Source organism: Capricornis sumatraensis, chromosome 2 (assembly GCF_032405125.1).
Source record: "Capricornis sumatraensis isolate serow.1 chromosome 2, serow.2, whole genome shotgun sequence".
Lineage (NCBI taxonomy): Eukaryota > Metazoa > Chordata > Mammalia > Artiodactyla > Bovidae > Capricornis > Capricornis sumatraensis.
Window position 1 is genome coordinate 75295239 of NC_091070.1, and position 72089 is coordinate 75367327.

General features: G+C 37.3%; 6 protein-coding genes across 6 annotated transcripts; 1 reads left to right on the forward strand and 5 right to left on the reverse strand.

The window, feature by feature from the left end:
• Window positions 1-565: 565 nt before the first annotated feature.
• LOC138073644 (olfactory receptor 4K2) lies at window positions 566-1519 on the reverse strand. Its single transcript, XM_068965480.1, has one exon. The coding sequence runs from the start codon at window positions 1517-1519 to the stop codon at window positions 566-568; it is 954 nt and encodes a 317-aa protein (XP_068821581.1).
• Window positions 1520-16433: 14914 nt separating this feature from the next.
• LOC138072906 (olfactory receptor 4K3) lies at window positions 16434-17381 on the forward strand. The gene has a single exon (XM_068964202.1). It carries the CDS (start codon window positions 16434-16436, stop codon window positions 17379-17381), a length of 948 nt encoding a protein of 315 aa, XP_068820303.1.
• A 10789-nt stretch (window positions 17382-28170) lies between these two features.
• LOC138073293 (olfactory receptor 4K2-like) lies at window positions 28171-29130 on the reverse strand. The gene has a single exon (XM_068964918.1). The coding sequence runs from the start codon at window positions 29128-29130 to the stop codon at window positions 28171-28173; it is 960 nt and encodes a 319-aa protein (XP_068821019.1).
• An 11152-nt stretch (window positions 29131-40282) lies between these two features.
• Window positions 40283-41221, reverse strand: LOC138073594 (olfactory receptor 4N2). The gene has a single exon (XM_068965424.1). It carries the CDS (start codon window positions 41207-41209, stop codon window positions 40283-40285), a length of 927 nt encoding a protein of 308 aa, XP_068821525.1. The 5' UTR covers window positions 41210-41221.
• Window positions 41222-49276: 8055 nt separating this feature from the next.
• On the reverse strand, window positions 49277-50215 carry LOC138073638 (olfactory receptor 4N5-like). The gene has a single exon (XM_068965474.1). The coding sequence runs from the start codon at window positions 50201-50203 to the stop codon at window positions 49277-49279; it is 927 nt and encodes a 308-aa protein (XP_068821575.1). The 5' UTR covers window positions 50204-50215.
• A 13684-nt stretch (window positions 50216-63899) lies between these two features.
• LOC138073630 (olfactory receptor 4N4C) lies at window positions 63900-64838 on the reverse strand. The gene has a single exon (XM_068965465.1). It carries the CDS (start codon window positions 64824-64826, stop codon window positions 63900-63902), a length of 927 nt encoding a protein of 308 aa, XP_068821566.1. The 5' UTR covers window positions 64827-64838.
• Between the last annotated feature and the right edge of the window lie 7251 nt (window positions 64839-72089).

Genomic DNA, 72089 nt, shown 5'->3' on the forward strand with positions numbered 1-72089 from the left:
AACCTTTATAATGAAATATACTCAAACTTTCTTTAATAGAACTTACAAATTTGTTTAAATGTTAAGTAGTAATGTCAGGAATGTGCATAGATAATCATTGCTTATTGATCAGAGGCTACTCCTATAGCTGTATTGAATTTGTAAGGCTTACAGAAATTTACTGATTTGTCATACTTTAGAGTTCTCTGAGTAGCTCCATTGTTAGTTGTCTGTAAATGTCATTATCTTCTAGTTATCCTTTGATCAATACTTCCTCTTCCCATTTTCTATTCTTCTTTTCCAATGAACAGAATGCTAATATTGAATTTACTAACTGAAGCAACCACTCTTCACCTTTTTATAGATATTCTTTGCTTCTGGAAAAGTTTGCTTCTGTCAGCTTGCTTTTCTGAAATTTAAAATGTATTTAAAATATATGTATGAGGATAGTTTTAACATGAACTTGTGATTTCACAAATTTTGGCAATTTCAAGTTGGTAATAACTTGAGAAATAAAAGCCCAATATGTTCTGTGTGCACAAAAAATGTGGCAATTAATACCTAGGAATAAAACTAGATATTAAAGCTAAAAATAATGCAATGGAGTTGCCTTGTTAGAATTTAGAAGCTTATTCTTCAGTTTCCTCATGGCTGTCTTCACTTCCTGATTTCTCAAAGTATAGATTACTGGGTTCAGAATGGGAGTAAAAATGGTATAAAACACAGATAGAATCTTGTCTATCAGAAAAGTGCTTAGTGGCCACATATAGATGAAGATGCAGGGCCCAAAGAACATGAAGACAACAATGAAATGAGCTGTGCAGGTAGAAAGAACCTTAGATGTTCCTTTTGAAGAATGATTTCTGATAGTAACCAAGACAACAACATAAGAACTGAATAGAAGAATAAAGCAGGACAAGGCAATGATGCCACTTGTTGAGATCATAAAGAGGCCCAGGACATAAGTATTGACACATGCTAGTTGAAATACCACAGGAAGGTCACAGAAAAAGCTATCTACCTCACTGGGACCACAGAATGGCAATGTAAGAGCGAATATGACCTGGCTCATTGAGTGCATGACTCCTACAACCCAGGAAACCACCACAAGGGCAACACACGTCTGGAGACTTATGATTGAAGCATAGTGGAGAGGCTTGCATATTGCAATATACCTATCAAAAGACATAGCCATTAGCAAAATGATCTCAGTGCCAGTAAAAAGGTGTAGAAAAAATATCTGGGTGATGCAACCATCAAAGGAGATGGCTTTGTGTCCATTGAGGTAGTCTGTAATCATCTTAGGGGTAGCAAAGGAAGCAAGAGACATATCAATGATGGAAAGGTTGGTGAGCAGGAAGTACATGGGGAAGTGCAGATGAGAGTCGGCTATCACTGTGATGACTATGAGGCCATTACCCACCACTGCTGCCACATAAAAGAGCGAAAACACCACAAAGAAAAATGTCTGTAGTTCCCAGGATTTAGAGAGTCCTAGCAAAACAAAATCAGAAACTGCAGACTCGTTCACCACATCCATCGTCCTGATTGATAGTTGAAACCTGCATCAAAAGAAAAGAAAAAAAGTTCAAGAGAAAATACGATTCTATTGAAGCAAAGCCCAGATTCATTTTCATAGACTTTGTTTCCTCTAGGAAAACTTATCTTTAGTATTCTTTCCACCTTCATTGGCTATATTGATTTGAAAGGTAAGATATTAGGGATCATGGTGAAATACCACTTAAGTCATAGATGTTGAAAATAACACTTTCCTTCCTAGTGCTAATGGACAATCCAAATGATATTGGCCTTTGTAATTTTAAAGATAGAACTCACATTAAGGAAGCACTTACTCTGGGCTGACTGTGTGTTAAATGCATACACACACACACACACGCACACACACATACACACACACACAGGTTTAGTCATTTAGAAACTCATCCATACTGAGAGTATGGATTTCCATAAGGTTATCCGTAATGAAAGAACATTAAAAATTATATCGCATATAAGTGACATGGTCTCTTAAGCAACGTTATGGACAGACTTTACAGTTGCAAAACTCTTATAAGTTTATAGAGAATCATTAACATCTTTATGGATAAAATTCATCTGATTGAGACCTACTAGAAACACTAAGAAAATTAGTTTTGTTGATATTTACCCAAACTAAGAAGCTTTATAAAGCCAGAAAAAACAAGACCAGGAGCTGACTGTTGCTCATATCATGAACTCCTTATTGGCAAATTCAGACTTAAATTGAAGGAAATAGGGAAAACCACTAGACTATTCAGGTATGACCTAAATCAAATCCCTTATGATTATACAGTGGAAGCAAGAAATAGATTCAAGGGATTAGATCTGATAGACAGAGTGCTTGAAGAACTATGGACAGAGGTTCATAGTTATATAGGAGGCAGTGATCAAGACCATCCACAAGAAAAAGAACTGCAAAAGGCAAAATGGTTGTCTGAGGAGGCATTACAAATAGCTATGAAAAGAAGAGAAGCAAAAGGCAAAGAAGAAAATGAAAGATATACCCATTTGAATGCAGAGTTCCAAAGAATAGCAAAGAGAGATAAGAAAGCCTTTCTCAGTGATCAGTGCAAAGAAATACAGGAAAACAATAGAATGGGAAAGACTAGAGATCTCTTCAATAAAATTAGAGTTACCAAGGGAACATTCCATGTGAAGACGGGCACAATAAAGAACAGAAAGAGTATGGACCTAATGGAAGTAGAAGTTATTAAGAAGATGTGGCAAGAATACACAGATGAACTATACAAAAAAAGATCTTCATGACCCAGATAATCATGATGGTATGATCACTCACCTAGACCCAGACATCCTGGAATGTAAAGTCAAGTGGGCCTTAGGAAGAATTCTATGAACAAAGCTAGTGGAGGTGATGGAATTCCAGTTGAGCCATTTCAAATCGTGAAAGATGATGCTGTGAAAGTGCTGCACTCAATATGCCAGCAAATTTGGAAAACTCAGCAGTGGCCACAGGACTGGAAAAGTCAGTTTTCATTCCAGTCCCAAAGAAAGGCAATGCCAAAGAATGTTCAAACTGCCAGACAATTGCACTCATCTCACATGCTAACAAAGTAATGCTCAAAATTCTCCAAGCCAGCATTCAATAGTCCATGAGCCATGAACTTCCAGATGTTCAAGCTGGATTTACAAAAGGCAGAGGAACCAGAGGTCAAATTGCCAACATCTTCTGGATCATGGAAAAAGCAAGAGAGTTCCAGAAAAACATCTACTTATGTTTTATTGACTATGCCAAAACAACAGTTAGAACTGGACATGGAAAAACAGACTGGTTCCAAATAGGGAAAGAAGTACATCAAAGCTGTATATTGTCACCTTGTTAATTTAACTTATGTGCGGAGTACATCATGAGAAATGTTGGGCTGGATGAAGCACAGGCTGGAATTAAGATTGCTGGAAGAAACATCAATAACCTCAGATATGCAGATGACACCATCCTTATGGCAGAAAATGAGGAAGAAATAAAGAGCCTCTTCATGAAAGTCAAAGAGGAGAGTGAAAATTTGGCTTAAAACTCAACATTTAGAAAACTAAGATCATGGCATCTGGTCCCATCACTTCATGGGAAATAGATGGGGAAACAGTGTAAACAGTGACAGACTAAATTTTTCTGGGTTCCAAAATCACTGCAGATGGTGACTGCAGCCATGAAATTAAAAGATGCTTACTTCTTGGAAGAGAAGTTATGACCAACCTAGCCAGCATTTCAAAAAGCATAGACATTATTTTGCCAACAAAGGTCCGTCTAGTCAAAGCTATGGCTTTCCCAATAGTCATGTATGTGTGTGAGAGTTGGACTATAAAGAAAGCTGAGCACCAAAGAACTGATGCTTTTGAACTGTGGTGTTGGAGAAGACTCTTGAGAGTCCCTTGGACTGCAAGGAGATCCAACCAGTCCACCCTAAAGGAAATCAGTGCTGAATATTCATTGGAAGGGCTGATGCAGCTGAAACTCCAATACTCTGGCCACCTTATGCAACGAACTGACTCATTTGAAAAGACTCTGATGCTGAGAAAGATTGAAATCAGGAGGAGAAAGGGACAACAGAGGGTGAGATGGCATCACCAGCTCGATGTACATGAGTTTGAGCAAGCTCCTGGTGGTGATGAACAGGGAAGCCTAACGTGCTGCTGTCTATGGGGTCACAAAGAGCGACTGAACTGAACTGAACTGAAGAAGACTGAGTATCAAGTATATTGCAATATAGCCATTTCCCCAAAGAAAGGCATTTAACTGCTTCTCTATTTCTTTTTTTTCTTAAATAGGCGCATGCTCCTGCTACAAATATTTGTGATTACATGATTACTTGACTTAAAATTTTACCTTGTCTTCTAAAGCATATGCCACATCTCTTCTAAGGGAATAAGCCTTAAGGCCTAGTCCCACTTCTGTTTGAGTTCTCCCTTCATATATGCCAACATACGCAAACTGTTTTAATGATCTAACCCTCCAGAGTTAGAAGGTGGAAGTAGGAAAGACACAGGGGAAAAAAAAGAAAAGAGCTTCTGCTTACCAGATCTATAGCACAATCAGGGCTTTATAGTACACACAGTGCCGAATCGTCTCTGACAGCGAATGTAGAGGAGTTAGTTTTAAATACAAATAAATGACCTAGGTGAATCATTAGCTGTGTAGCAGCTGTAGATAAAACGGATGCTGTGGGAACTTGGGAATTGACCAAGAAATCATATTTCAATGGGATCTTTTGAACAACAGAAGCAGTATGATTTAATTCACAACAGGAAAATATATTAATTTTCTCGTGGGAATTTACAATGATTGTTTTTACCTGGACCTGAGAGATTCAGGGGATGGAAGTTGGGAAAGCCAACATTTTGAAGGTAGAAGGCGATGTCAACAAATTTTAATTAGCACTCTGGATTATCTAACCTTGTTCTAGAGGCCATGGGAGAATAAAATCCAGGAACATTTATTTCTGCTTTAAGGAATGTATAATTTTTTTGAGTTACTGAACACTCATAAATAAAACAATTTGTGAAACAGTGAAGTCAAATATATCAGTTTTCAACCAATTCTTAGAGATAAAGAGTGAACTGGATTTTAGATAAGAGAAAAATTGTGGTGTGCTTAATGAATCAAGAAAATGTTCTTACAGAAAAAATATCATGAAGTTGACCTATAATGAAAACTAAAATTTTGTTTGGTAAGGGAAAAAAGTATGTGGGAAATAAAATAGTGGAACGTATTTGCAGAACAAGATATTCAGTTAGCAGTTTAGAAGAATAAGAATGCCACTCTAAAATAGGACTTATGTAAAAGATGACACAGGCTCATTGTAAGACTATAGGCAGAGTAATGGTGACTTGAAATCAGTATTTTGTAAGGATATATACAGATGATTTGAGAAGAGAGAATTTGAAGGCAGGAAATTATTAAATTAAACAGGTATAGAGAGATTCCTTTGATTAAAGTATTAGCAATGTGTATATTATTTGGATAAATAAATTAAGAATTCCAAGTAACTGTCATTATGAGTTATTTATTAATTGCACTACTAGCTATCTTATTCTACTTAGTTCATCTCTTCAGAGACCCTCCATTGCTGTAAGAAGGGTATAATTCTCTCTATTTTTTTTTATCAAAGCCTTGGAAACATGACTTATTTATTCAACATAATATGGGCAGAAGTTTTGTGCCATGTGTGCCACATTTGAGCAGAAGCTTTAAGATTCAATGCACAATTCCTCTATTGCTCTTTATCCATCTTCCTGGGTCCAAGGACGAAGAGATGATGGGGACCAGACTGTGTTCATAGATAAAAAGACACAATACTGTAAACAAGTTCACTATCTCCTAATTGTTGTACACATTTAACATTGTGCTAATCATTATCCCAGCAGGCTTAAATTGATTACAAAATTAATATGAAATTGCAAAGAACCTAAGGTCACAGAAACAATGTGAACAGAACAAATTTGTTAAGCTCACAAAATTTCCGTTTTCAACACATAATATAAAGCTATAGTAATCATTAGAGTATTGTGTTTGCCTGAAAAACAGATGCATGGAACAGAATGGAAAGTCCAGAAGAATTTCACATATGTGATAACTGATTTTCAAAAAAGGTACCAAAACAATTCGATAGGAAAGAAGAGCCCTTTTAATAAAGGACTGTTTAACAATTGTTCCTTGTTATTGGATATCTGCATGGAAAGGGGCTTCCCCAGTGGCTCAGTGGCAAAGGACCTGCCTGTAATGCAAGAGACACAGGAGATGCGGGTTGGATCCCTGGGTCGGGAAGATCACCTGGAGGAGGGCATGGCAACCCACTCCAGCATTCTCACCTAGAGAATCCCATGGACAGAGGAACCTGGTGGGCTACAGTCTATAGGGTTGCAAAGAGTCGGACACGACTGAAGAAACTAAGCACGCATGCACATCTATATGGAAAATAATTTCAATCCTATTCTGTAACCTTATGCAAAAACTATTTTGAAATATCGCCTGTAAATTAGTAAGAAAAATTTTCAATAGGGAAAAAATTGGCTAAAAGAAAACCAAAACACTAAATAGGTAATTCCTAGAATAAATTACACCTAATAACAAATAAACCTATGAGAAATATTTAACCTCATTAATGGCCAGGGAACTGCATATTAAAATAACAATCAATGCCATTTTTGCTCATCAAATTGATCAAAATTTAGAAGAATATTTAAGGATATTTTGTATCATGGATGGGGCTTCTCAGGTGGTGTCAGTGGTAAAGAACCTACCTGTCAATACAGGAGACATAAGAGATGGGGGTTTGAGCTCTGGGTCGGGAAGATCCCCTGAAGGAGGGCATGGCAACCCACTTCAGTATTCTTGCCTGGAGGATCCCCATGGACAGAGAATCCTGGCAGGCTATAGTCCATGGGATCACAAAGAGTCAGATATGACTGAAGTGACTTAGCACACATGCATATCATTGATGAATGTATAAACTGCAGTGCTAAAAACAAACAAACCCAATATCTTGGCAATAACTGCTAAAATTAAAATATACTTTTCTTCAATGTCATTGACTCATAAATCTTTCTTTTGAGAATCAATTCATGGAAATAAAAGTAGTGATCTTTCAAACTATGACAAAAATATTTATTTTAGCAGAGTAAGCAGTGGGAAAAATAAGGGGAAAAAAATCTGCTTACCTATTAGTAAAGGAATTACATAAATTACAGAATTGCCTTGCATTAAAAAATACAGCTGTCATGAAAATAAATACTTGAATTTGAATACACTACAATGTATTCAGTAAACCATCAAATGAAAAGCAAACTGGTCGGTCATGTGTATTATATGATCTCAATTTTTTAAAAATCAAACAATAACAGAGTAGACTAACACTGGCTACATCAGGGATTGAGAATAAAGAAGTAGTTGAAGCATTTCCTTCTTTATGTGTATTTTGGATATTTTCCACTTCTTACTAATTTTGTTTGCAGTAAAATATATATAAGATTTATCTTTAGTGATGTTTAGTATATGCAGAGTATTGTGCAACTATCACCACCATCTAGTTCCAGAATATTTTTTTGTCAATCACTGGCACTATCCCCTTACATGTTCCAGAACATTTTATCCAAAAGGAAAACCTGTATTTATTGAGCTGCTGCTGCTGCTAAGTCGCTTCAGTCGTGTCCGACTCTGCGCGACCCCATAGAAGGCAGCCCACCAGGCTCCCCAGGTTTATTGAGCAAACACTCCCAAATCTCCTTTCCCCAAGCCCTTACAATCAGTAATCTTTTTTCTGTATGTGTTTGTCTATTCCTGACATTTCATACAAATGGAATAATATGCAGCCTTTTGTGTCAAAATCCTGACATAAATGTTTGTAGTAGCACTATTCACAATAGCCACAATGTGGAAACATCTGTAAACTGATAAATGAATAAACAAAATAAGATAGATAGCCATACAATGGAATATTATTTGGCCATGAAATGGAATGAGGTATAAAATAGTGACCCATGTTACAACCTGAATGAACCTTGAAAACATTGCAAGACGTCACATGTCTGATTCTTGAAACTACAGTTGGCACTTGAACAACATAGGGGTCAGGAGTAAGAAGTGAAAAATTTGTGGGTAACTTGATAGTAAACCCTCTGGGTCCACCATTCCACATCCATGGATTCAACTAACCTCTAATCGTGTAGTGTTCTCATATTTACTACTGAAAAAAATCCACATATAAATGGACTTGGATAGTTGAAACCTGTGTTGTTCAAGGGTGAACTATGTAACTATGTGAGTGTGTGTGTGTGTGTGTATAAAGTAATGTATATTGGAGATGAACAGACTGAAAAAACAACTCTTCTAGGATATTTAAGAGAGGTGGGACACAGGCAAATCTCTGCCTCCAATATTGGAGAGAAATGCAGGCAGTATAGGAGTCACCAGTTATAAGAGCAAAGACTCTTAGATAGAAATGCCCAGGGAACCAGTACAGGGTGGGAACATTTAAACTGTAATTGACTAATTTTGGAAGCTCTGTATGGACAACTTTGAGTGTTAAAAACTAGAGGACCTGGTCATATGAGCAAATTTTTATATTATTTATCTCTAAGAGTTAGACTAGATTCTCACGGTATATCAGAGAAAAATCCTCTACAGCTTCCAGCAGAGAGGAAGAGGGAAAAGAACCATTTTGAAATATGTCAGAGCACACATACACGCATTAACAACGTCTGCCCTAGGAGAAACCATTTAACCAGAGCCTAACCTGATAGGATATTATCAGCGCCCAGCTGACCTAAAGGATGGGGAATACCCTGTCTCCAGTCAGCTTTGGACTTCCAAATGGGAGAAAGGAAAATTCCAACTCTAGCTCGCTCTAGACAGTCTATCCCACCCAAGCAAGTAGGGGAAAAAAAAAAAGAAAAGAAAGAGAAACACTTATGAAGTTCACCCAGAAGTACAGGCTTACTGAAACTCTGAGACCTATTCATGAGTCTTTAGAAAGCTTCCCCTCACCACTGCATTTCACTACCACATTTTTTTAAGGCCTGTTTATGGTAGCTCCTTTTACCCAGGTTTGACCATCAAAAAAAAAAAAAAAAAAAGCAAAATCAAAAGAAAAAAGAAAAACCAGCAGTTTGAAGAGGCAGAGTAAGCATCAGAACCATCAGAATGTATGGGATCAGAATTCCATACATTGGGGTTATTGGAATTACCAGCCTGAGAATTTAAAACAAATGCTATGGACATGCTAATGGATAAAGCAGACAACATGCGAGAACAGATGAACAATGTAAGCAAAGAGATGGAAATCCTAAGAAAGCACCAGTAGGGTAATGCAATAGATCCAAAACATTGGAGCGAGTGAAGAATGCCTCTGATGGGCTCATTGGTACCCTGGATGTGGCTGAAGAAAGAGTATGTGAGCTTGAGGATACCTCAGATATTAATAGAAATTTTCAAAATTAAAAAGTAAAGAGAACAAAGTCTGAAAAATGAAAAGAGAGAGAATATCCAAAGTCTGTGGGACTGCTACAAAATGTATAACACACATGTGCTGAGAATTTCAGGAGAAGAAAGAGAGAAAGGAACAGAAGAAACATCTGAAATGATAATGAACCTAACCATAGTCAAAGAGCATTCCCTGCCCCAGGGAAACCATCCCAGAAGTACTTTAGAATAGTCATGGGCCAAGTCCCACTATGTGCCTTCTGTTTCTCTTCTTTTTTAATTGGTGTAACTGATCAGAGTCTCTTCATTGTACGTTGGGTGTGTGGAGAGTAGAACAGATGATGTCTTTTGATTCATATGAAGATCTGCACCCAAGGAACCACCCCCCACACATACACATATATATGTGGAGCTGGTGCAGAAGAAAAGACCCTGGACTTCTAGCCAAGTGGTTGAGAATTTGGGAGTCTTGATATTTAGTGGGCATATTTTCCATGCAGGAAGACTGTAACTAATTGTACCCAGAGAGTGAACAGAGATAGACTGGAAATCACAAGAATATATTACATCTTCTTCAAATAAAAACTGGACATTTTCCCAACCCCATGGATCTTGGCTGGCCTTTAAAATTGCTTTGAGCAATAAAATTTGGTTACAGGGTTGTGTGAGCTCGAGACCTGTGTGAGTTAGCAGGGTTCCAGTTTTCATTCCACTGTACTGGGATACAGTTCCTGTGTAAAGAAGTTCAAATTATAGTAGGTTTCCAAGATGTTAGATTTTTATCTGATATAAATTATTTTGCGTATGATAGCTGATAAACAGTATCTCAGTGTAATTTAACAGCTTTTTTTGTTTTTTTGGCTTCACCATGTAGCTTATGTGAACTTAATTCCCCAACCAGGGATCAAACTCTGGGCCCACTACAGTGAAAGCACCAAGTCCTAACCACTGAGCAACCAGGGAATTCCCTAATACATTTTCTTATTAAAGTTTGAACATCTTTTATATAGCTTGTACCTATTTGCATCATGCAAAATGCAAAGCTGGAATCAAGATTTCCAGGAGAAATATAGTAACCTCAGATATATAGATGACACCACTCTTACAGCAGAAAGTGAAGAGGAACTAAAGGCCTCTTGATGAAGGTGAAAGAGGAGAGTAAAAAGCTGGCTTAAAACTCAACATTCAAAAAACTAACATCATGGCATCCGGTCCCATCACTTAATGGCAAATAGTTGGAGAAACAATGGAAATAGTGACAGACTTTATTTTCTTTGGCTCCAAAATCAGTGCAGACGGTGACTGCAGCCATGAAATTAAGACACTTGCTCCTTGGAAGAAAAGCTATGACAAACCTAAGCGGTCTTCTAAAAAACAGAGATATCACTTTGCTGACAAAGGTCCATATAGTCAAAGTTATGGTTTTTCCAGTAGTAATGTACAGATGTGAGTGTTGGACCATAAAGAAGGCTGAGAGCAGAACAACTGATGCTTTCAAACTGTGGTATTGGAGATGACTCTTGAGAGTCCCTAAGATAGCAAGGAGATCAAAGCAGTCAATCCTAAAGGAAATCAACCCTGAATATTCATTGGAAGTACTGATGCTGAAGCTCCAATACTTTAGCCAGCTGATGCAAAGAGCCAACTCATTGGAAAAACCCTGAGGCTGGGAAAGATTGAAGGCAGGAAGAGAAAGGGGCAACAGAGGATGAGATGGTTGGATGGCATTACTGACTCAATGGACATGACTCTGAACAAACTCTGGGAGATAGTGAAGCACAGGGAAGCCTGGCACGCTGCAGTCCAAATGGTCACAAAGAGTCAGACACAACTTAGCAACTGAATGACAACAGCATAGTTGCACATCTTTTTCCATTTCTCTGCATGGTTGCTGGTCTTTTTACTCGCTCATTAGCTCTTTATGTATTAACTTATCATTGCTTGGTCCTTAAAGGTTAGATTTTTTTCTAAATATTCATTTGTGTCAGCTATGCTTTTGCGTTTCTGCCATGAAAACTTATGTAATCAAAATATTCAATTTTCCCTAATTATTAATGAATTTTGAGTTATAGATGGGAATGATTTCCTCCCCTAGATATAAAAAGAAAATCAGGTTTTGCAAATAAATATGTGTCCAATTTTGAATAGTGGTAGGTAAGGTATGAGGAATTAATGCAGTTCTTTTCCAGGTGGCTATCCAGCTATCTCAAAATCCCTTCTTAAAAAGCACTAATTGCACCCTATTCATTTTAGAAACTTCATTTTTTATATACTTTATTTCTATGTGTAATTAAGCCTATTCCTTGGTTTTTAATTTTGTTTTTTTTTAATTGTTTTTACATTAATTCATCAATATCAAATTGTTTTATTTATGGCATCTTTATAGCATGATTTCATGCACTCTAGAACTCATCCTCTCCCATTGCTCTACTTTTTAAAATGTTTCCCTGGCTCCTCTTGCATGTTTGCATTTTATTTTTCCAAAAGAATTGTGTAGTCAGTTTATCTAGATCAAAGAGGCCAGGTGTGATTTATATTTAAATTGCATTAACTCGGATTCATGTTGATGTATGGCAAAACCAATACAATATGGTAAAGTAAAAAAAAGAAAATTACATTAACTATAAATTCATTTAAGGTGAACTGACATCTTTATGATGTATATTCCTTTTTTTTAATGTTTATTTTTACTTTATTTTACTTTACAATACTGTATTGGTTTTGCCATACATTGACATGAATCCACCACGGGTGTACATGCGTTCCCAAACATGAACCCCACTCCCACCTCCCTCCCCATAACATCTCTCTGGGTCATCCCCGTGCACCAGCCCCAAGCATGCTGTATCCTGCATCGGACATAGACTGGCAATTCGATTCTTACATGATAGTATACATGATAGAATGTCATTCTCCCAAATCATCCCACCCTCTCCCTCTCCCTCTGAGTCCAAAAGTCCGCTATACACATCTGTGTCTTTTTTGCTGTCTCGCATACAGGGTCATTATTACCATCTTTCTAAATTCCATATATATGTGTTAGTATACTGTATTGGTGTTTTTCTTTCTGGCTTATTTCACTCTGTATAATCGGCTCCAGTTTCATCCATCTCAGCAGAACTGATTCCAATGTATTCTTTTTAATGGCTGAGTAATACTCCATTGTGTATATACCACAGCTTTCTTATCCATTCATCTGCGTATGGACATCTAGGTTGTTTCCATGTCCTGGCTATTATAAACAGTGCTGCGATGAACATTGGGGTACATGTGTCTCTTTCAATTCTGGTTTCCTCAGTGTGTATGCCCAGCAGTGGGACTGAACATAGGAAAAACACTCTCCAACATAAATCACAGCAGGATCCTCTATGCTCCACCTCCCAGAATTCTGGAAATAAAAGCAAAAATAAACAAATGGGATCTAATTAAACTTAAAAGCTTCTGCACAACAAAGGAAAATATAAGCAAGGTGAAAAGACAGCCTTCAGAATGGGAGAAAATAATAGCAAATGAAGCAACTGACAAACAACTAATCTCAAAATTATACAAGCAACTTATGCAGCTCAATTCCAGAAAAATAAACGACCCAATCTAAAAATGGGCCAAAGAACTAAATAGACATTTCTCCAAAGAAGACATATGGATGGCTAACAAACACATGAAAAGATGCTCAACATCACTCATTATCAGAGAAATGCAAATCAAAACCACAGTGAGGTACCACTTCACACCAGTCAGAATGGCTGTGATCCAAAAGTCTACAAGCAATAAATGCTGGAGAGGGTGTACAGAGAAGGGAACCCTCCTACACTGTTGGTGGAAATGCAAACTAGTACAGCCACTATGGAGAACAGTGTGGAGATTCCTTAAAAAATTGCAAATATTCTTTTTTTTTTTAATTTAAATTTTATTAATTTTATTTAATTTTTACTTTACAACACTGTATTGGTTTTGCCATACATTGACATGAATCCACCACAGGTATACGTGAGTTCCCAACTCTGAACCTCTCTCCCACCACCCTCCCCATATCGTCTCTCTGGGTCATCCCAGTGCACCAGCCCCAAGCATCCTGTATCCTGTATCGAACCTAGACTAGCGATTCGTTTCTTACATGATAGTATACATATTTCAATGCCATTCTCCCAAATCATCCCACCCTCTCCCTCTCCCACAGAGTCCAAAAGTCTGTTCTTTACATCTGTGTCTCTTTTGCTGTCTCGCATATAGGGTTATCATTACCATCTTTCTAAATTCCATATATATGTGTTAGTATACTGTATTGGTGTTTTTCTTTCTGGCTTACTTCACTCTGTATAATCGGCTCCAGTTTCATCCACCTCATTAGAACTGATTCAAATGTATTCTTTTTAATGGCTGAGTAATATTCCATTGTGTATATGTACCTCAACTTTCTTATCCATTCGTCTGCTGATGGACATCTAGGTTGCTTCCATGTCCTGGCTCTAAACGTAAGACCAGAAACTATAAAACTCCTAGAGGAGAACATAGGCAAAACACTCTCCAACATAAATCACAGCAGGATCCTCTATGATCCACCTCCCAGAATACTGGAAATAAAAGCAAAAATAAACAAACGGGATCTAATTAAAATTAAAAGCTTCTGCACAACAAAGGAAACTATGAGCAAGGTGAAAAGACAGCCTTTGGAATGGGAGAAAATAATAGTAAATAAAGCAACTGACAAACAACTAATCTCAAAATTATAATGTATATTCTAATTCAAGATCATGGTATATGTTTCCATTTGTCCAAGTCTATATTTGGGTCTTGTAGGAGGGCTTTAAACTTTTCCTCACATAGGTTCTGAACACTTCCTTTAAGAGTATGAATTTTCCTGGTCTCAAACAGGGAAACTCATTCTCATTTATTTTTCAATGAACTGAGAGATAAAATTTGTAGCCCCCAAGCCAAATAATATATCCTATTTGTCTTATCTTTGCTGTGGCCCGAGATAAAGATTGTCCCTTACATCTTTCCCTTCATTTTCACTCCATGTACATAGAGCACTTAAGAATAATAATGACACTTTATGATCCATCTTTAACTCTGGACAAAACATGTTGAATGTTCTAATAATTCCCATTGGAACTTGAACATGTGTTAGTTCCCCCAGGGAGTAGCTGGTTCTTTTCATGCCATGACATTTAATCAATTCATATCAATAGAGATGTTATAAATACACATGTCTCAAAGATTGTTGAGACTCTTTTATCCAGAAATTAGGCAGAGGATTGATCTGAGGTCACTCCGGAGTGGTCGTCACTGTTTTCAGGGACTAGTTGAGTACCGAAAGGTTAATATGTCTGTGGAAAAGATCCTAAAATGATCTAGATCAACGTACTTCATCATTATCATATGAAGAATCAGAGGTACCCGTTAATGCAGTGAATTATCTAATCTTACATATCTAGGACAAGATTTGAATCCACATTTTCTCAATCCCAGTTCACTGCTCTTTCTGCTACACCAATTTAAGTGTAAGCTGTGCTGGAGACATTCTTTTCAATATCAGGTATGTGAGTGCAGAACCAAACCTAGTTTCTGAAAAGGTTAAGTCAGAACAGTCTGGAATTAGAGAAAGGGCACCTAACATCAAAACAGAAAGTCAAGAGTATGAGTACTTGCATGTGTAGACTGGCTTAGTCTTGGAACAATTAACAAACTTGCCTTAAGTGAGCATTTGGGCATCTGTGAAATGCTGACACACACCTATCAAATCTCTAGGATGTTGCTCTGCTGTATCTGAGACAGGGACCTCTCAGTGAGCTCCTGAAGATATGCTCTGGCTCTCACACCCAGCTTTCTTTTTTTTCAACTTTTTATTTTGTATTGGGGTTTAGCCAATTAACAATGCTGTGATAGTTTCAGGTGAACAGTGAAGAGACTCAGCCATACATATACATGTATCCATTCTCTCTCAAACTGCCCTCCCATCCAAGCTGCCACATAACATTGAGCAGAGTTCTCTGCGCTATTTATTAGGTCCTTGATGTTTACCAGGTTTAAATATAACAGTGTGTACATGTACATCCCAAACTCCCTAACTATCCCTAACCCACCCCCATCCTTCTCCCTGGCAACCATAAGTTCTATTTTTTCTAAGTGAACTCTAGAAATAGGAAGTTTCCTGCTGCAAACCGCTTTGGTGAAAATCTATAAAATCCAGCAGTTAAAAAATATCTGCCTTCAGACAGCAGAGTGTTTAACAGAGATTTTATATTTAACATATACTTGGAAATATTTGAAGGCTTCAGGCTTTAACCATATCATGTTCATGAGCCTTTGAGGTGTAGGGCATTTGTGACATAGAGCAGGATCATACATGACTGCGTAACTGAAATGGAAAACTAAGAATAAGAGGCTATTTCATTTTTATTCTGAACCATGGCTAATAGAAAATTTAAACAGACTGTTTCTCTGTATCCATTTTTTTCAGGTTGTATTCCCTTACCCCACTCATTGCAAGAAACCAGTGCCTACCCTCCTTTGCATCATTGTGTTCCCACTAATAATCAATCATAATTCTCAAACATTGTTCACTCCAGTCTTTCTCTGGCATCATGATGTTTTGCAAAAGGTTGCCATTCCTTTCCCATTCAAAACTTGGCATCTACCTGTGAGATTTTTTAAGTGTTTTTCAAACTAAGGAGTAATATTCAAGTAACTGAATTTTTGTTTATTTTATAAAGATTGGCATCATACTTTAAGCAAATTGCAAAATCATAAGAACTAACCTGAACTGATATTTTAATTAGTTAGTTAAAATATCTAGAAAGATCATGGGGGAAATATTTGAGCAATGTGAACAGAAGAATGATATAACAGAAAACTATTATCTGGTGGTGGGAAACCCCTATATTGTTTCATGCAGAAAAATCTCACTTTGTGTTTAATCACTGTATTTTTCCTCATTCTCCTCCATTTGGAAGTGCCAGAGTCCTTCCTGAAATCTAACTAAATGGCCTGGAATAATCAGTCAGTCATAACTGAATTCATACTACAGGGTCTTTCCAGTTCTTGGGAACTCCAGATGGTCTATTTCCTGTTTTTCTCTGTAGTCTATGCAGCCACTGTGCTGGGGAACCTCCTCATTGTGCTCACCGTTATATCAGAGTCACGCCTGCACTCCCCCATGTACTTTCTGCTGGGCAACCTCTCCTTCATTGACATGTCTCTGGCCTCATTTGCCACTCCCAAAATGATTACGGATTTCTTCAGGGAGCCCAAAGTCATCTCTTTTGAAGGCTGCATCATCCAGATATTCTTCCTGCATCTCTTAGGGGGTGTTGAGATTGTGCTGCTGATATCCATGTCTTTTGATAGGTATGTGGCTATTTGTAAGCCCTTACGCTATTTAACCATCATGAACTGGAGAATGTGCCTTCGGCTTGTGACACTTTCCTGGATTGTCGGCATCTTCCATGCTATGAGTCAGTTAGCATTTACTGTGAATCTGCCCTTCTGCGGGCCCAATGAAGTGGACAGTTTCTTTTGTGATCTTCCCTTAGTGATTAAACTTGCCTGCGTAGACACATACGTTCTCGGAGTGTTCATGATCTCAACCAGCGGCATGATTGCCCTAGTGTGCTTCATTCTCTTGGTGATTTCCTACTCTGTCATCTTGGTCACTGTTAGGCAACGCTCTTCTGGTGGGTCCTCCAAAGCTCTCTCCACCTGCAGTGCCCACTTCACTGTTGTGACCCTTTTCTTTGGCCCATGCATTTTCATTTACGTGTGGCCTTTCACAAATTTCCCAATAGACAAAGTTCTCTCAGTATTTTATACCATTTTCACTCCCCTCTTAAATCCAGTAATCTATACTCTTAGAAATAAGGATGTCAAGGATTCCATGAGAAAACTTAGCAGCCGTGTCTTGAAGTCTAGAAAGACTGATCATAGCCCTTGATTTGCTTTTTCTCATACAAAAGTGAGCATTTATCCCCTTCTCTTTGTTGGTCAGCAATGTCATGCTAGTGCAAGAAATCATACAGTTCATGGCAGAACTGTTTTCATCATCAGTCTCAGCAGCTACTGAGTTTGGGTCATATTAAGAGTTCCTCATACAGCATAATATTTACAATGGAACCTTATCAAACCAATATCCAAAATTTTACCTCACAAGGACTCACTTTTTAGAATATTCAACTCCTGTCAGATGTAGGTATTTATTTGAGTATTAAGACATTCACATGTTTTAGGAAAGAGTGGATTTCCTTCCAGACTCTTATGATTAAGAAAAGGAGCAAATGTGAAGGTACCAACACCTGTACACTGAAGTAACAGTGGAATTCTTTATTGTTGATGAATAACATATTTTAGTTCAAAGGTCAGGAAAAATACTGCAGTTTCTTGGTAAGTGAAGATGTTTGCTATTTAATATTCTGTAACCTATCTTCAATAAGAATAAGAATGTTCTTTATTTCAGTCCCTATGTCCTGCAGAGTGGATTAAACAATTTTAAAACAGTACAGTGAACACTAAGAAAATTCTTATAGTCATATTCATATAGAAAGATTCTGGAGTCATATGCACCAAATCCCATCCACTTTCCTGATCTACAGAAGATGAAACTAAGATCCAAGGACATGATAACTTTTCAAGGTCATGTTTTTTAAGGCAGAATTCAGATCACTCAGGTTTCCCTGATGGTTCAGTAGGTGAACAATCTGCCTGAACTGCAAGAGGCCTGGGTTTGATCACTGGGTCAGAAAGAACCCCTGGAGAAGGAAATGGCAACTCATTCCAGTATTCGTGCTGGGTAAAACCCAGGGACAGAGGAACCTGGCAGGCTACAGTCCACAGGGTCGTGAGAAGTCAGACACGACTGAGCCACTAACACTTTCACTTTTTTTTTTAGATCATTCACATACAAACTGTTTGTTTCCTAACCAGTAAGCTATTTTGGTGCCATGATATTTACTGTATCATTTTGTAATCAAATGCCATATTGTAAACATTAAGGTCCTAAAAGATCTGAGCCATTTTCCTATGCCTAAACACAGTATTTGACTTAAGAAATCTATGAAACAATGCACCTTCAACTTAGTTGATATAGCTAATAACTAGAGACTTCTGAACAGAGAAATAACCTAGTAATATCTATTCATTTTACTGATGATGAAACTGAGAATCGGGAAATAATTTTTCCAAATTTTATACCTTTAAGATGATAGAGTCCTACCAAGAAAGTGCCTCTTCTGTTTATGTCTCTCTTCTCCTCTATCAATCGGACAACAGCTAAATTACCTTTAAGAGCAATTTGGCTATTGTCATTCTGGGAGTTATGCATAGGAAAAAATTTAATGCTTAAAAGTAAACACTTGCAACCATTTATAGTTTGTTTTCCAATTATCCAGTTGGCTGGCATAGTCAAAATTTGCCTAATATTGTATGTAATATTATATAGCTTGGGTTTAGATAAGGACAGATGTATATATTGATTGATAGGTAAATAAATTGTAAAGAGTTGAATATAAAGGTAAATAGATGGATTTGTGTATATGGGTGGGGTAGATGTATAGCAAGATATAGATGGATACTTACAATAATGAAGAAATGAATATAAAGCTTAATATATTGACTCAAGTTTCTGTGTCTGTATGTTGAATGTTCAGTTCAGTTCAGTTCAGTTCAGTTGCTCAGTCGTGTCTGATTCTTTGCGACTCCATGAATTGCAGCACACCTGGCCTCCCTGTCTATCACCAACTCCCGGAGTTCACCCAAACTCATGTCCATTGAGTCAGTGATGCCATCCAGCCATCTCATCCTCTGTTGTCCCCTTCTCCTCCTGCCCCCAATCCCTCCCAGCATCAGAGGCTTTTCCAATGAGTCAACTCTTCACATGAGGTGGCCAAAGTACTAGAGTTTCAGCTTTAACATCATTCCTTCCAAAGCACACCCAGGACTGACCTCCTTTAGAATGGACTGGTTGGATCTCCTTGCAGTCCAAAAAATTCTCAAGAGTCTTCTCCAACACCACAGTTCAGAAGCATCAATTCTTCGGTGCTCAGCTTTCTTCACAGTCCAACTTTCACATCCATACATGACCACTGGAAAAACCATAGCCTTGAATGTATACAACTATAAATTTCAATTGTGTTACTTAAAAAAAAATTATTTGAAAAGTTATTGGACCTGATAGAATTCAAAAGATATATTCTTACATGTGTTTCTTATGATGAAGTAGAAACAATTTATGAAAAGGCTTAATGTCACTGGGGAGGTGGACTAATGAATTATGTTAGTGAAAAAAATATTTTTAAAGCCCTGTAAATATTCTCTATGGACATTATAAATCTGTCTTCCCACCTTCTCAACTCTGTTAGTTAGACCAAGTCTGCAAGTTGATGGATATTCATATTTTGTTCTAATCAATAGCATATGGTTGGCTAACCAGAGTAAGGAATGCTCCATTATTTTTTTTTCTATGCCCAGGCTATGAATTCTGTTTTCCAGTTTAGCATCCTAACATGCACACTGCTAGAATTACAGCTAAATAAATGTCATAGGTTCCATTACATGAAACTTTGCATGTGCTCTAGAATAAGGTCCCAAGCATTAGGAATGCTACATGGAATATTAGCCCCAAAGACAAAATCTAGATAGTTGGCATAAGCACCACCTAAGGTAGTAAGAGTAAAGAATGATCCCATTCCCCATTCTAAGCTCTCCACTGATGGTGCCTTCTCCCTCCTTGTCTCATATTTTCTATCACCAAATAGCTTTCTGAGGTGCTCTTCAATCTTTCAGTCTCATGACCATAGAGAAGAAGCCTAACACTTAGTCCCAATAGTTCACTGTGAAAGATCAGTGTAGCAAATGATTTCCAGAAATATTGAAGCATAGTGTATGATTCTATCTTCCCCTCCAAGAGTCATTAGCCTGATTAAAACTGTCTATGGTGTTGTTCTATACAGTCATGAAATGTGATTTTTTGTTTCTCTTATTTAATTAATTGGATTTCCTATTATCTATTTACTTCTATTGAGCTTAACCTATTTCACATGTTAATTTCCAATTAGAGTCTAATAAATGAAATCAGGAGTAAATGTATTTTGAAATGTCAAAATAATTAATATTGCTCAAAAAAATTAAATGTATACATAAAACAAAATTGAGATTTATGTTAGACTGGATGAGTGTCAAGCAATGAGCCATCAGCACCAAACTAGTTTCTTGGTCTCAAAATCCCTTTAGATGTGTTTTCTCCCAGTAGAAAAGCCACTGCTCCTATTCAAAAACTACACTTTATAGTATTACTGTCAGAATTTAAGCAGATAAAATAGCATGTAAAACAATCCAACAGAATAGAGTCTGGCACACTGGAGAAAAAGAAAAGTTAGTGTTCAAGAGGGAGAGGAATGCAAAATGGAACTAAAGACATAATCAGGATCCAGATGATTCATATCCTACTATATGCTGTAATTGTTGTATATTCCCCAACCACATTGGTTTTTCTTATGTAACCCATTTAATGAAGCCTGTTATATTATAAGCTTTGGGGAATAAATATTTGAAAATAAATTTATATATGTGATCTTCATAAACAGTGGATAACAATGTCAAAATCAACATCACCATTGGGGAGACAAGTGCTAAGTGATATATGCTTCACCAGGGATGTCCAGGTTTCTTCTGTAATCCATCTTGCTCCCCTCCAGGTATTATCTGACCTTAATGTAAAGACTTTACCAACTTCTGTGTCATCCCCTATGAACATACACTAACATGCCATTTGGAAATGTAGGTCTTTTCAGAGTATGGGAGCTAAAGAGATTCTGGGAAGTAGCTTCAAGGTGCAGGGTGGTTAGAAAAGAAGAGAATAAGAAGGAAAAGGGAGCCTTCTTTCCAGAAGTTGCTGGGCCAACTTACTAGTCATTGGCAAGTCAACTCACCAGACAACATAAGGTTCAGTATGCATGTCAAATAAGAAGATTCAAAGATGCAGGAGATGCTGGAAAGAGACAAGAAAAACCAGGATATCTTTTCTTTTGCATCTACAACAAAGTATTCAAGCACACACTGTATATTTTGCATATCCTCTCATGTACCAAAATAAGTGAAAATAAGTAAACTTCCATCAAATCACTTGGTAAAACTGTAAAAAGTTCTCAAAACAGAAACTGTATAAAAACTGGCCTGTTGCTTCCAGCCTTCCCTCATTTACCCAGTGCTTCCCCATTGTCTCTGCAATATATATCTAGCATCCCAGAGTTGATAAAAAATTATAATCAATTGATCTAAGAAAGATATGGAACATTTTATCTTAGCCAAATTGAGAATTATAAACATAATGTGTGCGTGTGTGTGTAAGCCACTCAGTCGTGTCCGACTCTTTGCAACCCCATGGACTGTAGCTCTCCAGGCTCCTCTGTCCATGGAATTCTCCAGGCAAGAATACTGGAGTGGGTTGCCATTCCCTTCTCCAGGATATCTTCCCAAACCTGGAATCAAACCCGAGTCTCCCATATAACCCTTATAGCATCTCAGAAATCTCTAAGAACTGTTCCACTTGACCTCTATTCCATTAGAAGTCAAACAATAGTTATATATGCTTTTTGAGACAGTGGGCTGTACATTAAATGATACAGTATTGACAATTTACACAATCCAGATCTAAGTGTCATCGCGTGTGTGTGTGCTCAGTCATGTCTGATTTTTTGTGACCCCATGGACTGTCGTTCACCAGGCTCCTCTGTCCACAGGATTTCCCAGGCAAGAATACTGGAGTGGGTTGCCATTTCCTTCTCCAGGGGATCTTCCTGACCCAGGGATTGAACCCGCATCTCCTATGTCTGCTGCACTGGTAGGTGGATTCTTTACCACTGAGCCAATGAGGAAAGCGCGTGTCATCATGGCCCCTTACAAGATCAAGAAGGAATGTTATCTTTTATGGAGTTGTCTTGTTGATTCTAGGAGAATGTTGCTGTTTATGGTTGAGCAGGCATTTCTGCTGATGGGGGAGGTTTGGTCAATATGTGATGCAGATACACAAAGCACAGGAGAGGAGAATATAGAGACCAAAGAGCAAAGAAATTTTTTTAATGTTTTTTCACATTTTTCTTGCCTTGCCATAGAATGTGAATTTTATTTCACACCAAGGATGGTTGGATGGCATCACTGACTCGATGGACATGAGTTTGAGCAAACTCCAGGAGTTGGTGATGGACAGGGAAGTCTGGCGTGCTGTAGTCCATGGAATCGCAAAGAGTCGGACACGACTGAGTGACTCAACTGAACTGAAGCTCTGGCTACTTTCTATCAACACAATCTCTTTCGACAAGCACTAATGTTACATCTCATTCTCTAAAAATAGTAAATTACATTTAGCTCCTCAGTTCACTAGCAATTTTTTTAATTAATTAAAAAAAATTTTTTTGGCCATGCTGTGTGGCATGTGGAATCCTAGTTCCCTTACCATGGATTGAACCCACACCCCCTGCATTGAAAATGTAGAGTTTTAACTACTAGACCACCAGGGAAGTCTCCCCACTGGCATACTTATGGTTTTCTGCCTTTCCTATACTATTCCTTCCTTCTGACATACTTTCCTGCAACTTGGCCTTGAAATCTCAGATTCAGCATCACCTCTGCAAACCTTCCTCTGACTCTGCAGGCATATTTGGACATGTCTTTTCCTAAGTCCCCATATTACTGTATACAAACTTACATCATGGCAATTATGACATTCCATTGCAATTGCCTGTGTTTGTACTAGGTATAATCTCTTCGAGGTTAGGAATTATGTCTTATTGTTTCTGTTTCCAAAGGCATAGAACTTAGACTCTGATTTAAAAAATAGTCAAAAGACATTTATTGGATTATCTTTACTGAGAGAAAAGATTAGGGTGTCACCTGTTTCACAAAGGCAGAAAATCTTACTTATGATGATGTCATCTTTTCTCCAGAGATGAAGGCTGAAGTACTTCCACAAGGGGCCAATCCTATTCTCCAACAATCAAAGGTGCACTTGGAAGAACTAACACAGCTCTTCAATGTACAATGAAATGCAAATGGCTAAAAGCAGACTTCCACTGAAATGCAGTCAAAGAATGAGAATCAGGACACAGAGAAAGGCATTTTTAAAAGAAGAAATATAAAAGATTTTTTGATACTTCCAATTTGGTTTAAATCCTCATTAAATAATACTTTGCTGGAATATCAGTGTTCCTCAGTGATTCAATAAATGCTATGCTGAGAGTAAGCCATTAAATTTTGTGGCAAAATTGGATTATGTCAAAGTGGGAGCTAGAGCTGGAAAAAAATTTATAGGCATAAAATGAAAAAGGTGTATTACACATTTTAAAATCTTTATTAAAGATCCCAAACTTCTGGGGGTAATACACATGAATGGAATGAGTTGGTACAAGATAAAACAGAGAGATGAGCTCTCTAGTACTCACCTGATCTGGAAACTCTGCTACAGCTTAGAATTCTGGTCCAATGCTATATGGCTTAAGATTTTGTTTTTTTGTTTTGTTTTATCTCATTTTTAAGACAAGGTATCAAACTGTATTTTCTTGTGAAATTTCTCACTATCTAATTGACACTCCAATACTTTGGTCACCTGATGCCAAGAACTGACTCATTGGAAACAACCCTGATGTTGGGAAAGATTGAGGGCAAGAGAAGGGGTGATAGAAGATGAGATAATTGGATGGCATCATTGATTCAATGGACATGAGTTTGAACAAACTCCGGGAAATAGTGAAGAACATAGAAGCCTGGAGTGCTGTATTCCATGGGGTCACAAAGAGTCAGATGTGACTTAGCAACTGTACAACAACAACAAATTGGATTAACTATTCTGATTTTTTTTATAAACCTTTGCGGGAAGACAAAACATGGTGGGAATCCAAACATTTGCAACTTGCTAACTCTACTTAAAGAACAATGAGAAAACTAAGTTAGAGAGGTTAATTAAATTACCCCAAACTGCAAGACTAGTAAGTGGCATAGAGCTGAATTTAGACTAGAAAATCTGGCTTTAATGATGATACTCACAATGCCCACTCTAGGGTTTCCCTAGAACCCCTGTGTGTGTGTGTGTGTGTGTGTGTGTGTGTGTGTGTGCGTGTGTGTGTGCAATTATACTGAAATGAGTTATCAAAATATGCTTTAAGGACACAGTTTGGGGTTTAACCAATTCCACAGGACTGGGATCTACCCCCAGAACTGCCCAAGTAGAGCTAGATATTCACCCTATAGCTTCAGGGATATCTTAACCATATGAAATGGCTAACGTTATCCCATAATTTTATGGTTCCAACGTTTTTTTCCAGTAGTCATGTATGGATGTGAGAGTTGGACTATAAAGAAAGCTGAGGGCCAAGAATTGATGCTTTTGAACTGTGGTGTTGGAGAAAACTCTTGAGAGTCCCTTGGACTGCAAGGAGATCAAACCAGTGAATCCTAAAGGAAATCAGTCCTGAATATTGACCAAAAGGACTGATGTTGAAGCTGAAACTCCGATACTTTGGCACTTGATGCAGAGAACTGATTCATTGGAAAAGACCCTGATGCTGAGCATTGAAAGCAGGAGGAGAAGGGGACAACAGAGGATAGATGGTTGGATGGCATCACTAACTCGATGGACATGAGTTTGAGCAAGCTCTGGGAGTTGGTGATGGACAGGGATGCCTGGCGCGCTGCAGTCCATGGGGCTTCAAAAAGTCAGATACAACTGAGCAACTGAACTGAACTGAATTTTAACAGTACCATATCTTCACACAAACAGTTCTGTCTTTGAAAATCTATCATATTGCTACATGAACAGTTCCCTTATACTTTCATAAATCTGGACAAAGTCTTTTTATTGTTGAAACATTTAATAATGTGCTATATATAAAATGAATGGATGATTGTAGCCATTCATTCCCCAGTTAATATTTTAACACATCCAGGTATATATGACTATAAAGAATTTCACTACTATTTTTTGGATTTAAGTTCAAGAGATAAACATGTAAATAACATTGTATTGCTTTTTAATCATATACATTCTATTTAAAAACATTAAAAACACTCTATTTAAAAAGTCAGATACACTCTATTTAAAAACAACAGCACACTGGCCTATTGAACATTGTGTATTCATTATTTTTTCCTTGCATGCAATCTTGGACTATATTTCAACTTAAATAAGAAAGCCTATGTTTTGAAAAACATAGATGTAAAGGGACAACTTTATTTACAGAAATACATCAAAGATTAATAATTGGCACAAATCCAATATTTTAACATTAGTGAATATTAAGTTAATTGACACATCCTATTACAGTATTAAAACCATGGCTTTAAGTTCAAGTAGGCACAACTATTTATATTTCAGTAACCCTGAAATTTTAATCATGTTTAAAACAACAGCAACAATAATAGTATAGTTAGTTAGTGTTCATAAACCCTTTTGAGTGCTAAGCACTGCTGGTTATATGTATATGTGTTTTGATTTTCACAACATCCTAAGTGGTTAAATATACCATAAAATGTCCAAATCTTATGATGAAGAAATTGAGTTTTAGAAACATCAAAAATAAATACTCAGAGTTGCACAAGAAATAAACTGGTGGAACTGGAATTCAACCTACAATAGATGGAACCTATCTGTTGCTAAATATACGTCCCTCAAAGACAGAGAAACAGATCTTGTACTTTAATGGATCTCCAGCACCCAATAAAGGCCTTAAGCAGAGTAGATACTCAACAAATGATTACTGAATTTAAATGAAAGTTTTAGACCTGAGGTTTATATTTAAAAATAAAGATGATAATTTTTGCTAAAGAATGTATATGAGGCAAAAGTATATTTCTACCTTAACCTTTTTTCATTTGTCTAACTGACTTTGAAGCAAGAAGGAAGAATTTATGATTTGGTTAAAATTAACAGTATTTCAAATTAAAAATGTGATTTCATACCTAGTCCAAATGCTACATTTGCCCCTAAACTGCACATTAATTAACTTCAGATATTAAATATTTGGCTTGGTTTATGTTGAAGCATGTCAAAACATTAAAAGTCTGAGATAAATGAAAGAAACTATTAAGCCACTTCTTTCTTTGTAAGGCAGGGGCTTGTGTTTTCCTCCTGGAACTTACAAACTGTCATAATCCATGATGACAAATTGTTTCCTGAAGTCTTTTCATATACCTCAGTCAACTCAAGGAGATGCAACCTATGAGTATGTTATTCAGAGAAATCTCAAAGTATTAGGCAATTTTATCTAGTTTTTCCATGCCACCCCCTTTTAGCAGTGGAAAACTGAAAAGTGTTTTATTGTTTTTCTGCTGTACATCTTAAGCCACAATATTACAGACATCCTAAAACTGAATATCAAGTTTTGTGTTTGACAAATAGTGGTTAGACCTATACAGTTGTTCTTCAAATACATACTTATTAAAAATGAAGTACAATTTAGATAGAAGTCTACCTTGGTAAGAAGAAGAAAGGAAATGACATTTTTAGAAAACATTTTGTCCATTTTTCACAAAATATAGTTACAATGGGCAATTACATTTATTATCCTCACGTTAGAGATTAAAAAAGGAATAAAGAGGTAAACTGACTCTCCCAGGATAACACAACTAGGAAATGACAGATCCAAGATCTAATTCTAAGTCTCATGTATGTTTAGAGCAATGAGCTTTGCTGCTTAATGGTGATTCAGCCTCTAGCTTTATGGATTCTCTAGACTTTAGATTCTTCAACTGTGAGGGAAATTGATTGACCAGCTGATTTTCAAAGCCTTTATTGAAATAAAGAAAACATATTCAACATAATATTTAATATACCAAATTAGGAAGAATTGTGCCATATATTTCTTAAATAATTACCATTTTTTCTTCCCACAGGCTACCTTATATTGTATACTCACTCTGAGACTAATAATAATGGGGATAATTTATTTGGAAATGAAAAATTTATCATGAATTTTTCAAACATTTAGTCTGGGGTATTAATAAATTCATCAGATCTATGATAGCAAGCCAGGTTTTGAAAGCCAACCATATTTGAGTAGTTTACTTTCCATGATTTAAACTTTACAATTGATGTTTGATTAATTATTTGCTATATCAAGTGTGATAGTGATCTATATACTTATTAAGAAAAGGTATTATTAAATCTTGTATCCTCTGAATGGTCCTCTTTTGTTCAAAGTTGACTCAGAACTCAAACAGTTGGATCCACTGAATCAAGATTGTTCAACAATATTCAAAAGAGCTTCTTCATAATATAAATTTTCCACAAAAATATTCCAAAGCCATGAAAAGACCTGTTATGCCCAACATTCTTAATTTAAGTTCTGCAAGTGGACAACGTCAGAATACCACAACACTTTGAAACTGAATGAGAATGTTCTGGGTTAAAAGACAAAAGAGCAATATTTTATCTCAGGCTTCTCTAAGAACCTTGATCTATGTTTGTAGAATTCAGAAATCTATAATTTCACAATTTTGATAACATGTGCATTTTTCCATAAAGATAACCTATACATTTCAACAGATTTTCAAATGGATCCATAATCGCAAAAGACTTGCAAACGTTGTACTAACATTTAGGCATGATCCTTCACATCTCTCAATTTTAATTTCTGATTTTCATGAATTTAGACTAAATGACTTGAAAGATTCTAACTTTAATTTTCCATTGTTCTGAGAACAAAACTGATGATACTAAATCTCAGATAGGAGATCTCTGCTTATTGTACTGAATATATTGGAGTAGTTTTCCCAAGATTTAAATATTGGTTACTTAGTTTCTTCTTCACAGCTGTTTTCACTTCCTGGTTTCTCAGAGTATAGATAAGTGGATTCAGAAAAGGAGTAAAGATGGTGTAGAAAACAGAGAGAACTTTGACAACCAGGAAGTCTGTGAAAGGCCACACATAGATAAATATGCAAGGCCCAAAGAACATCAACACAACTACGAAATGTGCAGTGCAGGTAGAAAAAGCCTTAGATGATCCAGTGGAGAAGTGGTCCTTGATAGTGATCAGAACAGTAATGTAGGAAGTCAGCAAAAGCAGAAAACTTACAAGAGCAATCACACCACTGGTTGAAATCATGAAGATTCCAAGAACATATATGTCTATACATGCCAGCTGGATGACCAAAGGAAGGTCACAGAAGAAACTGTCCACAACATTGGAACCACAAAAGGGTAAATAGAGGGTGAAAGCTAACTGGCTCATTGTATGCAAGAAGCCCACTGTCCAAGAAGTTGCCACAAGCCCAACACATACTCTTTGGCTCATAATTGATGAATAATGGAGAGGTTTGCATATGGCAATGTACCTGTCAAAAGACATGGAGATGAGCAGCACAATTTCGGTCCCAGTGAAGAGGTGCAAAAAGAAGATCTGAGAAATGCATCCCTCAAAGGAGATGGTCTTGTGCTGAGCAAAGAAGTCCACGATCATCTTTGGAGTGGCAAAGGAAGACAGACATATGTCGATGAGAGACAGGTTGCTGAGCAGGAAGTACATGGGGGAGTGAAGGTGTGGGGTGGACAGTACCGTGAGCAAAATCAGGCAATTGCCCAACATGGTCATTAAGTAGAAAACAGAAAACATCACAAAAAGGAAAATCTGGAGCTGAGGAGAATCGGTAAGTCCAAGTAACACAAATTCAGACACTCTGGAATGGTTGACTCCCTCCATTGGTCTGCAGGCTCTGGTCTATGATGACAAAATGGTACACAATGACAGTTAGAAAATGTAATACTTCTACAATTACACATGAAGGAGTTATAATATCAGTTAATAATTCACTAGAATATTGATTACCTAAAATCTAACTACCAACTATCTCAGTAAATATTTTCTTTTTGGAACCTCTTAACAATCTGTGTCAGATGTCACTACAAATGGAAAACTTCTTGATTTGGTCACTGTCAAGTACATGTTGGATTATACTCATCACATGCCTATACAAAAAATATTCTTTTCTGAATACTGGCTAAGGAGTTACATAATCCATAGTCACAGAATAAGATTACAGTAAGTGATTGTGTTATACTTCAGAAGTAAGGTAAATAAAAATTTTAATGGAAGTGAAACTCTCAAAGTTTTCTGTTAAACCAAAAAATGAAATTTATGTTTGATCCACTATTGTAAAGTCACTGGATTTAAATAACAGTTTAGTGTAGTGATTTCAGGAAGCCTCCTATAAGGATGATAAATGATTTTTCCTTTAAGAAAACTTTTGTTTTCTCAGCTACAAAAAATTACTCTTTCCTTCTAATTTCATTCATACATTTTCAAATTGTTTTCTTAGGATTGATAAGTACAAATTTAACTATTAATATATGAATGATTAATCTCTTAATTCTGTAAAATTACAGATGATCAAAATGTATACCTATAACATATGAGTTATTCTCAAGTTTTTTATCTTATGATCTCATAGAAACATTTTTATTTTAAGGAAGAGAAAACCCCTTCTCTATTTCTCCACATGTTATTCAAACAAAGCTAAATTTTTAGACTAGAAAAAGAAGAAAGAAAAATTCTAGGCCAAATCCAGGAAATATATGAATACAAGATGAGTATCAAGGATCTTACCAGCATGTAAGATCCTCAAAGCCAAACAAAGCAAGCAAACGAAAAAACCCACATTGACGATGATACATCAAAGTGACACCAGAGGCAACTGAAGGAAAAAAAGATTATTTAAAGACTCAGACTCATTTTTCAAAATTGAGTTTTTGATTTACAGCAGATTGCAAATTCTACAAATACCTCCTGTGACCTTGTGTTTTCCCATATTGGAAGAAAATCTGGTTTCATCCTCATTTACTTGCAAATATTCAAATTATCCTGTCATTGTTGATAAATATTTTAGATTTGTCAGAGAACAATATTATACAAATCTGAAAACTGAACTATGGGAAGGTCGTTAAGAGGGTTAAAGTGTTCTTAACCTGCTGTGTGACTTTGCTCATACCTTAGTAGCCTCTCTAAGATTTTACCATTTTACCTATGAGAATTCAATTAGATAGTCCTTATAAAGCATTAAGCATATGTCCTGGGCAACATTCAATAATTATCTAGTTTTCAAAATTCAATACTGCTCAGAAATAATCAGCTTGTTTTATTTTATGAATAGTAATAATAATAATTTCAATAAAAATATTATCCTAGTATCAATTCAATGATTTAGAAAGATATGGGCTTCCATAATCATTTCATCTTTTTGAGGTTAAATTACTTCTTATAAAAATTATCAAAAAACAATAAATATCTTTTATATTAAAGACTAAAATTTCTCAGTCTCAGATATTTGAATATTTCTTCCACTTCCTTGATTGAATGATGTAATTAGTCATGAGAACACAAAAATTATTATACTTAATTTAGATTTATATACATATATAATGAATATGTTATGTATTCATTGCCTGGGAAATCCCACAGACAGAGAAGCCTGATGGGCTATAGTCCATGGGGTCGCAAAGAGTCAGACATGACTGAAGCAGCTAATACACACACACATACATATTGTAATTAAATAAACTGTTGTCAGTTTTTTTCCTCCTTTCATGTTCAGAAAGAACTTTAAAGGCCTCTCTAATACCTGATTAATTGAGTCACCCATCTTTATGTCTTCATATATGTATATGTGTGTGTGTGTGTGTGTGTGTATTTACTTTACTACTCTATTACTTTTGACTTACATGGTTATTAAATGAAAATAGTATGTTACCTGAGGAACATGAATTACAATTGCTTCTCAAGGTCCTTATATTATTTCTGGCTTTTAATCTACCAGCTGTGCATCAGAAACCAAAAATATCATATCCTTCAAGATTCATAAGCCTACTGAATCACCATAGCTGTTAGTAAGCATGAGAAGCCTAGAAGCATGTATATATATTTTCTTCAGTCTTGCTACAAAACCCACTAAAAATCAGAGACATCTAGGAAGATCACAGATTAGGCACTACAATCTGCTTGCAGTGGGAGTTATTAATACGTTGAGCTGACTTTTCCCAATGTTGCAAGAAAAGCTGTGAAGTGTATCTTTGCTATTTAGTGTGGGATGACATTCATGACGAAGCAGTTTTCATTAGAGAAAAAGCACAGCTGGGACTGGTCTTTAGAAGACCTTTGAGCAATCATTTAAGGAGCAAAACATTGCTCCTTTAATTACAGAAATATTCTCACCTTTATGCCCCAGTGTTCAATATCACAATATTGGAAAATCTCTCTTTTGAACTAAGGCACTTTGTCACCTGCATACTCTTGCTTACTTGAAGAATCATATAAAGAAAGAATCCTGCATTAAAGTTTCTGACAGGACATTGAAAATTAGTACAGGCTAATATGATAGCTGCTACTCAGGTGGATAAATTCTGGGGAAGGAGAAGTTGGAAAGCTCAAAGTAACTGGAAGAAGTGAAGGCAGGTACCTTGCAATAGCCTAGAAGAATGGTGTAAGAATTAAATTACACAAATAAACATAAAGCATTCAGTAGAATGCCTGGCACAGAGAAAATAATGGATAAAATATGGTGGTAAGAATAGCAGAGGTGATTAGAATTATTAACATAATTTTTTGAAATATTTATGACATAGAATTCAGGATGATACTAGCTGTGGAATTTCAACCCTAAACTATAACTTAGGGTCTGGCTATATTTACTTGAAGGTCAATCATTCATCTGCAATTTGCTCTCCAAACACAATCTTCTTTCCAAATTTCTTCAGTGATTTGAACTGTTCACAATTACCATAGCTAGCTTACATTCCTCATAAGACAAGCAATAGAGCCCAAGAGAATCTTCCCTAGCTGACCACAATCTTTGCAATCTTTGAAATACAAAAAAAAAAAAGAAGAAGAAACTTTGTTTTTAAGATATTTTTGTTCTATTTCTGTTCTGTAAAAAGAAATAAAGAAAATGACTTTTTAAAAAAGGCCAACCAACATAACAGTTGCAAAGATTCAGTAAATCCAAAATGTTTGCTCTGGTTTAAAACAAAAGAAAAGTGTATATAATTATCACTGGTGTCATCCTGGAAAAGATAAGAGGATTAACAGAAAAAAATAATAGAAATAAAAGTTAGTTTAAGGCTTCCCAGTTGGTGCTAGTGGTAAAGAACCCGCCTGCCAATGCAGGAGATGTAAGAGACAAGGGTCCAATCCCTGGATCGGGAAGATCCCCTGGAGAACGGTATGGCAACCCACTCCAGTATTTTTGCCTAGAGAATCTGATCGACAGAGAAGGCTGGCAGGCTATAGCTTATTGGGACGCAAAGAGTCAGACACGACTGAAGAGATTTCATGCATGCCAAAAGAGCACTGGAGTTTGGGGGCATAATGAAAGTTTTCTGTATCTTGGTTGTTCTGGTGATTACATGAATTTATATCTGTTAAAACTCATAGAACTGCATACCAAAAGAAAAAAAAAATTTTATTTTAAATCATTTACAAAGTAGAATTTTGAAAAGCAAAACCAAATAATTCTGTACAGTGACTAGATACAAAATAAAGAAAACCAATATCTTTGTTATAAAACAATCACTTGTTAAAGTATATCATTTAAAAAGAGTCTATTTAGATGAGCAATAGGATATATAAGGTAACTAGGAATAATACTGGGAGAAGGCAATGGCACCCCAACTCCAGTACTCTTGCCTGGAAAATCCCATGGACGGAGGAGCCTGGTAGGCTGCAATCCATGGGGTCGCTAAGAGTCAGGCACCACTGAGGGACTTCACTTTCACTTTTCATTTTCATGCATTGGAGAAGGAAATGGCTACCCTCTCCAGTATTCTTGGCCTGGAGAATCCCAGGGACAGGGAGCCTGGTGGGCTGCCATCTATGGGGTCGCACAGAGTCAGACACTACTGAAGAGACTTAGCAGCAGCAGCAGCAGCAGGAATAATACTAATCAGAAATTCATCTCTTTTGCAAGAGCTTGTGTTATTGGAAGGAGAAACACAATACTCTTTAGTACAGAAATTTCAATAAACTCTAAGTGTTTCTTTGACTTAAAATTTATTCAGAATTTTTCTAGGGGTAAATCATGTGAAAATTTTGGCTTAAAGCTCAACATTCAGAAAACTAAATCATGGCATCTGGTCCCATCACTTCATGGGAAATAGATAGGGAAACAGTGGAAACAGTGTCAGACTTTATTTTGGGGGGCTCCAAAATCACTGCAGATGGTGACTGCAGCCATGAAATTAAAAGATGCTTACTTCTTGGAAGAAAAGTTATGACCAACCTACATGCTGCTAAGTCGCATCAGTCCTATCCGACTCTGTGCGACCCCACAGATGGCAGCCCAACAGGTTCCTCCGTCCCTGGGATTCTCCAGGCAAGAACACGAGAGTGGGTTGCCATTTCCTTCTCCAATCATGAAAGTGAAAAGTGAAAGTGAAGTCACTCAGTCATGTCCAACTGCCAGAGACCCCATGGACTGCAGCCTACCAGGCTTCTCTATCCACGGGATTTTCCAGGCAAGAGTACTGGAGTGGGGTGCCATTGCCTTCTCCGACCAACCTACATAGCATATTCAAAAGCAGAGACATTACTTTGCCAACAAATATCCATCTAGTCAAGGCTATGGTTTTTCCTGTGGTCATGTATGGATGTGAGAGTTAGACTGTGAAGAAAGCTGAGTGCTGAAGAATTGATGCTTTTGAACTGTGGTGTTGGAGAAGACTCTTGAGAGTCCCTTGGACTGCAAGGAGATCCAACCAGTCCATTCTATAGGAGATCAGCCCTGGATGTTCTTTGGAAGGACTGATGCTAAAGCTGAAACTCCAGTACTCTGGCCACCTCATGCAAAGAGTTGACTCATTGGAAAAGACTTTGATGCTGGGAGGGACTGGGGGCAGGAGGAGAAGGGGACGACAGAGGATGAGATGGCTGGATGGCATTACCGACTCGATGGATGTGAGCCTGAGTGAATTCCAGGAGTTGGTGATGGACAGGGAGGCCTGGCGTGCTGCAGTTCATGGAGTCACAGAGTCAGACACAACTGAGCGACTGAACTGAACTGAACTTAAATCATGTGAAAGTAGTCAGGAAGTAGAAATAGTATTTCTAATATGCAAAGTACTATAAAATAATGGTGTTTAAATAATATAGAAACAGCATGGAGTACAACAAATTAATGTAAAGGATCTAAGAGTATAAAAAATAGATAGACACCTGAAGATATATAAGAATTTATAACATTATAATCTTTATAGTATTATAACCTTTCTTGCCAAAAGGGACTTTATATTTTACCTCAATTTTTAGAAAACATTTTAAGGAAAAAATGCATTTAATTAATAGACATTGATTGCAATAGTACACACTGAAAGCTGTAATAAATATGATACTTTTGTTTTTTCCAAATAGTAAATCTGCAAAATAAACTGAGTCTTACTCTTAGAAACAGCAAAGAATTCCATATTTTGTTGGTAGAAAGTTAAATCAAAAGAATTTCACTATATATCCAAATTTATACCTTGTGACCTAGTAAATTCTAAATATAAAAATAAAGAAATAAAAATTCTAAATATACAAATGTAGAAGATTATTTAAATAAATAATAACAAATGGTAATTGAATAATTCACAGTCATTTGAGTATTGTGATCTATATTTACTTATTTAAAGCATGCCTATAATATTAAGAGAAAAGGACAAATTATAAACTATAAGTATAATATGACCCAATTTTTATAAAAATAATAACATGTTTATACATGTAAAACTGACAAAATGTTAATATTAGATGTTTCTGCATAATGGAATTACATGAATTTTCATATTATTCTTTATTAATTTGATATTTGCAAGCACCTTCTTTGTGCTAGTCAGTAGTCAAAACAAACCAATTTTTGCTTTGATGGATGCTACATACCATAGTGGAAAAAGACAGACAATAAAAGAAACATGTGCAACATATGTCCTGTTAAAAGGTAATAAGTGCTATGAACAAAAGCAATGCAGGAAAGATGGGCAGGGACTGTTCTGGGAGTGGGTGCTCAGGAAAGGTGTCACACAAAAGGTGGCCTTTGAGGACAGGTCAAATATGAGGAAATTATATGGTAAGGCTTGGCAGTATCTTGGAAAATTACATCCAGACAGAGGAAACATCAAGTTGAAGTTACTGGGGTGGGATTGGGACGGGTGGGCTGACATAGCCCAGGATCAGGAGGCCAGGACAACTGAACAGAAGGATTGAGATGGGTTGCATTAGAATAAGAGGTCAGAGAGTAGAAAGGAGTAGGAGTTGGGGCCTATGGATACGGTCTTATGGACATTTATAGATCACAAGGAAAGACTTAGCTCTTTAACAGAGAAGTCATCAAGGGTTTTGAGAAGACAGAGATGATGTGACTATATTTTAACCAGATCATTCTGGATGCTCTGCTGACAATAAAATAAACTGGGGCAAAAACAGAAGACCAATAAAGAGGCTACAGCTATAATATAGGCAAGAGATGATGGTGGTTTGGGTGTAGGTGGTAGCTTTGAGGGAGAGATGATGTCATCTGACAGTTTCATGATAACAGCATTAATCCAAGCTTGTTAATAGACTGGATGTGGAATATGAGAAAAAATATTTTTAAAATATTACAAATCTTAGATTTGGGGCCAGAGACTGGGAAAATGGAATTACAGTGAATTCCATTGGGTTGTGGGGTGGAGAGAGGGGTGCAGTGAACAGCAGGAGTCAGTCTGGGATGTCATGCATGAGGTGAAACAGGACTTGAAAGCAGAGCTGTGGCAGGGGCACAGGCTTCTGGGGAGAGGAGCCTAGCGTTCATGAGAAAGGTAAGTATAAAGATTATCTGTAGATAGATGGGACTTCAAGCCAGGAAACCTGGGTAGCTAAGGAGAAGCTCTCAAAGAAGAATGAAGGAACAGCTGGTGACGTTCGGGGGAGACAAGAAAAATGGAGGGCGCTGGGAAGGCAGTGATCCACTGTGTTAGATGATATGCAGAGGTCAAACACAATGAGACCTGACTAACAATCATTGCTATCACTGGTGATCATGAGAAAAGTTATTTTATTGGCATAACTGGGTGAGTTGAGAAGGAAAAACATTGGAAGCAGAGAGTATGAACAAGCCAGACTGAGAAGATTAAAGCTACATAGTTATGGTTCCAACTGTGTGGCATTCTGTACACAGCAAAACTATAGAGATTGTAAAAAGGTCGGTGGCTGTCAGGGGCTTGATGGGAGAAGGAAGAAAAGCAGGGATGAATAGGTGGAACACGGGATTTTTAAGGCAACAAAACTATATGATCCCGTAAATGATGAATAGATGAAATGTATTTGTCAGAATTCATAGAACTGCAGAGAAACTGCGAACTCTAATATAAAAAATGGATTTTATTTTAAAATAATGTATCAGTATTGGTTCATCAGTTGTTGCAGATGTACCACAGTAATGCAAGATATTAATGGGAAAAAGTACTTATAGATGATATATAGAAACACCTAGGATATATAGGTGATATATAGAAACTCTGTATTTTCTGCTCAACTTTACTATAAATATAAAGCTGTTCTTTAAAAGTCTATAAATATTTCTAAACCACTCTCGAGCTTGGCTCTAAACAGGAAGAAAAAATGATAAGGTGTGAAAGGAGAAAGCTGACAAAAAGATTTTCTTTAAGATTAAAGAAACATATGACAAGGGGATGCAATAGGGAGGAAAAAGTTAATGGTTCAGAAGAGAGAAAGGAGTAATGGTCCTTTGTAGGAAAGAGGGAATGGAGTCTGATGCACAGATGGAGGAATCAGCTTTTGTAGGAAAAGCATCAGTTCACCCAGTCTCAGGAGAGATGCAGGTATGTGAGTAGATAGAAAGGTAGACGTGAACCGTGAACTCCCTGATGTTCAAGCTGGTTTTAGAAGAGGCAGAGGAACCAGAGATCAAATTGCCAACATCCACTGGATCATGGAAAAAGCAAGAGAGTTCCAGAAAAACATCAATTTCTGCTTTATTGACTATGCCAAAGCCTTTGACTGTGTGTATCACAATAAACTGTGGAAAATTCTGAGAGAGATGGGAATACCAAACCACTTGACCTCCCTCTTGAGAAATCTGTATGCAGGTCAGGAAGCAACAGTTAGAACTGGACATGGAACAACAGACTGGTTCCAAATAGGAAAAGGAGGACGTCAAGGCTGTAAATTGTCACCCTGCTTTTTTAACTTCTATGCAGAGTACATCATCAGAAATGCTGGGCTGGAAGAAGCACAAGCTGGAATCAAGATTGCTGGGAGAAATATCAATAACCTCAGATATGCAGATGACACCACCCTTATGGCAGAAAGTGAAGAGGAACTAAAAAGCCACTTGATGAAAGTGAAAGAGGAGAGCGAAAAAGTTGGCTTAAAGCTCAACATTCAGAAAACAAAGATCATGGCATCTGGTCCCATCACTTCATGGGAAATAGATGGGGAAACAGTAGAAACAATGTCAGACTTTATTTTGGGGGGCTCCAAAATCACTGCAGATGGTGATTGCAGCCTTGAAATTAAAAGACGCTTACTCCTTGGAAGAAAAGTTATGACCAACCTAGATAGCATATTCAAAAGCAGAGACATTACTTTGCCGACTAAGGTCCGTCTAGTCAAGGCTATGGTTTTTCCATTGGTCATGTATGGATGTGACAGTTGGACTCTGAAGAAGGCTGAGCGCCAAAGAATTGATGCTTTTGAACTGTGGTGTTGGAGAAGACTCTTGAGAGTCCCTTGAACTGCAAGGAGATCCAACCAGTCCACTCTGAAGGAGATCAGCCCTGGGATTTCTTTGGAAGGAATGATGCTAAAGCTGAAACTCCAGTACTCTGGCCATCTCATGGGAAGAGCTGACTCATTGGAAAAGACTCTGATGCTGGGAGGGATTGGGGGCAGGAGGAGAAGGGGACGACTGAGGATGAGATGGCTGGATGGCATCATGGACTTGATGGACATGAGTCTGAGTGAACTCCGGGAGATGGTGATGGACAGGGAGGCCTGGCAAGCTGCGCTTCATGGGGTCGCAAAGAGTCAGACACAACTGAGCGACTGAACTAAACTGAACTGAACTGTGCTGTGTAGTGTTTAATCACTCAGTGTTGTGTGACTTTGTGACTCCATGCACTGTAGCCCGCCAAGCTTCTCTGTCCATGGGGATTCCCTAGGGAAGAATACTGGAGTGCTTTGCCATGCCCTACTCCAGGGGATCTTCCCAACCCAGGAATCGAACCCAGATCTCCTGCATTGTGGGCAGATTCTTTACCAGCTGAGCCACAAGGAAGCCCAAGAACATGGTCTCCTGCATTGCAGGCAGATTCTTTACCAACTGAGCTATCAGGGATAGAGAGTAGGATTGAGAAGGAGATATTTCAGAAAAGAAATGCTCTTTTCCATAATATGCATATTTTACCATGTGTGTGATTTGTATTCATTTTAAATCATATTTATATTAAATCATAAACAATTTTGATTATTTTTAAATAAAATATAAAAATTAATCCCATGCATTTTGGTTCCAGGTTTGTTTTGGATGCTACCAGTTCAGTTGGTTAAGCCATTGGCAGAGAGGCAGTACCAGGAGAGGCTTCTGTTATCTAGGGGAGATCTGATAAGCACACAGTGGCTGTGGATCATCATCTTGACCCTGGTCCTAGGCTAACATGGTGGTATTTTTCAGACAACAGATGACAACAGTTGTAGCAAGAACAGCTCTTTTTGTAGTCTAGATCTCCTGTGCTGTTCTGGGAGTCATTTCTGGATATCCAGTCTATAATCTGTTCTTCCAAGCTTTGAAACTGTTTCATAAGCATGTAATTCTCTATATTAAATCATTTTTAAGTAATTAGAACGCAATAGATTCCTGATTGATACACCAAAGAAGCATCAGGGCCACACTCAGTGTGAAGTCAATTATGGATGAGATCAATAAACAGTTAGCAGTCATAAATATCTGATAGGACTAATTATGAAGTCATGGCAAAAAAGACAGTGAAATGTTTCCATGACTTTTTTCATGTGAAAATGACCTGCTTTAAATTTGCCTTCCTCTTTGTGATTATTGAAGAAAAATTTAGTTTAATTCCTTTTGAAGATATAAGCATAACATTTCCTTTTTAATAATATTTTCAACTCTTTGATATCTTCAGAATCTTGAGTCTACAGACCTGAATCACTTTTGAGCCATACTAGAGAAATTACTCTGCTGTTTAGAATGGATTCTTATTATAATTATTTTAAAATGAAGCTCTTTATATTCATTTCATAGACCCTGTCTATGTGCTGGACATTGTCAGTATCTCCAACATGAATGCTAACCATTTATACAGTCACTTATTATATCCCAATCAATTTGACCTTTGCTGTGATCATCAAATATACCAAGTTCATTACTATCTTTAGATTTTTGCCATACCTGTTCCATCTGCCTGGAAGGCTCTGCCTGCCCATGTTTGCACAGTTGGCATATTCAGTTTATCCAGATATCACCCAAAACATCACCTCCTTTAAAGGATCTACTTCAAGACTAAAAGTAAATTCACTGCCCCCATCTCACACTTGCTATCGAATATTTTGCTTTTGTTTTTAGTACCTTCAGGGATATATATCTTCTTGAAACTATACTGTTTATTTTCTACATTATTGGCTGTCTATTCCTACTAGATTGTAACTTCAGAGAACAGTGACTTTACCAGCCTCAGTAGTAGCTCTTTCTCCCAGGGCCTAGTACAGTCTCCACAAATGGGAGGTGATCAATAAAAGTAGTCTTTGATAATGAATACCTTCATTTCATATGAAATTCTCCAGTCATTATTTTCATATTCATTTTTCCTACTTTTTAACAGGCTAAGCGCTGACTAAACAGCCTTTTCACAGATGCTTTCACTTCCTGGTTGCGAAGAGTATAAATCACAGGGTTTAACAGAGGAAAGATCACTGTGTGGAAGAGAGAAACCACCTTGTCAGCTGGGAAGGCTCTGAAGGGGCGGGTGTAGATAAAGATGCCAGGCCCAAACATGAGAAATATAACGATGATGTGGGTGGTGCATGTGGACACGGCCTTGCTCTTGCCCTCAGAGGAGGAACCATGTACACGGCAGAGGATGACTGCATAGGAGGCCAGAAGGCCCAGAAAGCACAGCAGGGTCATCAGACCACTGTTGAAGACCATCAGGAGCTCCACCACAAAGGTGTCCGTGCAGGCCAGCTTGATGACCTGAGGCACATCACAGAAGAAGTTGTCCAGTCGGTTTGGACCACAGAAGGGCAAGCGGAGGATGAGGGCCACTTGGATAATGGAATGAACAAAGCCTCCAAGCCACAGAACCAACAGCAAGGCATAGCAGGCTCTAGGGTTCATGACAGTCGAATAGTGTAAAGGACGACAGATGGCAATGTAGCGGTCAAAGGCCATCACGACAAGGAGTAATCCCTCCCCTCCTCCAAGGAAGTGCAAGAAGAAGAGCTGAGTGATGCAGCCTCTATAGGAGATCACCTTCTGGTCAGAGAGGAAGTCCACCAGCATCCTGGGAGCCACAATGAAGGAGTAGGATGCATCCAGGAAGGCCAGGTTGCCCAGGAAGAAGTAGAGGGGGGCCGTGAGGCCGGGGTCTGACCTGATGGTGAGGATGATGAGGACATTTCCAGGGAGGATGATGAGGTAGAAAACTAAGACTAGGGCAAACACCAGGAGCTGAATATTTTGAGACTGGGTCAGACCAGCAAGGATGAATTCTGTCACCTCAGTACTGTTCTCATTCTTCATCCTCTCTGCCTGCAGTACAGAAAGAAGCAGAGTTTATTGTTATTATAATTTCTCACATCTAGACCCACGTTGTTGTCTCCCTACAAATATCTGACATATTCACCACTTCAGTTATAAACAATGTTTCAACCCTTTCCAATATCCTGGGAAAACACTGAACGTTTCCCTCCTCTAGATTTAAAACAGACAAATCACCTTTCTCAAAGCTACAGTCTTATTCCCATTCAGCCATGTGCTCCTACAGCACTGTGGTCCACTCTCAGAGTCTACTGTCCTGTACCTTCTTGGGATTCCTGCTGTCTTGAGCCATAGGAAAAATTTCCTGATTGAGATACAACATAACTCCAAATATCAAGATCTTTGCATTTTGGTGGTTGTACTGTACTTGAGACTTAGCAGCTTGCTTGGAATTTCACACTTTTCTCCTCATCCACCAACACAAACTTTTGTGGAATTCCCATTTTCTGCCTGCTAACTCTCTGCCTTGCTCTCTGTTTTCTCTTGTTGTCCTCCTCTGACTTGGTGTCCTTGTATTGCTCTGACTCCAAGCTGGTCACCAGTTTCCAACAATAACTCTACTTTCCCCATCATTTAGAGGTAGGTTCCAGCTGTATCCCTGGTGAAGCATTGCTTATGTAGCCACTCCTTCCTTGAACTACACAACTTCATTACACTCTCTCAGTCTCAATTCCTTATTGTTGTTCTTCGCAAAGCCATGTCTCTTTTGCAACCCTATGGATTGTAGTCTGCCATTTCCTTCTCCAGGGGATCTTCCCAACCTAGGGATCAAACCCACATCTCCTTTTTGGCAGGCAGATTCTTTACTACTAAGCCACCTGGGAAGCTCCCAATTCTTTACTACATTCTCCCAATCTCCTTCTTTCTCTGATACCAGCACGATGCCCAAGGGAGAGCCTGTCAACAAACAACAGGTCACAATACAAATTTTCCAGGATACATTTTTTAAATTAGTTATATTAACACAAAAAATCAGCATACAGGAGAGGTAAAGAGCAATAAGATCCTATAGTCTAATCCATTCCTTTCCAAGACAAGAACTAAAGCTACTATGGTAGCAGCACTTAAGTGAGAGAGAATGAGTTTTCTTTATTACTATTAATAGAAGAATGTGAGTATGTACTATACAGTTGAAATATATAAATTATTAGCACAGATTTAATCAATGAATGCTCTTTTTGGTATATTTGAATAACTAAAAAGAAGCTTAGAGGCTTAACACTGTATAATTAAAAGAACACTAGTCACTGCAGGAGAGGGGAATCCAGTTTTAATGCTCAGTCTGTTTAGTGGTGTAGGCTCATTCCAGAAAGGTCAATATGATGATCCAATGAAGAGTGATAATAAAATAGTATAAATATGTATTACATGTACATAATTATGCATATATATGCACATATCACTGGCTTGTAGTTTTATCTTTTCAAAATCCTACATTTAATATGTATTATATATTAATGTAATGGCATATGAACTTTATAAATATATACACATATATTTAAGGCACATGCTCAAAAAATTTTGTGGTCGATATGAAATGTTTTTAAATATAAAAATTGCTAATCTACAGAAAAATACAATGTAGTATATATTAATATTCTACATACTATTTATCAAGCACAGTTGTCTTAATTTCTTTGAAATATTGGATATAAAGAGGAGGATAAAAACCTTGAAAGACAAAGCTAGTGACTCAGTACTTAGGAAAGAAAGATAGGTGTGAGTAAAAAAAAAAAGAAAGAAAAGTGAAAAAAACAGTAAGTCTATACAGTGCATTGTACATACTTTAGGAACATTAGAAATATCTGTTTCAAGTCTCTCTAGAGCTGAATATAATGGCTAATATACAGGTGTTATGACTACAGATGAAATTTATTAAAGTCTTATTTTAAAGTATCAGCATATATAAGTATACAAACACCACATACACATGCACACACATGCACACACATTCACACACATGCACACACATTCACACACATGCACACACAGTGGCAAAATGGGACCCACATGGAATTATAATAGAAAGTATTTTTCAGACTCTCAAACTTGTAATAAAAATATCTGGTAACTTCTGAGCTTGCTTCTTAACTTTTCTCTGCCTTAGACAAGCACTTATCTCAACATTCATTCCATCATCTGCCTATAAAAACACACCCAGGAAAACCAGGAATATAAGTGAAGAGCCTCTTCTACTTATTCTTAGGTTTTGTGCATCTCACAAACTCACTCAGAATTGGTCATTTTATGATGTGTCTGTGTTTGATGATATCTTTAATACATCAGAGGATTTCTGAAGGTTTTTTTGATTGAGGGTTATAGGCTCTTCCACTCTGCCTATTTCCTATCATTCATCTTACCTTTTTCTCTGTTACCCAACAGACAGGATTCCACAGTACCTGACATATTTCATTCATTTTCTTTTTTTTTCCTCTTTTCATATATATATATATGAAATTATGGCTGACATAGAACCAGAGACTATGTATCAGATGAACATTTTTCTAGGTAAGATAAAATACAATTGTGAAAAATATCCTACAAAATATGGCCCTTTTCAGAATCAAATAGTCTATGTTATCCAGACTAGTGGGGCAAGTGTTGTCAGAAAAGGCTGAAAGAAATCTAAATTCTCACCACTATATCCCTAATCTCCTTGGTGCTTCAGCTAATTAAGAGATGTGGCAGTGATGATACAGGAGAGGAACAGAAAGGCCAAGGGGACAGCCTCCCTCACTCTTAGGGCAGAGACACAAACGTCATCAGGCAAGGCTGTGCCTGCCTGGAGGGCAAACTGTGGTGAGACCAGCTCCTGGAGCCAGGCGTATAGAGACCCAAGGAGCTTACTTCCCCATCTCTTTGAAATGTTTCTCCATGTTTCCTTCCTTATCGTCTCTTTCTCTTTCTCTCTCCTTTCAAAAGGAAATCTCATTGCTGTCATTCCAGTGGAATGAATATATTTAATAAAGTGTCCAAAATTTTGAGTGCTATGTCTGTAAGCATATTGGTTAAAGCTTATAAATTAAATGCAAATTAACTTTTTACATATTACCAAAAAGTGTGAATTAGGTTAAAAACATCACCAAATATGTAATTGATACTGATGCTGATGATGAATATACAAAGCACTAAATGAGTGTATGGGTCTTCAGTCAGGAAATTCATTCATTAATAAAATATCTAATAGACAATGGTGATATGAGGATCAAAATTGAGGTGGTGATGGTAATAATAACTCATTCAAGTAAGTGCAAATCAAAACTAGCCCTTCAAATATTTTATTAAAATAAATACAATTTATTATATAAATGTGTCTAATGAAAGGACGTATTGCACTAGAGCCTTTGTCAGTGTCTTTAGGATGAACCCTGGGTGATGATGGTTACACAAATCCAAATGTCTCATTCAGTGAAACAACTAAAGATTTAATAGCTTTCATGTAAAGTTCCCAATGCAGTCAGCTGTTTGTATATCAAGATTTTTCTCAGTTTCACAACTTTCTATCTAACCATCAAAGTCCTATGTTGATAAATAATAGAATAAGGAACAGTTGAAACTATTAAATATGTTGAGTATGGAAAATAAGAGATCTGGGCTAATGTTCTGGAAACTCATAAAATCTTTGAATTATTTCTCTGGAGGCTTAGCCTTTTCACCTCTATCTTTCATCTAAGTTTAAAAAGAAAAGAAAATATATCAGTAATTTGCATGCTCATTGGGCTTTTCTTTTCCTTTTTAAAATGTTTTATTTTATATTGGCATATAGCTGATTGACAATATTGTGATAGTTTCAGGTAAACAGTAAGGCAACTCAGCCATAGTTATATACATACATATATCCATTTACCCTCAAACTGCCCTCCCATCCAGCCTACCACATAACATTGAACAGAGTTCCCTTCATCATACCACAGGATCTTGTTTGTTATCAATTTTAAATATGCTCCTTGGTTTTAAACAACATGTCAACTCTCTGAAAGCTATTGATCATTTCAATTACGGTAATTGAAGAAAAGTGTCCACCATTAAAGTATTTCTAAGTATCAAGAAGAGATGGAAGTCTATTGGGGAGAGGGTAGAAAATGCCACACTCATGAATTCAGACCTAAGGCTCTGATTATGCCTGCTCAAACTCTGACCTCTACTCCATTTCATTCCAAGGCAGCTGATGAACCAGTAGAATAGTTACAGTATTTTTTCTTTTGTCCTCTTCTCATTTCTCATTAACATGAGTAGCTCCCAAACTCCAGAAATTTGAAAGTCCAAGTTTTATGTTGCTCTCACAATGTTGCCAATCTCCACATTCCATAAAACATTAACTGACCATTCTTGTCATTGTTCATAAATATTTGCATGGGGTCGCAGAGTCAGACACGGCTGGAGCGACTTAGCAGCAGCAGCAGCAGAGAACATTAGAATTTGAAATCTCCTTGAACTCTTTATGATGACATGGAGAAAGTGCTTTGGAGATTTGAGGCTGCCACAACCCTGCTACTATTTCCAAAGCGAGTTATTATGACAACTGAATTTGGCAAAGAAAATACCAAAGCTTTGTAAAGGGCAAATATTTTAGAATATGTCATCTAATGTCCCAGGAGGTTAATCCTGAATTCTAACACCAAAATCCTATCAGTGACTTGAGATAATACAACTCTGTTGGAAGCCTATTAGTTAGGTCAAAAGTAAATAGAAAGTTAAGAAAAGTTTATTTACATCTTAAAATAAAATCAAAAAGAGAAAAAGTATAAATAAATGATGAGAGATTGTTGCTATATATACTGAGGAGGCAAGTAAGAGTCAAGATGAGGATGAGGCAGGTGAGGTATTGTCTCTGGCACAAAATTTATGCCTTAGTAATCAAGATGAATGCTATTTTAATGCAATATTTAAAAGTCATAGTGGAAAAGTTATGAACAGAATATCACTTTTTCACAATAAAGACATCAACAGTACAGATTTTCCCTTTTGCCTCAGGTTCCAATATGGCCCAAAATGATGCTATTACTAATTCAGACTTTATCTAAATTTAATATTTATTTTATCATGGTTTTTAAATTATTTTTTATTTTTTAAATATTGATTAGACCCAAAAATATTATTCTTAATAATTCAGACAAAGAAAGACAAGTATTGCATCATATCACTTTTATGTGGAATGTAAAAAAAGTATTACAAATGAATGTATATGCCAAACAGAGATAGACTCAAGATATAGAACATAAACCAGTGCTCACCAAAGACAAGAGGAAAGAGAAAAGGCACCTTAGTGGTATGGATTAAGAGATACAAACTATTATGCATAAAATAGATAAGCAATAAGAATATATTATACAGCACAAGGAATTATAGCCATTATATTATAATAACTTTTAATGGAGTATAATCTATAAAGGAAATCAACTGAATATTCAATAGAAGGACTGATGGTGAAGTTGAAGCTCCAATAATTTGCCACGTGATACAAAGAACCAATTCATTGGAAAATAACATGATGCTGGGAAAGATTGAAGGCAGGAAGAGAAGGGGGCAACAGAGGAAGAATTGGTTGGATGGCATCAATGACTCAATGGACACAAGTTTGAGCAAACACCAGGAGATAGTGAAGGACAGGGAAGTCTAGTGTGCTGCAGTTCATGGGGTCATGAAGAGTCAGACATAGCTTAGTGACTGCACAACAAATCTATAAAGACACTGAATCACTATGCTATATACCTGAAACTAATATAACATTGCAAGTGAACTCTTCTTCAATATAAAAAATAGAGAAGATAAATAATAATATCTAACTATACTTTGCCTAGTGTTTTAGAGAGTTAAATCCTTTTCTTCTATATAACAGGTAGGAGGATCTAATCTTTCAGATTCTTTTAAAGGGTAATTGAGCTGGAGCTTGAAATCATCTTTAATTATATGGAGTTTAGCCAAGAATAGTTTTACCTTCAGTATCTTGCCATTGCTACCGAAGAAACTATATCTTCGATTTTGTCAGAACTGAAATGATTTTGAGCCATAATTCTTATAGTTTTGTTGTCCTTATGACAATTCTGTAGGTATCAACATCAAGTACTATAATGATGGCTGAGAATATGCACCAGCCAATGTGAAGTGAAAGTCCCTCAGTCGTGTCCGACTCTATGACCCCACTGACTATACAGTCCATGGAATTCTCCAAGCCAGAATACTGGAGTGGGTAGCCTTTCCCTTCTCAAGGGGATCTTCCCAACCCAGGGATCGAACCCAGATCTCCAGCATTGCAGGCAGATTCTTTACCACTGAGCTATCAGTGAAGCCAGCAGTAAGCACTGATTTTCATTTCTTCCTCCATTTCTCCTTTTTTGAGCAAATTATTGGTATAGGTTTCAGTGGTAGTGGGGGAGAAATTCATGAGTGAGCTATCTATTTTCGTGTTTGGAGCTTTCTCAGATGCTAATCTGTCCACAACCCACATGTCATAAAAGGGTCTCCTTATTTTTCCTCTCACCTTTACAAAATATCTCAGTCCATGTCAGGATCACACCACCATATCCCCATATCCATACTAGGTACTTGCCCGCAGTAATGGAGCTACCATAGCTCTCTGCTCTTCTACAAAGGCTCTGCCTTTCTCTGGAGCTCAATACAAAGGTGTCTTTGCTTCATCCACTCTCTGATGGCCTCATAGAAAAGTGTAATTATTATTTTCTACTGATTTTTTTAAATATAAATTTATTTATTTTAATTGAAGGCTAATTACTTTACATTTTCATATTGGTTTTGCCATACATTGACATGAATCCACCACAGGTGTACATGTGTTCCCCATGCTGAACCCCCTCCCACCCCCTCTTCATACCATCCCTCTGGGTCATCCCAGTGCACCAGACCAGAGCATCCTGTATCATGCATTGAACCTGGACTGGTAATTTTCTATTTTCTACTTTTCTTATTGTTGATAATACATGAACAACATTCTTCTAAAAGCTAACCAGAACCAGTGGTCTTTATTCTCATGGTTTGTTTTTGAGAATAAAATTATTTTTATGTTTATAATCCTTTCCATTTCTCCCTGTTAACTGAAGATTCATTTCAGTTGTCCGTATTTTCTTCATCTATTTCACTGTTGTAGTTGTTCAGTCTCCAAGTCGTGTCCAACTCTGCAACCCCATGGACTGCAGCACACCAGGCCTCTATTTCATATTCACCTATTAATTTTTTGTATGTTTAGTGAATTAATTTCTAATTTATATAAATTTCCTTAACAGCTTTTTTACTTTAATTTTAGGCATGGATGGTCCTTTATACCATCCTCAGTTAAGAAGGAAACCTCTATAATTATGCAGAAATGAACTCACATATCCACATGGAGTGGGCAGATTTTCATCACTCTTTGCCTTTTGGCCACACATATATTTGTTAACATGCCAAATGTAGCTGTTTTTCTTTTCAATTTTTTTCCATTAATCATAATCAGGAAGCTCTGAAAACAATCAAGTGAAATAATTGCATGACATTTTTTTTCCATAAGACCAATCATTTTCTTTTCTTATCCTGCTACAAGATTTGGGTGAAGGAGGAAAATATATGTATTTCAAGAATTTCAGGCTTTTTAAATTGTTCAAAATAAGACTGTAACATAACATATGACTTGCGAAGATTCATTGCCTTTACTGGTCTTTGCCCAGAATCTTGATAATGTTGTCCTAAATCATAAAAGAACAATTGCGAATGAATCATTCACCTGCTTTAAATATTAAGATGAATTCTTACTTCAAACAGAATAGAATAAAACTTTTTATTTTGGTGTAAAAAGCATTATTTATATGACACTATTGCCATATATAACTTAAGAACTAAATCTCTCACACTTATTCCTTACTCCAACCAGGCTGGTGTTTCCTTTATGTTCTTGAATAACATAGCATGTTTGTTTTCTTGTTATTATAACTTTCCCCCATTGACCACAATGGTACCTGGCAATGGGAGGCACTCAATGAAAAGCAATATTTGTTAAATAAGTGAATACTTTTCAGCCAGAATTTCCCCTTCAAGACTTCTTATTATAAAGTCCATTTAACAAACCATATGTTGACTCAATATCTTCCTCATGGAAGCTTTTACTTCCTGGTTGCGAAGGGTATAAACCACAGGATTCATCAAAGGAAAGATCACTGTGTGGAAAAAGGAAACCACCTTGTCTGCTGATAAGGCTGTGAAGGGACGAGTGTAGATAAAGATGGCAGGCCCAAACATGAGAAGTATAATAATGACATGAGTGGTGCATGTGGACAGCGCCTTGCTCTTCCCTTCAGAAGCAGACCCATTTACACGGCAGAGGATGACTGCATAGGAGGCCAGAAGGCCCAGAAAGCACAGCAGGGTGAGCAGGCCACTGTTGAAGACCATCAGGAGCTCCACCACAAAGGTGTCCGTGCAGGCCAGCTTGATGACCTGAGGCACATCACAGAAGAAGTTGTCCAGTCGGTTTGGACCACAGAAGGGCAAGCGGAGGATGAGGGCCACTTGGATAATGGAATGAACAAAGCCTCCAAGCCACTGAGCCAACAGCAAGGCATAGCAGGCTCTAGGGTTCATGACAGTCGAATAGTGTAAAGGACGACAGATGGCAGTGTAGCGGTCAAAGGCCATCACAATTAGGAGCAGCATCTCTCCTCCTCCAAGGAAGTGCAAGAAGAAGAGCTGAGTGATGCAGCCTCTATAGGAGATCACCTTCTGGTCAGAGAGGAAGTCCACCAGCATCCTGGGAGCCACAGTGAAGGAGTAGGATGCATCCAGGAAGGCCAGGTTGCCCAGGAAGAAGTAGAGGGGGGCCGTGAGGCCGGGGTCTGACCTGATGGTGAGGATGATGAGGAAATTTCCAGGGAGGATGATGAGGTAGAAAATTAAGACTAGTGTGAAGACCAGGAGCTGAATATTTTGAGACTGGGTCAGACCAGCAAGGATGAATTCAGTTACCACAGTACTGTTCTCTCTCTCCATTGTCTCTGTCTGTAGTACATAATGAAGCAGAGTTTATTGTTATTATAGTTTCTTACATCTAGACTTGGATTGTTCTCTAGGTAAAAATATCTGACAATTTCACCACGTTCATTATAAACAATATGTCTTAAGTAATTTTTTGGAACGTATACAAAGAGAGACAAAAACCTTGACAAAATGCTAGTGACTTAGTCACTAGGAAAGAAAGACACGAAGAGAGAAGTATGAGTGAAAAATAAGAGGAATGTAATACAAAGGAAAAAAAAAACAATATATACAGTAGTTTGTTATGGTACATATTTTAAGAAATATTAAAAATGCAAGCTTTACATCTCCCAAGAACTGAGTGGAATGACTAATACACAGGTACTACCATCCACAGATGGAATTTTTGAAAATCTTCCTTTAAAATGTCAGCATATGTATGTATAGAAACCCTGCATGTAGCATGCATGCACACACACACACGGTCAGAGGCAAAGTGAGACTTACACAAAATTGTAATAAAAAATATCTTGTAGGGCCTCCAATTAGCCTGTCTGCTTACTTCTTAACTTGTCTCTACTTCTACAGACAGTTATCTCAGTATTCATTCCATCACCTGTCTATAAAAATACACCCAAGAAACCCGGGAATGTAGGTGAAGAGTTCCCTCTGTTTCCTCTTAGATTCACTGCATCCCACAAGCTCAGCCAGAGTTGATGTGAGTGATGTGTCATTTCGTGATGTGTCAGCGTTTGATGATATCCCTAAGACGTCAGAAGACTTCTGAACGTTTTTATAATCGAGAGTTATAAGCTCTTCCACTCTGCCTATGTCTTGCCATCTCTGCTTTTTCACTCTTTTCCAACAAAAGGATTCCATGCTACCTGACATACTTGATCCATTCTCTTCCTATATCCCTTTCTTATCTATGTATTTTCCAGTTCAGAGACTATGTATCAGGTGAACGTTTCTCTAAGTAAAATAAAATACATTTCCAAAAAAGAAATACAAATTATGACAATCATCAGAATCAAAAATTATATGTTAGACACATTAGTGGGAAAACTGTTGTCAGGCTGAGCATGTCCCTGGTGGCTCAGTGGTAAAGAATCTGTCTACCAATGCAGGAGACATGAGTTTGAGCTCTGGCCCAACACGCTGTTGTGCATCTAAGCCCATGTACCACAACTACTGAGCCTGTGCTCTAGAGCCTAAGTACCACAACTACTGTGCCTACACGCCACAACTACTGAAGCCCAAATACCCTAGAGCCTATGCTCCACAACAAGAGAAGTCACCACAGTGAGAAGCCCATGCACCTCCCTCAACTCAAACAGAGTAGACCCTGCTTGCTGCAGCAAGAGACAAGCCCACACAGCAATGAAGACTTAACACAGCCACAAATAAAAAAATAAATAAAATCATTTCAAAAAAAGAGCACGAGTCTTGAAAAAAAAAGTATTTAAAAAAAAAAAAAGGAAGAGTCTGAAAGAGAAATGTAAATTCTCACCACTATATCCCTAATTTTCTTTAGACCTTCAGCTAATTAAGAGATGTATCTGACTCTGGAAGTCATGATACAGTAGAGGAATAGGAAGGCTAGGGAGATAGCCTCCTTCACTCCTTGGGCAGAGACACAAACATCATCAGGCAACACTGTGCCTGCCTGGTGGGCAAACTGTGGTCAGACCAGCTCCTGGAGCTAGATGTTCCCCATCTCTGAACATTTCTTCATGCTTCCTTTCTCATTTTCTCTCTTTTCTCTTTTATTCATCAAGAAGCCTTTCATTTCCTAATTTATTTTAAGAGCTCATTTGCAGTTTGTTTTTCCCCTGTTAATTTATTGTCTCTCATTTGCTACTAATTTTCTTTCCCTTGTTATTTTGCTTTCTTTAAATCTAACTCTTTATCATTTTCTCTTCTTTCTCCCATTCTTTTATTCAGATCCTTTCACCCTGAAATGTTTTCACTCTCTCCACTTCTCATGTTCATTGTTACTCCATTATATGTCATGCCTATCTTGCTATTTTATTCTAAAGAGCATCACTGTTGTTTCCTTTCAAGCAAGAATGAGCAATGTGTACGCTTTCCATCATCTTCCATTCTAAACATTTGGTCTACAAAAGAATAACTCAGTATGGAGTACTAACCATTTTCCCAGATTGCAGGGAGAAATATCAATAATCTCAGATATGGGATGACACTACACTTATGGCAGAAAGTGAAGAACTAAAAACCCTCTTGATGAAAGTGAAAGAAGAGAGTGAAGAAGTTGGCTTAAGCTCAACATTCAGAAAACTAAGATTATGGCACCCGGTCCCATCACTTCATGGGAAACAGATGGGGAAACAGTGGAAACAGTATCAGACTTTATTTTTGGGGGCTCCAAAGTCACTGCAGATGGTGACTCCAGCCATGAAATTAAAAGACTCTTACTCCTTGAAAGAAAAGTTATGACCAACTTAGACAACATATTAAAAAGCAGAGACATTATTTTGCCAACAAAGGTGTGTCTAGTCAAGGCTATAGTTTTTCCAGTAGTCATGTATGGATGTGAGAGTTGGACTATAAAGAAAGCTGAGTGCCAAAGAATTGATGCTTTTAAACTGCGGTGTTGAAGAAGACTGCAAGGAGATCCAACCAGTCCATCCTAAAGGAAATCAGTCCTGAATATTCATTGGAAGGACTGATGCTGAAGCTGAAACTCCAGTACTTTGACCACCTGATGCAAAGAACTGACTCATTTGAAAAGACCCTGATACTGGGAAAGATTGGAGGCAGGAGGAAAAGGGGCGACAGAGGATGAGAAGGTTGGATGGCATCACGGACTCAATGGACATGAATTTGAGTAAACTCCAGGAGTTGGTGATGAACAGGGAAGCCTGGCATGTTGCAGTCCATGGGGTCGCAAAGAGTCGGACATGACTGAGTGACTGCACTGAACTAACCATTTTCTCTTGAATGAAGAAATTTCTCTTCAATTTATAAAACCTGAGCCACTCATTAATTACTATCCATTTCCTCATATTTTTTCCTGCATATAAATGAACCTGATAAAATGAGTTGATTATATTTCTTAAGAAAAATAAATCTCATTACTATCTCTCTAATGAAATGAATATATTTAACATTATTTCCAAAACTTTGAGTACAACATCTGTCATATTAATTGATGCTTGTAAATTATTTAAACATATATTAACAAGTTCACATATTCTGAAAAATGTCACTTAGGTGACATGATCAAATGTTTAATTGATACTTATGCTAATAATGAATATATAAACCATCAAACAAATGAATGCACCTTCAAAAAGGAATTCCCTCATCAATAGAACAGATTGATTATTTAAATTACTTATAAATATCCTTCAAATGGTAACTTTCTAGACAATGTCTTCACTGAATTTGATTTGGAATCATTTTATCTGATTATGATGACTCGGCTCAGCAATTCACTAACTCCTGACCCTGGACAAGTCACTTAGATTTCAGAAATCTGAATTTTCATTCAAGAAATAGAATAATGTGTTGATTTTTTTCTGACAAGGGCTATATCAGGATCAAATTGAGCTGATGATGGTAGTAATAGCTCATTTAAGTAAGTTTAAAGAAGAGTGAAAACCTGGAAAATATTTAGACATTAAATGGTACCTCTAATGAATGGACACATTGCCACTAGAGCCTCTGTAAATGTCTTTAGGATGAACTCTGGGTGATGGTAGCTGCACAAATCTGGGTGATAAATAGAGATAACAAACTGTGGAGGCAAAAAAGACTTCATATAAAATTCCTGTTTTTACAGGAAACTATTCTCTGTTTCACAACTTCTATGTAACCATCAAAACCCCTGTTTTGATAAATAACAGGATCACAAGCAACACAAGAAGCTCTCAAATATGTTGAGTATGGAAAATAAGATCTGGGCTAATGTTCTGCAAAACATAAAATCTGTGAAGCTTTTCTCTGGAAACCTTGGCCTACCCTCTTTGCATCTTCTTCATCTGTACTGTAAAAAGAAAAGAAAATATATCAGTCATTTACATGCTTCTTGGTTTTAAATGAGATATCAGCTCTGAAAGCTACTGATCATTTCACATAATTATGGAAATAGAATGAAAGTGTTTGTCCACCATTAAAGTAATTCTAATTATCAAAAATAAATGGAAATCTATTGGGGAGAGGGTAGAAAATGCCACATTCATGAATTTAGACCTAAGCCTCTGACTATTCTTGCTCAAACTCTGACCTTTAGTCCATTGCATTCCAAGGCAGCCAATGAACCAGTAGAATAGTTACAGTATTTTTCTATTGTCCTCTCCTTCTTGTTTCTCAAAAATATGAGTAGCTCCCAAACTTCAGAAATCTGAATCTCCAGGTTTTACACAACTCTCATAATGTTGCCTTCCTCCCCATTCCCATAAAACATTAACTGACCATCTTTGTCATTGTTCATACATATTTGTCATCACATAGAGAACATTAGATTTTGAAATCTCCTTTCCTTATGATGCAATGAAGAAAGTGCTTTGGAGATTTGAGACTGCCACAACCCTGCTGACTATTTCCAAAGGGAGTGATTAGATTGTCAACTAAATTTGGCAAGGAAAATACCAGAGCTTTGTAAAGGGCAAATATTTTAGAATATGTCATCTACTGCCCCAGGGGGTTAATCCTGAATTCTGACACCAAAATCCTATCAGTGACCGAAATAGTACAACATTGTTTGGAAGTCTATTAAATCAAAAGTAAATAGAAAGTTAAGAAAAGTTTATTTACATCTTATAATAAAATCAAAAAGAGAAAAAATGTAAATAAATGATGAGAGATTGTTGATATATATACCAAGGAAGCAAGCAGAATCAGGTTGAGGATGAGACATGTGAATTATTGCCTCAGGTGCAAAATTTACCCTGATACCAAAAGCCCTAGTAATCAAGGTAAATAAAGTTTTAATGCAATGTTTAAAAGTCAGAGTTAATGTAAAAATTATGAACAAGAATATCAATTTTTCAAAATAAAGACACCAACATTGCAAATGTTTCCTTTTATCTCAGTTTCCAATATGGCTCAAAATGGCACTATTACTAACCCAGCATTTATTTAAAATTTAGTGTTTATTTTGTTTATCATAGTTTTGTAAAATTAATTTTGTTTTCTTACAATATCAAGTAGACCTAGAGAATATTATGCTTAGTGAAATGTCAGACAAATACTGTATCATATCATTTATATGTAGAATGTTAAATACTAATGAATGTTTATGCTAAACAGAAACAGACTCACAAATATAGAACACAAACTAGTGGATATCATAGTGACAGGGCAAATTAGGGGTATGGGATTAGAAGATACAAACTCATATGTATAAAATAGATCGGCAACAGGATATATGGTATAGCCCAGGGAATTATAGCCATTAACTTGAAATAACTTCTAATGGTGTGTATCTGAATCAGTATGCTATACACTTGAAACTAATAAAATATTGTCAGTTAACCCCACTTCAAAAATTTGATTAAAATATTGTTTATTACTAAATTTTTGTCACTCCCTTAGATTTTGCCCTCCAAGGCATATGCATTACTCATTCCTCTATCTTCACCATCATCTGGTCCTAATAGCAAATAATGTGGTCAAGTCAGTAATGAGTGTGTAAGATTCAGCAGGTTGCTGGTTCCTGGTGATGTAGATATAGCAGACAGAATATGCACAATGCTCATTCAGTGCCGGGGTCCAGCCCCGGTGGATCCAGGGAAGTCAAAGTGGGGACGGCGGTGGCGAGGAAAGACTTATTTGTTGATTAATATAAGATTAGATTAGGAAGAAATAGTGTAGTAGGAAAATTAAGTGGAGAAAAGATGCTGAATAACTTGGTTTATGGGGAAAACCAATAGAGTTCCAGACAAGGAACTTCCACCATCTACGTTAGGCCACCAGCGTCTGTTTGAATATCGGAGAATGCCCCGCTTTGGGCTCTCTCTCTTACAGATCTTAGAAACCGGGACAAGTAATTACACATGGTGAGCCTCCACGCCCCAGATGGGAATTCAGCCAGAAAAAGAAAAGAACGACATGGGGAAGCCCAGCATCGGTGCAAGACTCCAAAAACTATTTTTCAAAATCAGCTTATATACCCCCAGTTGTACATAATGGAATATGCAGAGTTATGCAGGGGCAGCAGTCCTGACCCTCATTGAGACGAGGTTTCTTTTTGCATACCCTCCTGTATACGAAAGGTCTCAGGTGGTTTACATTATCTTCTGGCCAAGAGGCTTGTTAACATTTTTATGGCTCTCTTCCTGGATAATTGTCTATCAACCAGAAAACTCCTTTTCCCTAGAAGTGTTTTTTCTTTACTCTGCATCACCCTCAAAGTACTAAATAAAGTTACATTCCTGTAGAACAAAGGTGCAGTGGGTTATAACAAAGAAAGTACTTAACTCAAAGATCTAATGTTGCTAATACCAGGTCTACTACCTGTTTTTCTATATACCAACTATATCTAAAAATTTGGCAGCAAGTATTGGCTCAACAAATGAAACCTTTAATCAGTCCTATTCTAATGATTTTGACTCCTCAGAAGCCCCTACATTCCTAGGATGTTTTAAGCTTCCTGTGCCTCCCACAGTCAGGAGGCCTCAAACAATCACATGTGCAGCTGTATGAGTCCTGCGGGCAGGCTAAAAAGCCATCAGAGGGGTTTTTGGATTGAAACACCCTTTCAAATGCAGAAGACTAAAGCCTTGAGATGACTTTTTCCAGAGTGTGTCAGGAGAGTGGAAAAGTACAATACAATAAGGCAGGCATACTCTTATTTTGGGGGGTACATGCTCAGGAAATACCAGGGGGAAACCCTGAGATCTGACTCGACCTTGCACATCAGAGCTCCGCCGCATGACCTTGTCACAGATGGAATTCCTCACTCTGGCTCCCGGCAATTCAGTTCAGTTCAGTCGCTCAGTCGTGTCTGACTCTTTGCGACCCCATGAATCGCAGCACGCCAGGCCTCCCTGTCCATAACTGACTCCCAGAGTTCACTCAGACTCACGTCCATTGAGTCAGTCATGCGATCCAGCCATCTCATCCTGTCATCCCCTTCTCCTCCTGCCCCCAATCCCTCCCAGCATCAGAGTCTTTTCCAATGAGTCAACTCTTCACATGAGGTGTCCAAAGTACTGAAGTTTCAGCTTTAGCATCATTCCTTCCAAAGAAATACCAGGGCTGATCTCCTTCAGAATGGACTGGTTGGGTCTCCTTGCAGTCCAAGGGACTCTCAAGAGTCTTCTCCAACACCACAGTTCAGAAGCATCAATTCCTCGGTGCTCAGCTTTCTTCACAGTCCAACTCTCACATCCATACATGACCACTGGAAAAACCATAGCCTTTCCTAGACAGACCTTTGTTTCAAAGCCTAGTACTTCTTAGAAAAAAGAACTGTGTGGTGTAAAATGTATCACTTCCTCAAAGGTGAGTGACCTCCTAAATAGGATATGAAAAAATGTATCCTGATCTTGGTATTTGTTGTTTACTCACTTTTTCTTTCCTCAGCTAATACAAGGAATGGAGAGGTATTGTTTTTTTTTTTTTTCATTGACTATTACTACAATAAAAAATTAATTAAAGTTCACAGTAATTAAATGCAACTTAATTTTTTCTTTTTATATCTGGTTGTTGTATTCTTTGTTTTGCCTTAAAAGGAAATCTGAGTTTGTGTGTCACTTCAAAACTAAATCACTAAACACACATTTCTATAAACTAAATAAAATTCATAATCAAATATATATTTGTTCTAATCTGTTTTCATCTCAAGGACATAGTGTGAAAAATAAAAAAAGAGAAGAGAGAAAAAATAAAGAAGTACAAGGTTAGAATGACCAAAACAGAACAAGAAAACAGGGGAAAGAAAGGCTCATGGAGACATAAATGGAAAGACAATTATAAAATTTTTGAAGATCAAGAGATAGAGAGACACTGATCTGTAATACATGTTTCACAAATCCACAAACTACAAAAGGAAACCAGTGATAAAGAGGCCTGTATATAGGAAAAAGAAAGAAAAAGAAAATACACAGGGTTAGATATGCACTTAAGTGGAGTTAGAGCCCCACCTTGAAGTAGGTTAGAGTTCTGCCCCCAAAAATCTTTAACTTTGAAAATTGTGATGTTTTTCCATAATTATAAACATAATCTGAGGCTTTCCTCACTTCTTAACCTTCATCCCAATTTGTAAGACAAAGTTAATATGAAGATCTAAGCTAGTTCTTACAGGCTTTTTAAAATGGGATCTTTTTTATTTTTAAAAATACTGATATTATTTATTTCTATTAATGAGTTTTTTGACACATCCTTGTGCTTCCCTGGTGGCTCAGATGGTAAAGCGTCTGCCTGCAATGTGGGAGACCCAGGTTCGATTCCTGGGTCAGGAAGATCCCCTGGAGAAGGAAATGGCAATCCACTCCAGCACTCTTGCCTGGAAAATCCCATGGACAGAGGAGCCTGATAGACTACAGTCCATGGGGTCACAAAGAGTCGGACATGACTGAGCGACTTCACTTTCCTTTCACTTAGATTTAGCACTGAACTCAATTAACTTATTGGGTGTCTCCCCTGAGCCTGGCAGTATTGTGTCAACAGTACAGTACAGACAAGACAAAAGTCCTTTCCTTTAGAATTTTACATTCTAATTCAGGGAGACAGACAATAAGCAAACAAGCAGGAAAGAAAACACAGATAGTGATGAGTGTTAGAAAGGAAATATAGCAGAGTGTGAGTTGGAGAGAGCTTGGGAAAGAGATCGGTGTTTTAGAAAGGATGGTCAGAGGGGATCTTTCTGAGGATCTTACTTTTTTTCATTAAAGTAAAATCTGAGTGTCTAAAACAAGCCATTCCAGTAAGTGGTCATCAAAAAGAAAGATGTATATATCAAACAATAACATCCACCTCTTTCTGAAAAGGGTAGTAAAATAGTCTTCTCTTTTCCAATTTAAAAGGAAAGGAAGATCTGGTGTGTTGAGAAATAGAAAAGGGGTCAGAGTGCCAAGAGAGTGAAAAAATTTATACAGAGAGAAAATTCCTTCCCATTTTTTATCCCCCAACACAAACTTCACAATAGGAAATAGCTATTACTCTTTGTGCATCTTCCCCAAAGCATTATGTATACAAAAACTAATGTCATTATACAGTCTTTTCTCTCTATTAGTAAAAAAAGTGATAAATATGCAAAAGTAGGGTTTGTTTAAATAAATTTTAATAGCTGCATACAACTCAATACTTTACAGGCATTTAAAGTATAATATGTATGTATAACATATACATTCATGCATAATATAGGTTCCAGAATATTTTTTAAAAAGTAATTTAAAAACAACATATATAATATGTCCTTATATTTAGACAAAAAAGTTTAAGTATGTACCAAAAATGTGGAAAAAATACTTTATGTAAATTCTCTGACCTTTATTTTTATTGAATATATTGCTGTTGTTAGGTCACTAAGTCATGTCTGACCCTGCGACCCCATGGATTGCCGCACACCAGGCCTCCCTGTCCTCCACTATCTCCCACAGTTTTCTCAGATTCATGTCCTTTGAGCTGATGATGCTATCTAACCATCTCATCCTCTGACACCCTCTTTTGCCTTCAATCTTTTCAGCATCAGGGTCTTTTCTAATGAGCTGGCTTTTCTTATCAGGTGTTATATATGTTTCATCAATTCCTTTCTACCACAAAGTCAGTTTTTAAAATTATTATTAACATAATCACATTAAGTAAAACTCTATATTGATTCCTATTTAAAATTTTTCAAGTCAGCTTTATACAATAAGAAATCATAATGCACGCATTACTCATTCACTTCTTACTAGCCATTACTGAGAATCTATGAGAGCAAGTCATTGTGACGAAACACAAATTTAATAGTACAAACTCTAATTTCAAAGAAGATAGAAAATTTTAAACACAGACGCATATAAAACAATAGTAAAATCTTTGTAAAAGAACTGTGCTTAGAGTATCATGAGAGCAAAGAGGAGTAAACGCTGGTATGAGCACTGGAAATAAATCAAGAAGCAGGAAGCACTTTGGTTCAGTCTTCACTGAAACGTTCATCAGCAAGAGGTAAAGGAGAACAGTGTGCAAAGTTACTGAAGAATCAAACTCCCCTCCTGTGCTGAAACAGTAAGAGGCAAGATTTGAAAAGTGGCTAATTTCTAACAGATTATATTTGATTCAATTAAAATTCATTGGAAGAAATTCAGGAGATAATCCATGAGACTGCTGTTTTGCACTACACATAAACGGTATATCTAACTGATGATAAAATTGACAACTTCTCAGCTATGTTGTGGAGAAGGCAAGAGCACCCCACTCCAGTACTCTTGCCTGGAAAATCCCATGGATGGAGGAGCCTGGTGGGCTGCCGTCCGTGGGGTCGCTAAGAGTCAGACGCGACTGAGCGACTTCACTTTCACTTTTCACTTTCATGCATTGGAGAAGGAAATGGAAACCCACTCCAGTGTTCTTCCCTGGAGAATCCCAGGGACGGGGGAGCCTTTTGGGCTGCCTTCTATGGGGTTGCACAGAATCAGAAATGACTGAAGCGACTTAGCAGCAGCAGCAGCAATGTTGAGCTATTATTGCTACGTCCTGTAGATATATCATGAGAATTTTTCAGTATTTTTCAAAAGTATACTCTTATGTTTCAAATTCAAAATTTATGATAGATTTAATCTATCATAATCTATCTTAATCTGATAGATTTATTCTGGGACATAAGACAAATTTCAAACTTTTAAAAACTGAGATCATATTAAATAGGTTCTTAGACTACAATGGAATTAAACTAGAAATGTATTAGGCATATTCTCAAAACTTTAGGAAAAAACACACTCTGAATAACCCATAAGTAAGAAAATCAAAGTCAAAATTAGAATATATTATTAATGGAATGCAAATGAGAACACAAAATAAAAAATATGCAATATGGAGATAAAGTAGTGCTGAGAGGGAAATTTGTAGCACCAACTGATTTTATTTAAAGGGTTTATAAGAAAGAATTTAAATCAATAATTTAATTTCCAAATTTAGGAAAAAAACATGAAATTAAATCCAAAGAAAGAAGAAACTAAATAATATAGGTAAAGGAAGAAATATATAAATTTCTTAATTAGAGAAAAATAAATGAACCCAAAAGCTAGTTCCTCGTAAAGAACAATAAAATTCATAAAAATTTAGCCACATTTTCAAGGGGAAAAAGAGATTACACAACTTAATAACATCAGGAGTTAAAAAAACAATTATTATGAATATTACAAAAACTAAAAGAATGCTAATGAAACATTCTGAGCAATTTCATGCCAATAAATTTGATAACTTAGCTCAAATGCACAAAATCCTAAGACCATTAATTACCAAAACTAACTCAAGAAGAAACATAACTTGAATAGCTGTATATTTACTAAAGAAATTTAATTTGTACTTTAAAATCTTCCCACAAAGGAAGATTCAGACCCAATTGCTCATCCGATGTATCTGCCAAACAGTTATTCAAGAAATAATCAAATAAGAAATAAACTCTCAGAAGATAGATTATTAAAGGAAAAATATCTTTAATATCCCTTGTAATATTTCTGGTGTACATTAAGTTATTAAAAGCATGTGAATATATTTGCACATATTTGTAGAATATGTTTCTCTTCTCAGTCATTTCCAATTCAGATTCATTGTGATCAGAGCATGTTTTCTGTATGAAATACAGTGAGACTTTTATGGGCTAGCCTATGATCTATCTTTGAGAATGACTGATGCACTTGAGAAGAACATTTGCTTGTCATTGTTGAGCGCAGTAGTCTATAAAAAGTTAAATTTGTAGATAGCGCTGTTCAAATATCCTGTAAGCCTTAGTCGCTCGTTTGTGTCCAACCCTTTGCAACCTCAAAGACTGTAGCTCACCGCCTGGTCTACAGGTCTACATCCTCTGTCCACGGGATTTTCCAGGCAAAAATACTGAAATGAGTTGCCATACCCTCCTCCAGGGGATCTTTCCAACCCAGGAATTAAACTCAGGTCTCCTGCATTGCAGGCAGATTCCTTGCTGTCTGAGCCACCAGGGAAGCCCATCTCTACTGACAGCAGCTCACATATGCTGCAGTTTAAAAAAAAATAATCTCAATATAAGCTGTTGGATCCTCTATTTCTTTATTAATATATGTTTAAACATCTATCAGTTCAGTTCAGTCACTCAGTCGTGTCCGACTCTTTGCGAACCCATGAATTGCAGCACGCCAGGCCTCCCTGTCCATCACCGACTCCCGGAGTTCACTCAGACTCACGTCCATCGAGTCAGTGATGCCATCCAGCCATCTCATCCTCTGTCGTCCCCTTCTCCTCATAGCCCAGCACATACAATGTTCTCCTGCTGCTGCTGCTGCTGCTGCTGCTAAGTCGCTTCAGTCGTTTCCGACTCTGTGCAACCCCTTAGAAGGCAGCACACCAGGCTCCGCCATCACTGGGATTCTCCAGGCAAGAACACTGGAGTGGGTTTCCATTTCCTTCTCCAATGCATTAAAGTGAAAAGTGAAAGTGAAGTCACTCAGTCATGTCCGACTCTTAGCAACCCCATGGGCTGCAGCCTACCAGGCTCCTCCATCCATGGGATTTTCCAGGCAAGAGTACGGGAGTGGGGTGCCATTGCCTTCTCCATAAAAAATTTTATAAGTACCTAATTTTCCACATTAAACCCCACTATACTGAAAATAACTAGAGTGGTTTATGTAGCCTCCAACAGAATCTGCAGTACTAATTAGTATCATTATCATAATCAGATTGAAATCAGTTGAAAGCAGATTTTAACATCCAGGGAGGATTTGCAATAGCTCATTAGTAATGATCATGAAGCTCTGAAAAACAATCAAGTGAAATATTTGCATGATATTTTTTCCATAAAACCAATTATTTTCCTTTCATATATCTACCAACTTTGAGGGAGGAAGAATATATATGTTTTGAAGAATTTTGAAACTTTTTAAGCGGCTCAAAACAAGTCTGCAGCATAACATTTGGCTTTTAATGATGTTTTGCTGGTTATTGATCTCTGCCTGGAATCCTGATGATATTCCTCTAAATCATAGAAGAAACAATTTCAGATAAGTCAGCTCTCTGGCTTAAAGTACTCAAAATGAATTCTTACTGCAATTAGAATAAAATAAAACTTCTTATCTTAGCCCAAGAGACCTTAGTTATTTGACCCTTACATATAAATTGACACCTAAAATCTCTCACACTTATTCATTATATTGCAACTATTCTGGTGTTTCTTTTATGTTCTTCAAACATACAAAGTGTATTTTCTTGTTATGCATAAATTTCCCCCACTAGTTACAATAAAGTGAAGTGAAGTCTCTAAGTTGTGTCCGACTCTTTGCGACCCCATGGAGCCTACCAGGCTCCTCCGTCCATGGGATTTTCCAGGCAAGAGTACTGGAGTGGGGTGCTATTTCCTTCTCCAGGGGACCTTCCTGACTCAGGGATCAAACCGGGGTCTCCCACGTTGTAGGCAGACGCTTTTACCGTCTGAGCCACCAGGGAAGTCCCAATAGTTATAGTAGTACATGAAAAATGGAAGGCACTCAATGAAAAGCAATATTTGTTAAATGAATGAAAGATTTGCAGCCAGAATTTCCCGTTCATGACTTCATATTATAAAACCTATTCAGAAAAACACATGCCGGCTCAATATCCTCCTCATGGAAGCTTTCACTTCCTGGTTGCGAAGGGTATAAATCACAGGATTCATCAAAGGAAAGATCACTGTGTGGAAAAAGGAAACCACCTTGTCTGCTGATAAGGCTGTGAAGGGACGAGTGTAGATAAAGATGGCAGGCCCAAACATGAGAAGTATAATAATGACATGAGTGGTGCATGTGGACAGCGCCTTGCTCTTCCCTTCAGAAGCAGACCCACTTACATGGCAGAGGATGACTGCATAGGAGGCCAGAAGGCCCAGAAAGCACAGCAGGGTGAGCAGGCCACTGTTGAAGACCATCAGGAGCTCCACCACAAAGGTGTCCGTGCAGGCCAGCTTGATGACCTGAGGCACATCACAGAAGAAGTTGTCCAGTCGGTTTGGACCACAGAAGGGCAAGCGGAGGATGAGGGCCACTTGGATAATGGAATGAACAAAGCCTCCAAGCCACAGAACCAACAGCAAGGCATAGCAGGCTCTAGGGTTCATGACAGTCGAATAGTGTAAAGGACGACAGATGGCAATGTAGCGGTCAAAGGCCATCACAACAAGGAGTAATCCCTCCCCTCCTCCAAGGAAGTGCAAGAAGAAGAGCTGAGTGATGCAGCCTCTATAGGAGATCACCTTCTGGTCAGAGAGGAAGTCCACCAGCATCCTGGGAGCCACAGTGAAGGAGTAGGATGCATCCAGGAAGGCCAGGTTGCCCAGGAAGAAGTAGAGGGGGGCCGTGAGGCCGGGGTCTGACCTGATGGTGAGGATGATGAGGAAATTTCCAGGGAGGATGATGAGGTAGAAAATTAAGACTAGGGCAAACACCAGGAGCTGAATATTTTGAGACTGGGTCAGACCAGCAAGGATGAATTCTGTCACCTCAGTACTGTTTTCATTCTTCATCTCCTGTGCCTGTAGTACATGGGGGAGTAGAGAATTTATTTCCAGCTCTTCTCCCACTAAAAACTGTGGATTCTACATCTATGATATTCCATTGCTGCTGCTGTTGCTGCTGCTGCTGCTAAGTCGCTTCAGTCGTGTCCAACTCTGTGTGACCCCATAGACAGCAGCCCACCAGGCTCCGCCGTCGCTGGGATTCTCCAGGCAGGAATGCTGGAGTGGGTTGCCATGCCCTCCTCCAGGGAATCTTCCCTGACCCAGGGACTGAACCCACGTCTCCTGCACTGCAGGTGGATTCTTTACCCATGAGCCAAAGGGGAAGCCACTTCCAGCCTCTATTCTTCTATAAATCATTAAGTGCCAACACCCAAGTCTTGAAGCCACACTGTTCTGCTTCTGTCCTGTGCTCCTGTTCATTGCTTTCTCATGCAGCACTCTGTCCTGCCCTGCATTTGCTTATGATTCACATGAGGCATATGAACTTTTTAAAATTCTTCAAATTTTTATTTGAATGGAGGGGGAGGTGGTAAGATGGAAATTGACAGCAAAAAGGAATGGCAGAGTTTTTTAAGGCAAGAAACATTCCATATCTTGTCTGTAATGGTTACAAGTGTCTTTTTTTCCCCAAAATTTATTGAACTATTAAACTATACAAAAATTAATACATTTACTGTATGTAAATTATACCTTAGGGAACGTTTGCCTAAAAAGTTTTTAAAAACCTGCTTACTTAAAATATTTCCTTTTTCGCTTAGAATATTAACCCATCATCTTGGTCTAAATAAAAAGAATGCTGGTTGTTCTGGAGAAATTGAGATCTGTGGCTTATCTGTACAATTGTCTCTAAATTGGCAGTGTGCTTATCCAGTGTACAGGATGATTTATTGGTATGAAAATTTGAAGTCCCAATGTAAGCCACCTCAAATGTGCCTCAATGGTATACTGATTATTTTCAATTAAAGTTAGTTAAGAAACGGTCAATGCAAGGGGAGACACTCTGATGCTTTTTTCTGTCTCCCTGAAAGCAGGAAACAAATCTCTCCATGGCACCACCTGCATCTAGGGGTAAAAGGACACCCTTGTCCCTAGAGACAGGGAATTCAAGTGAGAAACTCATGTAAACAAATCTTTTTATTTTTTATTTTTCTACCCCAAACCCCGACTCCATTTAGATTTTTTACTAATTGACCATCTAAAGCCTAAATTTCTTTATGCTGTTTGTTACAAAGTTCCTGTTCTTTTCATCTAAAAAGTATTAAAGCACCTACTTTGGCCAGTTGTTTAAATCTCATTTCTATAAGACCTCTATGCTTGTGATTAAATTGCCTTGTGTAAATTTTTTTATTAGTCCAGCCACAAGAACTCAAGATGGGTAGAGCAGAAATTTCCCCATCCTACACAAAAACAATAACAGTAGAATTTCTATGTATATATGATTATATCCCATTCTTTGTAATTCTATTTTTGAAAGTGTCATAATGAAAATGAATATTAAAATGTACAAATAAAATACACATGTTGCTTGTACATGCTAAAAAGTTGTTTATTTTTAGGATGAAACATTTTCAGAACTTGAAGACGTGAACTAGATGATAATACTGCACTGTAATATATATTTATTCAAAATGTAAAAATATCTGATTTTGTGGGTGCAAACCCAAATAGATTAACTAATAGCAGATGTTTTTGTATATAGCTAAAACCTGGAATTATTAAAGAGGCAGTTTACATCACATAGACACATGGATATGTATACAAATGCACACATGCACACGCACACATGCACGAGCACGTGAGTTGTTTCCTAAGCAAAACTGAAGCACAAACATTTACAAATGGCACAATCCAAATTAACTTTTCTGTTCTGTTCTTTCCTTCCTTTCTTTTTTCCTTTCTCCCTTCCTGTTTCCCTCCTTTCCTTCCTTCCTTCCTTTTTTCCTAGCATTCATTGGCTTAAAATATTTATCATTTTTTTCTGTGTATAATAAAACCTGCTGCTAGAAAAGTAAGTCAGGAATCTCTCTGTACTTATTCCTAAGTTATGTGCACCTTGCAGTCTATTATACAATTGGTTATTTCATACTGTTTCAGATATCAAGACTGTCTTTAGGACATAAGAGAAAACTTTAAGTATTAAAGGTTAAGGGTTGCAGATTTTTCCACTGTGCTTGGCTTTCTTATCATGCACTTATGTTCTTCTATTGACTCCTTAACAGATCATATTGATTACCATCTAACATCCCTCACTTCTTTCTCTAGTAATATGATATATAAATTTAAGACCAAGAAAACTGGTATTGTAATAAAAGTTTTATGTATTCTCAATAAAGTAATTCTAAATATTCAGAGGAACAAGAGTTATATCATTAAGAACAGATAAAAGATGTTACCATATTATTGAATTCAGATTTCAAATAATAAAAAAAAGTTTGTTTCTGCTATAACAGCTCACAGTTGCATTATGAGACAGCAGATGTCCCACCAGAAAAGCTGTACAATGTTTCCATTTATTCCTTCTTCCTGTTCCTTATAATACAAAGATTGACAAATATATTTACCTCTTTAGCAATCCAACGTTGCTCTCACACAGCAAGCTCCACCTCTTAACAGAAGGGACAATAACTTTTTATTTCCACCTTTGTTGTTAAATATCTCTTCTCTGAAGACAGACCTCTTAATATTTGAAAACAACAACCAATTTGTGATGCAACAGTGAATGCACTCTGGGAATTCTAAGGCTAACTAAACTGTAGAACTCTTTTAAAGGGAATTTTTAGAATACCAACGAGATTGAAATATTAGGGTAGAGATATCCTAGGTGCAAATACTCAAATATCAGTTAAAGAGACATGGCCTCTCTATCGGAATCTAAAATTAACATTCCATAAGTGACAGAAATGATGGAATGATGAGAATATTTATTAGGTCTGAATGAATAGAAAGTCAACGGAGGTTTATATTTTATACTGTAATTCAAAAAAGAGAAAACTAGTGTTCAGTTCAGTTCATTTCAGTCGTGTCCAACTCTTTGAGACCCCATGAATCACAGCACGCCAGGCCTCCCTGTCATCACCGTCTCACAGAGTTCACTCAGACTCACGTCCATCGAGTCAGTGATGCCATCCAGCCATCTCATCCTCTGTCATCCCCTTTTCCTCCTACCCTCAATCCCTCCCAGCATCAGAGTCTTTTCCAATGAGTCAACTCTTCGCATGAGGTGGCCAAAGTACTGGAGTTTCAGCTTCAGCATCATTCCTTCCCAAGAAATCCCAGGGCTGATCTCCTTCAGAATGGATTGGTTGGATCTCCTTGAAGTCCAAGGGACTCTCAAGAGTCTTCTCTAACACCACAGTTCAAAAGCATCAATTCTTAATGGCACTCAGCCTTCTTCACAGTCCAACTCTCACATCCATACATGACTACTGGAAAAACCATAGCCTTGACTAGACTGACCTTAGTCGGCAAAGTAATGTCTCTGCTTTTGAATATGCTATCTACTTTGGTCATAACTTTTCTTCCAAGGAGTAAGCGTCTTTTAATTTCATAGCTGCAATCACCATCTGCAGTTATTTTGGAGCCCAAAAAAATAAAGTCTGACACTGTTTCCACTATTTCCCCATCTATTTCCCATGAAGTGATAGGACCGGATGCCATGATCTTCGTTTTCTGAATGTTGAGCTTTAAGCCAACTGTTTCACTCTCCTCTTTTACTTTCATCAAGAGGCTTTTTAGTTCCTCTTCACATTCTGCCATAAGGGTGGTGTCATCTGCATATCTGAGGTTATTGATATTTCTCCCAGCAATCTTGATTCCAGCTTGTGTTTCTTCCAGAAAACCCAAGGTATATAAAGAAAGAAAATAATGTGGTCAAGTAGATAGTAACTTTGTTAGATTCAGCATAACTTCTGGTGACAAAGGGATAGGCAAGGAGAAAATAAACGATGGTCACAAAGCCTCCTTTAAATAATCCTTCTAAAGAAAAAGAACTGCATGTTGTAGGACTGATTAAAACCTCAGAGGAGATGTCCTCCATACAGAACTTATTTAGTCTTCATATTTTCTGTTTTTCATTTTAAGTTTTGCTAAAGCAATGATGGGGGTTTCCCAGGTGGCACAATGGTAAAAAATCCCCGCCTATGTAGAAGACACGGGTTCAATTCCTGGTCGGGAAGATGCCCTGGAGGAGTAAATGGGAACCCATTCCAATACTCTTGCTTGGAAAACTCCATGGACAGAGGAGCCTGGTGGGATACAGCCCAAGGGACCACACAGTCAGAGATAACTGAGTGACTGAGCATGCACATCAATGATGTAGAGCTATTTATTTTTCAATTTAATATTATTAAGCAGAAGACAACATAATTTAAACTTTAGTAGATTTGATTTTGTTTTAAAGAGACAGATTTTGTATTTAAAAAATTAAAATACTAACCACATATTTTAAACATAAAAACAATGCATAATCAAACATATTTCATTCTAATTTATAATCAGTTCAGGAAAAAAGAGGTAGGAGGAATGACAAATGGGAAAAGTAAAGTAATAAAGAGATATACAAAGCTATGAAGATAAAAATAATAGATAAAGAGGAAGAGGAAATTAAGGAATAACTATACATGCAAATGCAGCCATGAAATTAAAAGACTCTTACTCTTTGGAAGGAAAGTTATGACCAAACTAGACAGCATGTTAAAAAGCAGAGACATTACTTTGCCAATAAAGGTCCGTCTAGTCAGGCTATGGTTTTTCCAGTGGTCATGTATGGATGTGAGAGTTGGACTATAAAGAAAGCTGAGCACCAAAGAATTGATGCTTTTGAACTGTGGTGTTGGAGAAGACTCTTGTGAGTCCCTTGGACTGCAAGGAGATCCAACCAGTCCATCCTAAAGGAGATCAGTCCTGGGTGTTCATTGGAAGGACTGATATTGTAGCTGAAACTCCCATACTTTGGCCATCTGATGCGAAGAGCTGATTCATTTGAAAAGATCCTGATACTGTGAAAGATTGAAGGCAGGAGGAGAAGGGGACAACAGAGGATGAAATGGTTGAATGGCATCACTGACTTGATGGACATAGGTTTGGGTGGACTCCGGGAGTTGGTGATGGACAGGGAGGCCTGGTGTGCTGCGGTTCATGGGGTCGCAAAGAGTTGGACACGACTGAGTGACTGAATACATGAAAAGACTGTATTAGGAAAATAAGAAATTAATATGAAAGGATATAAAGGCATAAAAATGTCTATTCTGAAAATCACATATTCAAGTAGACAACAGATAAAAGAAAGTTCTCTTTTCAAAAAAACAAAAATTAAAATATGCAGAAAAACACGTGGGAAGAAAAATTCCCATCTTGGGGTACATTACAATCTTTATTGCCACAAAATACTTTTTTAAATATTATTTTTTCATAACTATAGACATAATCAGGGACCTTGCTTTCTAATGTTTGCCACAATACTTAAAATAAAATTAACTTGATGATCTAACTAATCCTCATAACTGAGACTTCATATTATTGTTGGTAAAAAATGATAATTTTAGACAATCTTATGAATTAAAGTCATGAACCATGCTGTATTTTAGTGTTAGCAAGATCCAAATCTCACATCCATACATGACTACTGGAAAACATAGCTTGACTAGACAGACCTTTGTTGCAATGCAATGCCTCCGCTTTTTAAGATGTTATCTAAGTTGGTCATAGCTTTTCTTCTAAGGAGCAAGCATCTTTTAATTTTGTGGCTGCAGTCACCATCTATAGTGATTTTGGAGCCCAAGAAAACAAAGTCTCTCACTGTTTGCACTGATTACTCATCTGTTTGCCATGAAGTTATGGGACCAGATGCCATGATCTTAGTTTTTTGAATATTGAGTTTTAAGCCAACTTTTTCACTCTCCTCTTTCACTTTTGTCAAGAGGCTCTTTAGTTCCTTTTTGCTTTCTGCCATAAGGGTAGTGTCATCTGTATATCTGAGGTTATTGATATTTCTCCTGGCAATTTTGATGCCAGCTTGTGCTTCATCCAGCCCGGCATTTCACTTGATGTACTCCGCATATAAGTTAAATAAGCAGGGTGACCATATACAGCCTTGACGTACTCGTTTTCCTATTTGAACCAGTCTGTTGTTCCATGTCCAGTTCTTATTGCTTCTTGACCTGCTGTATCAGGAGTCAGATCAGGTGGTCTGTTATTCTCATCTCTTTGAGAGTTTTCCACAGTTTGTTGTGATCCACACCGTCAAAGGCTTTGGCATAGTCAATAAAGCAGAAGTAGATGTTTTTCTGAAACTCTCTTGCTTTTTCCATGATCCAATGGATGTTGGCAATTTAGTCTCTGGCTCCTCTGCCTTTTCTAAATCCAGCTTGAACTGGAAGTTCATGGTTCACATACGGTTGAAGCCTGACTTGAGGAATTTTGAGCATTACTTTGCTGGCGTGTGAGATGAGTACAATTGTGCAACAGTTTGAACATTCTTCACCATTGCCTTTCTTTGGGATTAGAATGAAAACTGACCTTTTCCAGTCCTGTGACCAGTGCTGAGTTTTCCAAATTTGCTGGCATATTAAGTACAGCACTTTCATAGCATCATCTTTTAGGATTTTAAGTAGCTCAACTGGAATTCCATCACCTCCACTAGCTTTGTTCGTAGTGATGCTTCCTAAGGACCACTTGACTTTGCATTCCAGGACGTCTGGGTCTAGGTGAGTGATCACACCCTTGTGGTTATCTGGGTAAAGAAGATGTGTTTTATATAGTTCTTCTGTTTGTTCCTGCCACCTCTTTTTAATATCTTCTGCTTCTGTTTGGTCCATACCACTTCTGTCCTTTATTGTGCCCATCTTTGCATGAAATGTTAATAAATAATACATTCATACATTTTAAATTTAATTATTTAAAAATAATCTGTACAGTGAGGAGATCTCCTTCCCAGCTTAATTCTCCTGTGTCCATTTCTCCTCACATCTCACAGCAGAAAATTAATATTAATTTCTGTTATGTCCTTCAAAAATTGCATGCATTTACAAGAAAGCATGAAAATAAGTTTTTGATTATATTTCTTTAGATATAATTTATAAGCATGAAAATGCACAGGTAAGTGTTGGACTTGAATATTTGTGTCAAATGTTAGCACTCAAGGAAATTCCAAACAAGATGTAGAATGTTTCCTTCATTCATTCCAGAAAATCTCTTTGTAATCTTTGTCATTCTTTTCTGAAAATACTACCATAGTTAGCAACCACTTTCTAATCTCTAATATCATAGACT

Coding starts and splice junctions, on each gene's coding strand:
- LOC138073594 (XM_068965424.1), bottom strand. CDS start 41,209: ATGAAGAATGAGAACAGTACTGAGGTGACAGAATTCATCCTTGCTGGT.
- LOC138073638 (XM_068965474.1), bottom strand. CDS start 50,203: ATGGAGAGAGAGAACAGTACTGTGGTAACTGAATTCATCCTTGCTGGT.
- LOC138072906 (XM_068964202.1), top strand. CDS start 16,434: ATGGCCTGGAATAATCAGTCAGTCATAACTGAATTCATACTACAGGGT.
- LOC138073630 (XM_068965465.1), bottom strand. CDS start 64,826: ATGAAGAATGAAAACAGTACTGAGGTGACAGAATTCATCCTTGCTGGT.
- LOC138073293 (XM_068964918.1), bottom strand. CDS start 29,130: ATGGAGGGAGTCAACCATTCCAGAGTGTCTGAATTTGTGTTACTTGGA.
- LOC138073644 (XM_068965480.1), bottom strand. CDS start 1,519: ATGGATGTGGTGAACGAGTCTGCAGTTTCTGATTTTGTTTTGCTAGGA.